This window comes from Spinacia oleracea, chromosome 2 (genome assembly GCF_020520425.1).
Source record: "Spinacia oleracea cultivar Varoflay chromosome 2, BTI_SOV_V1, whole genome shotgun sequence".
In the NCBI taxonomy this organism is placed as follows: domain Eukaryota; kingdom Viridiplantae; phylum Streptophyta; class Magnoliopsida; order Caryophyllales; family Amaranthaceae; genus Spinacia; species Spinacia oleracea.
In genome coordinates, this window is record NC_079488.1 from 15,163,256 (window position 1) to 15,234,422 (window position 71,167).

At 37.9% G+C, this 71,167-nt stretch overlaps 5 protein-coding genes across 7 annotated transcripts; 3 read left to right on the forward strand and 2 right to left on the reverse strand.

The window, feature by feature from the left end:
• The first annotated feature begins 6,674 nt into the window (after window positions 1-6,674).
• Window positions 6,675-20,895, forward strand: LOC110804181 (uncharacterized). The gene is made up of 18 exons (XM_022009746.2): window positions 6,675-7,322; window positions 8,078-8,591; window positions 8,693-8,953; window positions 9,066-9,157; window positions 10,071-10,280; window positions 10,539-10,943; window positions 12,408-12,616; window positions 12,761-12,854; window positions 12,966-13,022; window positions 14,345-14,479; window positions 14,848-14,919; window positions 16,390-16,503; window positions 17,266-17,427; window positions 17,560-17,688; window positions 18,525-18,626; window positions 18,731-18,807; window positions 19,329-19,460; window positions 20,130-20,895. The coding sequence occupies exons 1-18, from the start codon at window positions 6,801-6,803 to the stop codon at window positions 20,704-20,706; spliced, it is 3,864 nt and encodes a 1,287-aa protein (XP_021865438.1). The 5' UTR covers window positions 6,675-6,800; the 3' UTR covers window positions 20,707-20,895.
• A 2,361-nt stretch (window positions 20,896-23,256) lies between these two features.
• LOC110804184 (beta-galactosidase 15-like) lies at window positions 23,257-27,399 on the forward strand. The gene is made up of 11 exons (XM_022009747.2): window positions 23,257-23,482; window positions 23,609-23,817; window positions 23,913-24,072; window positions 24,208-24,351; window positions 24,454-24,542; window positions 24,957-25,062; window positions 25,147-25,515; window positions 25,599-26,015; window positions 26,137-26,591; window positions 26,680-26,956; window positions 27,115-27,399. Exons 1-11 carry the CDS (start codon window positions 23,309-23,311, stop codon window positions 27,226-27,228), a joined length of 2,514 nt encoding a protein of 837 aa, XP_021865439.2. The 5' UTR covers window positions 23,257-23,308; the 3' UTR covers window positions 27,229-27,399.
• Window positions 27,400-27,745: 346 nt separating this feature from the next.
• Window positions 27,746-37,518, reverse strand: LOC110804185 (3-oxoacyl-[acyl-carrier-protein] synthase II, chloroplastic). Its single transcript, XM_022009749.2, has 14 exons — window positions 36,829-37,518; window positions 34,372-34,577; window positions 34,081-34,284; window positions 33,656-33,766; window positions 33,477-33,572; window positions 33,333-33,378; window positions 33,165-33,244; window positions 32,856-32,924; window positions 32,687-32,771; window positions 30,222-30,376; window positions 30,066-30,146; window positions 29,317-29,376; window positions 28,918-29,084; window positions 27,746-28,247 (listed from the first exon to the last, which is right to left on the reverse strand). The coding sequence occupies exons 1-13, from the start codon at window positions 37,145-37,147 to the stop codon at window positions 28,968-28,970; spliced, it is 1,629 nt and encodes a 542-aa protein (XP_021865441.1). The 5' UTR covers window positions 37,148-37,518; the 3' UTR covers window positions 27,746-28,247; window positions 28,918-28,967.
• A 194-nt stretch (window positions 37,519-37,712) lies between these two features.
• LOC130467247 (uncharacterized) lies at window positions 37,713-38,114 on the reverse strand. Its single transcript, XM_056835701.1, has one exon. It carries the CDS (start codon window positions 38,112-38,114, stop codon window positions 37,713-37,715), a length of 402 nt encoding a protein of 133 aa, XP_056691679.1.
• Window positions 38,115-55,280: 17,166 nt separating this feature from the next.
• Window positions 55,281-59,686, forward strand: LOC110802999 (uncharacterized). Of its 3 annotated transcripts, none has more exons than XM_056836511.1 (8): window positions 55,281-55,703; window positions 55,857-55,945; window positions 56,853-56,955; window positions 57,133-57,198; window positions 57,313-57,513; window positions 57,699-57,866; window positions 59,159-59,227; window positions 59,308-59,686. In XM_056836511.1, exons 5-8 carry the CDS (start codon window positions 57,400-57,402, stop codon window positions 59,371-59,373), a joined length of 417 nt encoding a protein of 138 aa, XP_056692489.1. In that variant the 5' UTR covers window positions 55,281-55,703; window positions 55,857-55,945; window positions 56,853-56,955; window positions 57,133-57,198; window positions 57,313-57,399; the 3' UTR covers window positions 59,374-59,686. The 3 variants fall into 3 exon arrangements, with proteins under 3 accessions (XP_056692489.1, XP_056692490.1, XP_056692488.1); XM_056836512.1 differs by having other exon boundaries at window positions 55,878-55,945; XM_056836510.1 differs by lacking the exon at window positions 55,281-55,703 and having other exon boundaries at window positions 55,712-55,945.
• The last annotated feature ends 11,481 nt before the right edge of the window (window positions 59,687-71,167 follow it).

Here is a 71,167-nt window from a genome sequence, read left to right on the forward strand (position 1 = left end):
CTTTACTGTAAGAGATGAAAATCTGTCATAAGTAAATTTCATTAAAATTATTAGACACTAAATCCTCAATACCTGAGTGATTTGAGATTACTTGTTTGAGAACTGGTTGCTTTGACGTTGACCAACCGTCACACCGTAAAAGGAGGCTATAAAGGCAACGCTCAGGTAATCACCTATCAAACGAAGTCTAATCTCAAGATCGCAAGATTGGGATTGTCCTCCCATAAATCGGGATGAGATGCTTAAAAGTTGTACAAGGCCACTCGGAGAGCTAGAAACTGTGAAAAGCATGGCCGTGCTCGGATGAATCATAGGCTATGATTATCTGTTTATTTGATCAGTTGAACTCTGAAACCGAGGAACACCTCTGGACATAATAAGGATGACAACTCTTACCTTATGTTCAAGAGCAAGCATCGAGCGACAAAGGAATTAGGAAATGCACACTTGTCCCTAAGGACAAGTGGGAGACTGAAGGAAATAATGCCCTTGGTCCAAGTATGCATTCAATGTTAAGTCTAATAAATGCGGTTCAGTATTAATTAACAAGTTAATAATTCTGTGAGATCAAGTGAGCTGAATGCCTAGCTAGAGGCCGCTTCACTTCAAGTGGAATTAATGATATTAATCCACAGCTTACTCTTGACTGAACCCGTAGGGTCACACAAATAGTACGTAAACGGATCAAGTATTTAATGGCATTAAATACTCCATCTATGGATATCCGGAATCGACGGATCTTGGTTTCAGTGGGAGCTGAGATCGTCACAGGCAAGAAATGAATGCTCCGGAAACGATGATATTGCCGGAAACGGAAATATGGATCGTATCGGAAATATAAATATTATCCAAGTCGTAGATGTTGCCGGAAACGGAAACATGGTACGTATCGGAAAATATTATCGGTAATGGAAATATTGCCGGAATCGGAAATATTGCCGGAAACGGAAATATTGTCAGAATCGGAAATATTACCGGAATCGGAAAATAATTCCGGAAACGGAAATATTAAATATTTGTTCGAAACGGAATTTAATTCCGGAATCGGAAATATTAAATATTGTTCGTATCGGAAATGAATTCCGGAATCGGGAAATTAATCGGAAGCGTATCATACGAATTAGCATCGGACGAGGCCTGCCAGACGAAGGCCCAACACGAAGCCGGGCCATCGCCCAGCAAGCCAGCGCGCCACAACGCACCAGCCAAGGCTGCGCCAGGCCCACCGCAAGGCAGGCCCAGCGCGCGCCAACGCTGCGGCAGCGTGTGGGCCTTGCAGCAATGGGTTGCGCGCGCGCACATGGCGCCCCTCGTGGGCTGCTGTGCGTGCGTGTGTGTGTTGGTGTGCTATACGAATCCTAAAGCCATCAGGTTTCGACTAATGATTAAATTCCTAAACCTAAAAGGATGAATTAATTAAATAAGAATTCTATTAGGATTCTAGTTTAATTAATTCGTATCCTAATAGGATTACGATTCCCTTTCCATACCTCTATAAATAAAGGCCTAGGGTCATTATTTTGGATAGAGTATTCAAGTATTCAAAGTGATTTTTGAGAGAAAAAATTCAGTCATACAATTGCCTATACTAGCCGAAAATTCTAAGTACCTTAAGGGCGATCCTAGTTGGTCAAGCTTAAGGCGGATCCGGACGTGCTGTGGACTATCTTCGGAGGGACGACACTTGGAGTCCTAAAGACTTGTTCTTGTTCGGTTCGGGCGCAGCTAGGGAAGGCATGCAACAAAGTGTATGCATCTAAACTATGCTAAATGATTATGTGTAAATAATATGCTTTCCTGGCTTTATGGTTTTTCCGCATGATTTATGAATTGTCATATGTATCATAACCCAACAATTAATTCCACTTGAACTGAAGCGGCCTCTAGCTAGGCATTCAGCTCACTTGATCTCACTGAATTATTAACTTGTTAATTAATACTGAACCGCACTTATTAGACTTAACATAGAATGCATACTTGGACCAAGGGCATTATTTCCTTCAATTCCATTCTAGAAAAACCGATGCAAAGAAAAGGAAATTCTAAAGAAAAACAAGTACCGAAGAAAGAGTACATCCCTGGAATCAACACAACTTCCCATCATAATTCCCAAAACCTCACAAAAATTTGGAAAACAACGCCAATTTCATTATATCCCAAAATGCAACAGAAACAACTGAATTGGCAAATTTCGAAATGGTCTATGATATTTAAACAATAATTAGAACTCCAAATTAATTTTTTATCTTAAACCCTAAAATCGAAATGAATTGGAAATAAATTGGAAAAATAACTCCAAATTAATCGAGGAATTGAGAAGCTAGAGAATTACCGCAGAGAAGCGTGGAACAGAAATAGAAACACGAAGAGAAGTATAGAAGAGACGCAACCAAGAGCAGCAACCACGAGAAGAAACTGCCGAGCAGCAACCACCGAGCAGCAACACAGCAACCCCAACAACCACCGAGAAAAAAGAGACGCAGCCAAGAGCACCAACTCCGAAAGAAATCGTCATTGCTTGAAAGATATCGTTGCATGTGTGAAGGATTTTTGAACGCTGGTTTCACCGTCAATCGAAAGTTCTTAGGTTTTGATGTTTTGCATAGTGAAGAGAAAGTTGGGCGGTTCTTTTTAGTGTTAGTTAAGCTCAGGCGAGGGAAGAAAACTTGGGAGGTTCTTTTCTTATTTTTTTTTTTTTTATTATTTTGTATAAGTTTTAATAGCGTTTTGTTAAAAGTCCTAAAATAAAGTTATACTACGAGAGCGGGTGTTTAAGGAGCGCTATAATATCTTGTACATATGACAGTGTTTTTTCAATAAGCGCTATAGTATGTTGTTTTTAATACATTTAACAGCGAAATGAGCAAAAGCGCTATTAAAAGAGCGCTATTAAATGACATTTCTATAGTAGTGAATATAAGGTCTTATAAGTTCTATTAAGGTCTTACAAGTTTCAATAATTTCCAAAAAGAATTTATAAGTTCCAATAAAGTTTATTCCGTAATATTTTTTATTTTTTTTATAATAGTTTATCCCGTAACAAGTTTCAATGAATAAAATAAAAAGTAGCGGTTGATACTTTGAAATAAAATAAAAATTTAGGTATATTGTATAGATTTATCAAACACTACCCGTTCCCTTTGAAAGCTACTAATTTTAACGTTTGACGAAAGCTACCAAATTGCTATCTCAACCGCTAACCGCTACCTTACCAAATACTTAAGGGGTGTTTGGCGGTATCGTTTGAGGTATCAAATAGCGTTTTGACCTAGTAAATACGCTATTTGTAGAATTTGTAAGTGTTTGACAAGGTAGCGCTTTAGATAGCGGTTAACGTTAAAGGTAGCGGTTTTATGCTTTTGTTAAACATTAAAATTAGTAGCGTTTATGGTAGCGGATAGCGTTTGACAAATTTATAGTAAAATTTTAAATAATAGTTTAGATTTTAATCTCTCTCTCTCTCTCTCTCTATATATATATATATATATATATATATATATATATTAGAACTCGAAGACATTCTATGACATCTCTCCATATGTCACGATGACTTGGCAAGTGACATGGCGTAGCCATGCCATTTCATAGCACACGTCTTTTATTGCGTCCTCATAAAAAAAATGTTGTTATCCATCTTTGAACCCATGACCTCTTATATGTTAATGTTTGGTTATGAATAATACAACAATATAATTCATGCGGAAAAACCATAAAGCCATAATCCAAATTAATTGCCACATAGTCAATTAGCATAATTTAGGTGGCATACGATGTGATGTGTGCCTTCCCTAGCTGCTCCCCAACCGAACAAGAACAAGTGTTTAGAGCCCCAAACGTTGCCCCTCCGTAAAAAGTCCACAACACGTTCGGATCCGCCTTAGGTTCAACCAACTAGGATTTTACTTAAGGTTTTATGTATTCGGGTTAGGCTTGTATTATGTTCTCCCTTGAACACAATGGGAATAAAGAATATGTTTTCAATTCAATTGATGTGTATAATTATGAGGCCGTAGCCTTATATTTATAGTGTAGGAAATAAGGAATTTGAGTTTCACTAGGAATAGAATTGCCAAACCTACTAGGATTGAAATTCTTATTCAATTAGAATTGCAACATTAATTAAACTCTTAATTATTTGAATTCTAGTAAAACTAGGAATACTTAATCCAAGGTTACTTGGGAATTAAGCAATCGGATATTTCTTGGAGCCCAAGACGAACAACCCAACGCAGCCACAACGGGCCACGTTGGTGTGCGTGCTGCCTTGGCCCATGCCTCGCCAGGCCTTGCACACGATGCTCGCAGGCTGGGCGCAACCCATGCGCTGCTGCCTTGCCGCAGGCTTGGCGCGAGCCATGAGCTGCTGCCTTGCTTGCAGCTTGGCGCGGCCCATGAGGCTGCTGCCTTGCTTCTAGCTTGGCACGACCCATGGATGTTGCCTTGCTCGCAGGGCGCGACCCATGGTGCTGCCTTTGCTTGTCGAGCGATGGGCCGACTCGCTTGCCGACTTGTCGCTCGTCGAGCTTCCGATTCGTTTTCCGATTCCGGAATTCATTTCCGTTTCGAACAAATATTTACGTTTCCGTTGATATTTTGATTCCGGAAATAATTTTCTTTTCCGACAATATTTTCGATTCCGGTAATATTTCTGTTTCCGACAATATTTTCGATTCCAGCAATATTTCTATTTCCGATAATATTTTCCGATACGAGCCATGTTTCCGTTTTCGGCAACATCTACGACTTGGATAATATTTATATTTCCGTCATGAACCATATTTTCGTTTCCGGCAATATCATCATTTCCGTAGTATTCTTTATTTTACTTTTGACGATTTCAGCTCCCACTGGAACCGAGATCCGTCGTTTCCGAATGTTCATAAATGAAGTACTTTATAAATAATATATATTCACTTAAATACTTGATCCGTTCACGTACTATTTGTGTGACCCTACGGTTTCAATCAAGAGTAAGTTGTGGATTAATATTATTAATTCCACTTGAACTGAAGCGGCCTCTAGCTAGGCATTCAGTTCACTTGATCTCACTGAATTATTAACTTGTTAATTAATACTGAACCACATTTATTAGACTTAGCATTGAATGCATATTTGGACCAATGAAATTTATTTCCTTTAGTTAACATAAAGTCTTAACCATTACTCCAATGACACAACTTATGACTCTAAAACAATTAAAAAAAGAGAAAACTTGTACTTATGAATGCATAAATATTTAATGCCAAAATTTATGTATTTGAATAATAATTTATGGTAACAAAAAGTTTCTTAATTTTTATTCATTTACTAATTGAATCATTTATCTTTTCTAGAAATGTATTTAGATCAAACACAAAACCATGAAATTACCAGAGAAAAGAATAGGCCGGAAAAAATTATGTTGTGTTATCTTTTAGCTAATCAAATGTGGTTTTTTCCTCCAAAATGTATTTCGTCTTTGTAACTCAATATAAATTGTACAGTAACTTAAAAATTTTCTTACAAGTCATAAATAAAGTAGGTACAAAAAATAAAAATTTATACAAAAATGCAAATTTATTAAAAAATTAGTTTATCGGTTGTTGGTTAACCAATTTTATTCATAAACTGCATATGTAATGAAATTCATATTATTAATTGTCAAACTGCATATGAAGTGAATTTGAAATGACTAAAAAAGTCGAACCGGCCATATGCAACACTCCGGGGCATCGCCCGGGCCACTAACTAGTCTTTTACTATATCAACCACTAATTTTACCGAACACTCATGTTAGTTACCCGCTACTTTGACAGATAACCGTTACCTGCTACTATTCACCGCTACCTGCTACTCCAACTAGGAATGACAATGGATCGGATTCGGGTCGGATGTAGTAAACTCCATATCCGATCCATTTGAAATTCAGACTCTAAAATTGCATCCATATCCAAATCCATTTAAAATTCGGACTCTAAAATTGCATCCATATCCAAATCCAAATCCATATCCATATCTAAGTCCGAATCATGCGTTGACTTTACTTACATAGAATTTGTATTTTTTTAATTTTAAACTAATTTAGAAATCTTATTTCTTATTTACCAAAATATAATGAGTTTCTAATAAATTAATAAATTACAAATATACGCGCTTTAATCAAACATATTAGATTAAATTGGGAACTTCCTTTAAAAAAAAAGTTATGTACGAAAAATAATGCACTTTGAAATAATTTCAGGTCGGATTTGCACTCGGATTCGGACTTGGGTCGGATTCGGATTTGGGTCGGAGTCTCTGCAGACTCCATATCCGATCCATATCCATTCGAATTCAGATGTTTTCAATCGGATTCAGATTCATAATATTTTTTTTCTCGGATTCGGATCGGATTTTTTTCTTCGGATCGGGTCGGGCTCGGTTTGGATTCGGATGTGATTGCCATTCCTAACTCCAACAATTACCCACTACTCAACCGCTAACCACTACTGCTACTAATAACATCCTGACTAGGTCAAATCATTATCCGCTACCTCAAATACTACCAGTTAAAGAAGTACTCCGTAATTTAGTACTCCGTACTAAGTTAAAACTCTATCCGCTCCCTTAATACTACCGCCTACTCGCGTAGAAATAGTTTAGTACGGAGTACTCATTATAAACCTTGTAATCACGCGCTCGAGAGCACGTATCCGGGGCGTATTTCTTTCTGCAGAAGTGTTCATACACACTCCTTCTTCCCCGCCGCAGCCACCTAAAACCTCCAAAACCCTTTCATAGCAATTCTAGGGTTTACCCCTTTCTTCCCCAATTCTCCAGCCATGGAAATGGAAATCGAAGGTTTAGAGCTCCTAGAATTCGACCCCATCGAAGAAACAAATGAAGATTTCTGCGCAACAGTCCTCTCTCGATTCAGCAAATCCACCAACAACGAGCAGCACCTCCATCTCTGCTCAGTTATCGGCGCTATGTCGCAGGAACTCAAAGACCATAGCGTTTCTCTTTCCCCGGTGGCTTACTTCGGCGCCATTATTGCTTCCCTTGACCGCCTCTCTCTCTCCTCTGACCGTTCCTCCCCCAACCACGCCGTTGATGCGCTTGTCACTTTGATGGGTTTGATTATGCCGAGGATTGCGGCTGGGATTCTTAGGAAGAAGAAGGTGTTGTTGCTGGAGTTGTTGGCTAGGGTTTTACGAGGCGGTAGTTGTTTGTCGTCTGATGGTATTGTGGCTGGGTTAAGCTGTGTTTCGGGGTTGCTGGTGATCAGGGATGGTTTGAATTGGTTTGATGTTAATGCGTTTTACGGGATTCTTCTTAGTTTCGTCACTCACTCGGATATTAAGGTACCAAGTTGTGATCTTTTTGATGTTTTTGGGTCTGTTAATTGATCAATTAATTAGTTTTATCTGTTACTATAATTTTTTTCTGTGACTAATGTGAAGAACATTGGTGCTGAAAGATGCAGCTTTTGAACTGTTTCAGCTCCCAATTACTCAGCTTTTGCTGGTGTGTGGTTTGCTTGATGAATTAAAATAATCTTGTATTTTTTCTGATGGATTTCCTGCTTTGCTAAAATGAATGTTGAGCAAGTGCGTGTGCGTGTTGGCACTTAGTGTTGAGGAGATTCTTCATGTCGTCATAAGAGCCCCTCTTTTGAAGGGCCAGTATCCTGTAGAATCAGTTGATTTTCTTGAATGTGATACTTTGGTGATGGCCTATTGCCAGACTGCCATAGGTTTAGAACTTTAGTTAGGGGTGATTCTAAATTGATAACCATTGTCTATGCATATTACAAATCACATGGCATAATCGTAAATCAATTGACCGTGGGACCTAAGTATTCAATTGAACGCAACTTTTATTCATTTTATTGTCCTTCTTTTTGCTTTTCTTACCGATTTAATTATGAAATGGCATGTTATTGTTTTTCAATTTTCCTTCAGTTAAATAGTCAGCATTAGTGTTTTCTTTAGTGTTGGTGAAGAGAATCGTTGTATGTCTTGACCTTGCTCGTAAGTTTCTTTTGGTGTATTCATGTTAGTCAGTAGATGATGCTTTTTTGGATAGCATTTGATTGTTTGAACTTTGAACTGTGCAGGTGAGAAAGCAATCACATGTTTGTATTCGAGATGTCTTACAAACCTTTCACAGAACACCACTGCTGGCACCTGCAAGTGAAGCATTTACTAACATGTTTGAGAAATTGCTGCTTCTTGCTGGAGCATCAAAAGGTGCCCCTGCTGAGAAAGGAGCGCAAGAGATTCTACATGTCCTTGATGCCCTTAAAGATTGCCTGCCTTATATTTCAATGAAATACAAGACTTCCATTTTGAAGCACTACAAAATCCTACTGGGAGTCAGTAAGCCCCTTGTCACACGGCGTATAACAGATAGTTTATATGTCCTTTGCCTCGACCCTAGTGTGGAAGTAAAACCCGAGGTGCTGGTAGATCTTTTAAGCTCTTTGGCTGTTTCAGTTCCAGTTAACGAAATGTCAGCTGATGACATGAATTTTACTGCTCGTCTGTTGGATGTCGGAATGAGGAAAGTTTACAATCTCAACAGGCAGATGTGCTACGAAAAGCTTCCCCTTGTTTTTAGTGCTTTGCAAGGTTATCTTTCTTCCCCTCCATATTTCTGCATATTGAGAGAAATAATCTTAGTGATATTTTACCAGTATGTTTCTTGGCAATTTTACTTCCCTACCTGGCAGATATTTTTGGATCTGGGTTTGAAGAAGCTAAATTTGCTGCGACCGAGTCATTCAAAAATCTGATCCAAGGCTGTGTTGATGAAGACCTAATAAAACAAGGTGTCGATCGAACAACCATTAATTTTGATTTTAACAACAGAAAGTCTGCACCATCTACTATTGAGAAAATTTGTGCTACTATTGGAAGCTTGCTTAATAACAGATATCGTAGCGAGTGGGTTATGGCCTTCCAAGTTGTCTCTTCACTATTTGACAAACTAGGTAATCATTAAGAAGTGTACATTCAGAGACTATGCTTTTGTGCTGGACAAGTTTTGTTGTTATTTTGGTCTTCTTCTTACCACGGCATGGGTCTTATGCGCTACAATTTTAGGTAATTTCTCTTCTGTCCTCCTACGAGGCACTCTGGAGAGCTTAGCAAGCATGGAAAAGGAAAGCGATGAGGATTTCCCAGAGAAGAAACAGGTTGCCTTTTAACTTTTAGTTCAATGCATCAATGTCCATAAAATGATTCATGTTCAAAAGTATTGTAATTGAGCAGGATTCTGAGAAATTATTCTAATCTTTTCCATTAAGGTATCTGAGAAATTATTCTAATCGTTTCCATAAGGAATTCCAGGCAAATGTTGTTGCCTACTTGTTCCATGCAAAGTAAATTTATGCCCTTATCATGTAGTAGTTTCATGCTCATCACTTACCTATATCAGAAATGGTTCATGTGTTAGTTTACTGGTTCTAAATTCATATTTTAATCTTAAAGTGTTGGTATAAAGGACTTTTCCCTAACCAAGTACACCCCTATTAAGCATTTGCAAGCTATCCTCGGTACTAGTCCGAAGCATTTGTTACCTATCCTTACCTGGTTTCTTATTCATAGAAATCTGTTATGCTAAGTCTCCTAGAAACGTCTTCCTATTTCATCACAAGCTTATCCAAGCAAACAGTGTTTGCTTGTTTTCGTTGTGAGTGGTCCTCCTCATCCAAAAAAACGCTTTTCATGCTAAGAAGAGCTTTCTTAAACTGTCTTGATTTGATTGTACCAGTATTGATATTTGGTGTGGCCCTAACTGAAAGCCCAATTTGGTAAGAAAGTCCATAACCACAAAACACCTAGGTAGAATTCCGGCTGTTGTATCTCCTAGAAATTTCTGTTTTGCCCTGCAAATTTTCCATTTGTGGTGTTATTTCTTCATGCTGTAGTGCATTATACTACTTCCTACCAGTTTGTGGATTATAAAAATGTTATTTATATATGTATATGGCATATGCAGTTAATGCTTTACATTTTATCGTGGAAACTAGGCTTTACCCCCTCCCTCCAATGTTTTCATGCCTTTTTGCTACTTCTTTGACACGAAATGCGTGTTCTTGCTTACAGCTGCAAGATTGCATTGGATCAGCTCTTGGGGCAGTGGGACCTGAAGAATTTTTAAGCATTCTGCCACTGAAATTGGAAGCTGATAATCTGTCTGAGATAAATGATTGGCTCTTTCCAATTATAAAACAGTATACAGTTGGTGCACGTTTGAGATTCTATGTTGAGTCATTGCTGGGTACGATTGGAAGTCTCAAGCAGAAATCTTACAAGGTACTTTTACTGTTGCTTCATAGGCTCTATTCTCAGCTTATTGTCACTGAACTTTTTTTTTTGGCTGAACTTAACTTATTCGCCGAACTTAACTTATTTGCTGAACTTAATTTATTTGCTTACCTTAACTTATTTGCTGACCTTAACTTATTTTTGCTGAACCTTAATTAAATAAGCCGAGGAGAACAAGGCCTTGGTTAGCCTAAATTATCTATTTCATTTTTCTTGTAACATTGATAAATTTAAGTACCTTGCCAGCTCAAGCTTGAGGGGCAAGTTCAGGCGTCAAGATACGCAGACAGGATGGTATACCAAGTGTGGTCCTTATTGCCTTCATTTTGTAATTATCCGTTGGACACTGCTGAAAGCTTCAAACTTCTTGAGAAAGTATTGTGCAATGCTTTGAAGGAAGAACCTGATCTTCAAGGAATTATTTGCTCCAGTTTGCAAATCCTCATTCAACAGAATAACAGTATTTTAGAAGGAAACAGTTACGTACCCAGTGATAAACTAAATGTTTCCGTTGAGAGAGCTATTGGTTTTTACAATAAAGAGGTGGCTTCTGCTAATTTGGTCGTGCTGAAATCTTCTGCTCGTAACTTCTTGTTAGTCTTATCCAATGCTTTCCTGAACTCCACAAAGGATCCTGGTGGAAGTTTGATGGTAATTCCTGTTCTTTTTTCATGTTTCTGTATTTATTGAAGTTCTATATGTTATATAGTGTCAGGCCTGTCAGGTGGCTGATTTTGGTAGGTTGACAACGTTTGTCATGTTTCATGTGATCTATTTTGTTTTCTTTATTTTTAGAACTGAATTTATCTTGTTGTATATTGTATATGTATATATATAAATATATATATATATATATATCCTTGCAGTATGTTTCGTAATATCAGGCTACGTAGACAAAAGAGAGTTCTGTACTGTCAGGTTGTTGATCTATGTGGAATGACCTTTGTTGTTTCAATTATAACTCAATGCTAATCTGTATCTAGAAAAGCTGTCAAGCCATGCCTAGGTATGATGGATTTTGTGAGCCCAGTGAGCCACTGAGCCCCAGCATTTCCACCTTCAAGTTGCACCCGTAGGGGTGCAGTCTACGAGGCATGGTAATTGTATGTGTGGTAGTTCACAACCCCGTTTAGGTTCCATTACCCCTTGCCAATACCCTCTATTCCAAGTATGTCCTAAATTAAAGTAGAATGAGTTTGTTATGTGTTGGATATTATACGAGTGTACTGGTTCACATACTAGTGAATTTTCCCTTCTCACACGCATATTTCATTATTGTTTCTGTAATATTCAGTAAAAGAATTGTTGATCCTTCGTGTATGGCTGTACGCTAAGCATCTATTAGAATTTCGTCCGACCCTTTATCTTGAAATTTGGGAAATTTGGCACCCTATTTTTGGGGTCTTGACTAGGGTTTATCATTCTTTGTCTCCTTCCCCCCTCCCTGGAAAAACTCATTCTGCTCCAGTGACTGACTCCATGAATAGTGAGGTGTACTTGCATGTTATGCATAATTTCAATAATGTGTGAAAGAACAATATCTTGGACAACTGCCAGCAAACAACTAGGAATACAGATTCTTGAAGTTTAGTTAATAAGGCATGTACAATGTATGGGATTAATTATCAGGAAGTATGAAATTATGGTGCATTCATCCCTTTTCCTGGCTACCCGTGTCAAAGTAAATATCTGCGATCGCTCTATAGGTTGTTGGCTGCTTCAATCAAATCGGCCCTTGGCTTCGCTGATTAGTGATATGAATTTCTTGTTGGGAAAGAATGCATCAGCCCCTCTTTTAAATGCTAAGATATCCGTTATGAGCTCTTAAGTACCCTAAGGATTATAATGCCTTCTTTTGAAGTTCCTGGAGTCTAGTGTCCGCTTCCTGCAGTTAGAATTTATTTTTTTGGACAGGTAATGACTATTTTGTAAGTGGAAAATGTAGTGCAGTGTTGGTAAACCACAATTATATTGTACAACTGATTTGTTGTTAGGGCATTTATCATTATGGTGCATCAATATACACTCAAAAGTATGTCTTGCTATCAAAATTTGTTTGTTGGGGATTTCTTTTTATGTTTCTTGAAGCTTACAACAGTCCTGGTTTGATTCTAGACTACAATTGGTGAATTCGCTTCAATAGCAGTAAAAGATGTCTCAACAGGAAAAGATGTGTCAGCAGGAAGCGATGTTGTGTCGAAAATTTTTAAGACCAAGATGAGTCGACTTTTGAAAGTCACCATGACTGCTAATCAAGCAGAGAAGACTAGAAATTCAATGCAGATTGACAGTTCATCTGGTGAAAATTCACTTTCTCGAGAGAGGTGTGCTGCTTATCTTTCCTGTTAGTAGCGTGTCTTTAGTGTTAATGCCTAAAAGTTAGCTCGTGTTTGTATTGTTCTTTTAATCAGTGCCAAAATTTCTTTTATGCTTTGAATGATAATTCTCCATTTTGTCTTATTACACAGAGCACAGCTTTTTGATCTGGCAGTTTCACTATTACCTGGTATTGGGCCTCAGGAGACTGATGTATTGTTTACTGCCATACGTCCAGCACTGGAGGTTTGTGATTCATTATTGTATATAATCATCTCCTTTTTATGTTCACTGTGTTTCCTTCAGAACTCTGATTGTGAGGTTTCTCCGGTGAATCCTTGATACTCTGAGCTGCAGGATGCTGATGGCTTGATCCAAAAGAAGGCTTATAAAGTTCTTTCAAAAATTCTCAAGGTGACGCTCTCTAAGATTTAAATTTTCAGCTTTATTAATGTAGAGGGCATGGAAAAACTGAATGAGAGCATTTTAATAGGGGAAGTGGGATGTTAGATGATTAGCCGAAGTGGATTTGGACTTTGTAGGCGAAGGCCCATCAACATGCCTTTTGAAGCGTGGCTTCTATTGGCTAAACTTTATCACCTCAGGGGCTTGCCTAGATTTAGGGGAACTGTTAGGGGGGATTCATTTGGAGGGGTGTTGGTAAGGGGGACTAATTTAGGGGGGAAATCGTTTGGGGTCACTAATTAATAGCAAGTTTGGTACAAGGTAACTTATTACAAGGGAGATAAATTCTTGGGTTTGATACAAGGTAAAATTGTTGCTTTACTTATTGATTCTCACTACTGTCTACTTCGTATATCACTACAATTCTTTGGAGAAATGCTAAATTCTTGTAGTTGTTAAATCAAATCATGAACATAAGTCGTCCATTTTTGTTCCACTGAAAATCAAAACTACAAAAAAGGTAGCAAAAGTTTGTGAAGAAACTTCAAAGATCTGAAGTTGCAAATTAAACACTTATTTACGTCATATAAAAGTATAAAACACTGATTTTCTTCAAAATTCACTTGAAATTACTATAAAAACAATTCTGATTTCTTGAAGGTAATCCCAATATCTAGATCCATTGAGACATTATACATCAAAAATTAAGCACCAGAATCTGCAAAATAGATTCACAAACACAATAAAAAAAATCAACAAATTACGGTGACCAAATGAGTTCAAAGGAAGAAAGAGAAAGAAATGAAGGGAACCTGATTAGTAATTTTACTCCATGGTCATTGTTCTGCCATTCGAAAGGAGAGAGACAAAGCGACGGCTTCAAAGGAGAGGAGAGTTAGAATTTAGTTTGGGTAAGTTTTTCCCGGTGAACAATTATTCTAGGGGGGACTAGGGTAACACATTACCCCTTTTGAGGGAAATAATTCAGGCCCAATTAATTACACCCATTCCAGGCATTTGACCAAGGCCCATAACATTTACCCCTTGAATGATTCCGCCCCATAATACTCGATCAAGGCAAGCCCTAGAACTGTATTTGGGTCCTTGGGAGTGTATTCCACATCATCAAGGCACTTGTAGATACCAGGTAGATTGGTAGATGGTGCTTCTGATCATTGTCTTTGATCAGTTGGGAGAATATCATTTATGCTTGATTTAATATTGTTGCTTTTGAAGTTAGTTAGATTTTTTAACGTTTTGTGTTCAATTCTTATTGAGGTTTTTAATCTAGTCAGTTTCCAACTGTTTGTTTGACTTGGTTTTTCTGGTAGAATTCGGATGGCTTTATTTCCAGAAAGCTTGAAGAGCTTCTCAAGCTGATGATTGAAGTGCTGCCTTCATGCCATTTCTCCGCCAAACGTCATAGGCTTGACTGTCTGTATTTCCTGTTTGTCCACGTGGTCAAGGTTCGGTTTTTTTTGTTTTCATTTCTTTAAAATTCTAATAACTAGCTATATGTATACTTTTTGGGTTGTCCAAATTCTATTACACTTCTATTTTGTGTTGAAGACTACAATCTGAATAGTACTTTGTATGAACCGTTCTCTCACTATCACAACAATCCTTTTTTCTTTTGCTTCTCACTACTCTCTTAGCCATTTTCCCCTTTCTATCTGTTCACTTCCTTTTAAAAAAACATGTATTAATTGCCATGATAAGCCCACATGTGAATGGGGATGATGGAGGGACTGAGGAAGTAACAATTAATTATTTGAATTGAAGATTATTTCTATCCCTTTTTCATACATTTTGTTTTTCCATATCTATGCCACAGGATGGAGCAGAACATAAAAAGGGTGAAATCATCAGTTCTTTCTTGACCGAAATTGTACTTGCTTTCAAGGAGGTATGCTTTGTTATTGAGATTGCTTTTATGCCATTTCATTGTTTTGGTGTTCACTCAATTCGTTAAAAAATTGTACTCCTTGCCTCCACAAAGCCTTTCCCATTTTTCTTTTGGGAACATAGCTTTAGGAGAGATGTTATCACAGAGCAATTAAATTAAAGTAGACAGTAGTTTGATGCTGTAACCTTTTTATTTAGGAAAAATTGACATGAATAATCCCAACTTTTGACATGAATAAATTGACATGATTGCTTTCACATGTGAATAATTGACACAAGAATTTAGGTGGTGGAAGAAAGTAAAAGAGAGAGAAAGGAAAAAGAATACAAACCTTCACATGTGATTGCAACTTTGCAAGCATTAAATGATTAAATAAAGCAATAAGTGTTAACTTGTAAGGATATATTGGGTATTTGTAGAATTGTAGTGTGAAAACAAGTATTTTATTTTCTAAAATGGATATGGTGCAATATTTGTGTAACTTTCTTCAAAGGTAAATTGGCTCAATATGGAGATGATAAATGTTATATTTCCTTGCCTCCAAAATTATTGAACCATTTACCTTTTAAGGAAGTTTCACAAATAAAGCACCATATCCATTTTGTGAAGTAAAATGTTTTTTGTTTTCTGTGAATCCTTTTCTTTATAGTGTATATATATATTTTTGAAAGTATTACCCTTCCCCTAGCAAAAAGTAACGAGAAAAATAGAATTGCTTTCCAGATGGACCAACAATGCAAAAAGACTACGTGTGCCCATGTTTCGAACATGTATTTTAGCGCTCAAGTGAGTAAAATATCAACCACTAAGCCACTGCAATTTGGATGTAAATATTCCACATTTCTAATTGTTAACTGGTTTTCGAGTAACCTAAATTTCTAAAACCGGAATTTGATAAACAAAATATAGTTAACCACCAACCCGAAATCAAAATTTCTGGTTCGGTTATCCTGATTTTCGGTTCAGTTATTTTGGCTTTCGGTTGTCCAGGTTTTTGGCAAAACCCTAAACGTCACTAGGGTAAGGGTACAGTAGGAGTTACATAAATTTCTGGTAAGGGTACAGTGGGAGTTTCATAAATTAGTTCTCAAGAGTTCCTTAAATAGTGATCCAATTAACTATAGCACATGGTCCCCAACATGAATAAAATTTATATCTTGAGTAGAGTATAATTTTAGATTTTGTGAAGTGCCTTTGTTTTTTTTCCCTTCTATTGATTGTTTATTTTTCCTTCAATACGGAACTTGAGTGGTTAGTTTGTTTATGTTTAAACTTCCACGGCTTTGAAACATCATTTCTTCAAGTCTGGATAACATCTGATTGTTTTGTATTTTGGATTGCATAGATCTCCTTGCTTTAGGCCAAATGATATTCTTTTCCCTATCGGCCTTTTCTTACTCTCTGCACATTTTGGTCTTTGTGATTTCCTTAAGTAGTTCATAGATTGAATACCGATTTTATTTTTTGCAGGCTAATAAGAAAACGAGAAATAGGTCTTATGAGATCCTAGTCCAAATTGCCCATGCTTATGGAGATGAGGAGAGGGGTGGAAATAAGGAGAACTTGCTTCAATTCTTCAATATGGTAAGGATTTTCTTTGCTGCTCTATCTTATTTTATGCTGGATTGTATCATTTTGTGTTATGTCTGTTTTATTCTCATCACATGTTTTGTTTCAGTATATGATCTGAGTAAGTATTGACTATTGAGTGATTATTATCTATTAATATTGGTTGTTCGGCTCTGCATTAAAACAATTTTACTGTATGAGGTTGTTTTGCTTCAAAACTTAACTGCCAATAAGCCTGTCCTCAGTATCATATTCTGCCAGTGTCAGTAACTTTTACATCTTCTGTCAATAAGGTATAAAAGGATCATAAGAGTTGCATCTATTGATATTCGACTCTTTTATTGGGCTAATCTTGAAAGGAATTCTGATAGACTAGTGAGTTGGAGAATGTTTTAGGTCCTGAAAATAGATTCTTAAAAAATTGAAGTACAGCAACCCCAGTTTAAGAATTGTGAAAAGAGAATACTCCATGAAAAGGCTCTTGCGATTACACTTTGAGAAGTATATCCGATTAAGTGGGTGTTATCTTTATGTGAAATTTGCTGTACTTATCTAAACTTATTGGACCCGATTGGAACTTATTGCAAGTGTGTAAACTCGAGAATAAACTTACTGGACATTTGGACCTGATTGGAACTTGTCTGGATTTATTGGAACTTATCTGAACTTATTGGACATGAAACTTGTTCTTTTTATGGTGAAAAGAACGCCTGTAAGAGATTGACTTGTTTTCCTATGATACTTTGAAATGATTTTTGGGTTCTTTGATGTTTACAGGTAGCTGGAGGCCTTGCTGGTGGAACTCCACATATGATCAGTGCGGCTGTGAAAGGCTTGGCTCGTTTGGCTTATGAATTTTCTGATCTTCTTTCTAGTGCATACAATGTGCTTCCCTCCTCATTTCTACTTCTTCAAAGGAAGAACAGAGAGATCATTAAAGTATGTTCCATTCTGTTGTAGACAATTTCAATTGAAATTTTAAATAACTTGATGACCTTAGCTCTATTTTTTTTGTTAAACTCTATTTCAATGGACTACAATTGATTATGTTGACTAATTTTGTTGTTTCAGGCTAATTTGGGACTACTTAAGGTTTTGGTTGCAAAATCACAACCTGACAACCTGCAAAATAACCTACAGGTCATGGTTGAAGGCATACTGGAGTGGCAGGATGACTCCAAGAATCATTTCAAAGCTAAGGTTTGTAGCCTAGTTGTTATGAGACTTCCACTTTCTTTCTACCCTTGTAGCACATTATGTGGGTAATGTACTTGTTTTCTTGGCATGATAACTTTGGTTATTTCCTTTTCCATTAACCTTGGACAGCCATTAACCATGAATCAGAATGTTGGCTGAACTAGCTTTAGTTGTTCTGTACTTATCCTTCTTTCTCCTTACCCTGGTTATGGTACTGTGACTGGGTCAAACGTTGCTTCTAAATTTGTACTTGCTCTCTTCGCTAACTGTTTTCAAGTGCAAATGATACTCGGTAAAATTAATGGTAGTTTGGGCGTGTGTGCTATGGGGCATGGGGCTATTAGGATCCTCCCCAGCTCCTCTCTTGTAGTTTCCATTGACGTATTGAAACATGTAAGCTAGGATTGCAAAAAGGCCAACCTCCCTATTCCTCTCTTCATGATTTTCCAACTACCTGTCTGACAACTTCACTGTTGTGACCCTTCAGAAACTACAAAGGATCTTTCTGTACCAGCTCTATGTTTGGTGTTTGTGCGGAAATTATTTTCTTATGAAATTTATGTGCAAATTGATTTAGTAGCTCATTTTCCATGGAACTCTCGATCAGCTTGGTTTACTGCCGTTCAAATCTACTTATGGACTTCAATTTTGAAGTTTTAATGTTAAGAAGAAAAAGAGGGTTTGTGACTTTTGTCCCTCCAATAGTCCTCTGAAATTGTAGTTTTGCATTTTGATGGCAATACATGGAATTTAGACTCGCTTGTTTTATAGTTCTCATACTCTCCCATTTATGATTCGGTTTTGCAACTTGTTTTTTTTTTTTTTCTTTATGTTGCCAGGTTAAACACTTGTTGGAGATGCTTGTCAAGAAATGTGGCATGGATGCAGTTAAGGCTGTAATGCCTGAAGATCATATGAAACTTCTTACTAATATCCGCAAGGTGCAAAGCTGGATTTAATCCGTCACTTTTGCTATTATTTATTTGTGTGGTAAGTGACATTTGTTCCATCAATCTATGGTTGCTAATGTGTTTGTTTCATTCAGATAAAGGAGCGAAGAGAAAGGAAGTTGGCAGCCAATTCCGAGACAAGTTCGTATCATTCAAAAGCAACTACGTCCAGGTTAAATTTTTTTCCATCTTTGTTTTCTTGATATTGCTTACAGATTAAAACCTTCTCTTTACTATATCTGATCCAAGCAAAGAGAAAGAGCAGGGGCAAATATTTGGAAAGCATTGTTATTTGACGATAAGAAAATATCTGCGCAGTTCCAGTTTCTATATATATTCTCTTGTTTTATCTGGCAAATGTTATGTCACCCGAACTCTTCATGTCGGACATGAGGACTCGCTCAAGTAACATAGACCGAATGCTTTTGGGTAGGAACAATTGGGACTTCATTTTGGACCAAAAATATTAAAAATTAAATAATGGCTGAGTTCTGATACTTGGGACACATACCCATGTCCAATAAGAGTACTCGGTTTTGTAACATGGGTGCAGATGTAATTGCATGGTGGTTTAATTGTGAGCAAAACCTTCTTTTCCCTTAATGTGAAATGACAATGATTGCTCAATTTTAAATTCGCTATTGGTCTATACCAACTTGTCTTATGATTGACGAGTTTGAATTTTCTTTGCAGGCAAAGTGGATGGGGTCACACAAAGATATTCTCTGACTTCGATGAAGAATCAAGTAACGGGGATGCTGGGACATCTGTTGGTCGACGGAGCCTATCATCTTCCAAGTTTAAATCAAAAGCACCTTCGTTAAGGTTAGTATCATGCATTAGTCATTTCTTTCGAGTATGAGAAATTACTGAAGTCATCAGCCCTATTGTTTGATTCTTCAGTTGCCCTAGACTGAACTATTTTCTTTCTTTTATTACCCTAAACCTGGCAAAACTGACCTTACCCAAATTTAGTGACCTGAAAAGACCAAAATAAAATCAACATGATTAGGTTTGATATAATTTACAATAAACCTCGAATCTACCCCGACCCTAGTACAATCCTGACCCAAACTTAATGACCTAAAAAGACCAAAATAAAATCAACATGATTAGGTTTGATATATTTTACAATAGACTCGAATAAACCCCGACCCTACTACAATCCTGACCCATACTTAGTAACCTGAAAAGACCAAAATAAAATCATCATGATTAGGGTTGATATATTTTACAATACACTCGAATCTACCCCGACCCTAAACCAAACTTACTGACCTTAAAAGACCAAAATAAAATTAACATAATTAGGTTTGATATATTTTACAATAGACTCGAATCTACCCCGACCCTAGTACAATCCATTTGCCACCTCTGAGGGTTGGAGCTGTAGGGAGTCTCTTCGGATCCAATATTTCTGACAATGTACTTCGTATAACTTAATATTGAATATTTCTTTGTTCTGTACCTTAATATGGAATAAACGTTTCTTAGGTCAAAGAAAACCAGATCTGGAAGGAGCTTATTGGATGACTCACTTGACCGGTTAGAAGATGAACCACTTGATCTTCTGGACCAGCGAAAAACAAGGCTAGCTCTTCGTTCAGGTGGGAATTTGAAAAGAAAGCTTGATACAGACGATGAACCAGAGTTTGACGAGGAAGGACGGCTTGTAATCCGTGAAGGAGGAAAGCCCAACAACAGTGAGAAATCTTCTGATAATTACGAGTCGGATGATGATGATAAAACCGAAGCTCGTAGCTTTGCTTCTACAAACTCAAAGAAGGCGGGCCAGAAGCGTAGAAAAACGTCAGAGTCGGGTTGGGCCTACACCGGAAAAGAATATGCTAGTAAGAAGGCCCGCGGAGATGTGAAAAAGAAGGGTAAATTTGAGCCGTATGCGTACTGGCCGCTGGACCGTAAGATGCTGAGCCGTAGACCCGAGCATCGGGCTTCTGCTAGAAGAGGTATGAGAAGTGTTGTTAAGTTGACGAAAAAGCTGGAAGGGAGAAGCGTTGCAAGTGCACTTGCCGTGAGGAGCAAGGTAAAAAAGGCCCATAAGAAGAAGTAAAAAGAGCAGAGAAATGCGCATTGTTCTGTTCTAGAATTTTGAAATCTTTAGTTTTATTTACATAGAAAATAGGAAGATGAAAAGACCCCTTGTACACAAATGTAATGAATCTGCAATGAAATGCTGTCCAATTTTGGCATCCAGGTAAATTCATGATTATTTAAGTGATAAATTGATTATTTTTCCTTCTGTTTCCGTAATACATCATTTGATAGTTGATAGTTGATAGTTGATATTGAAGTATGCGCCTTCCCTTAAATGGAAAAGTACAATCAACAACTATGATTTGTCAATAGTGTAATTAACATAAATTTTTTCAGGAAAACTTTAAAAATTAAGTTGGAAATAAAATAATAAAAATGAAAAAGTGAGTAAAATGAATTAAATTTAAGGTTAAATGAATATTTTGATGTTAACTCAAAAAAAATATGAGTTTAAATGAATAAAAATTGAAGTTATATGGGCATCGTTATATGACTCGACTTTATCCAAACTCTAATTTTTTGACATTGATTCGAATAGACGCGCATTTGCGATATTTTTCTTGTTGGATGGATATTGTTTATAGTGTCAAATGAACATGAAAGAGAAGCTAGTGTTTCAGATGTTAAAAGATGGTTGCTAACCTTATACTATTAACACCTTAATTTATGGATAGTGCAACTCTAATATATAAGGTTGATAAGGCACTTTGCCTATCACAGGAAAGCAGGCAATACCTCTTCAAAATGGGATAATTTGATATTTACCGTCTTTTAAGTTTCAGGTTTTGTTTATTTACCGCCTAATTTTAAGAAACGTTTTATATCCACCACCTCCTGACGGATTTCATTCAAATCTTCGTCTATTTGGGCCCTACGTAACACAATATTTTAATTGAAAACTTAATGAAATATGAGGGAATTAAATTAAAGAAGTTGATTAATTAATGATTTATGAAATACTCGTAAATGCCATATTCCGCATTGATATATATATACTAATATATTAAAAAAACATTTATAAAGAATAACTTAGAAACTTTAATTTTGTGGTTTTTGAATTTTTTTCCCATTGGCGACATAATAACTATTTTCTTTTACGCATTTTTTTTAATAAAATAAGTCGAATATACTTATATTATTCAAAGTAGCAACTGGAGGCATTGTTAGGGCAACACACTAGTTCTTAATTATAAAGAGTCCATATATCTAATAACAAACCAGTCGACGGAGTATAATAATTAGATCCGGTCACATACTCATACTACCAGTCTATCGCAGAGTTGGCAAAGGTCGTAAATTACGACATTAAAAATTAGTGTCATAGGATAAAAATCAAGTAGTATGAGTTCATAGGATAATTAACAAATTAGTAACTCTCTTGAAGTCGCAAACTCACCGCACTTTCAAGTTATATAGGATTCTAAGAAATTGAATTACTCCGTAAGAAAAACACTTTTTGATGATAAACTAGTGTGTGGCCCGGGCGTTGCTCCAGGTTTTACTTTTCAAAAGGTCTTGCGTGCACAAGGTGCACAATAAATTTATTGTACACCAAGATAACTTTTACCCCTTTTCTCGTAACTTTAACCTAGTTTTGATTAACTTTTATATTAGTAAAAAAAAGTTGATAGAAATGATTAAATGATTAATTTTATACATTATAAGTGATTTTGAAGAAATAAGTTTTACTAAAATGAAAAAATTAATCACTTAAAAATAGACAACTTTTACATATATAAGCTTAACTTTTAAGCATTTTGAGTTAACTTTTACTTCGGTGTACAATATTTATTGTACACCCATTGTAAATAAGAATTTGTGTTTACTTTTAGTCGGGTTTACGTTTTCGAAAAATGTGCCCAATTTTAAATGATTGTATTTTCCATTTATATGTGAAAATATGACTAAAATTGTAGCTAGTTGAGATGGTAGGAAGTGAAACTTTTAATCCATGAGGTTTGATGTTCAATTCTTGCTACCATATGACGATCGATAGTTCAACTTGAAATTAAATAGGAATATCAGATTAAGTTCTAATCAACCACAAAAACCAAACTTAGTTATTACGTAGTAAAAAATAGATAAGATGTTCTATTCACCTTATTTCCACCTATTTAGAAAAAATAAGTTTAAATAAATTTAGATAAGTTCAGTTAATTTCGGATAAAATATTATAAGTTAAGGAAGGATAAGTCAAGTTAATAAAAACTAGCGAGACTCATGAACAAATACAAATATATTGGATATAAGATTAAGGATTTGTAACATAGTCAAATTCTAATATTACATACGACGTAGGTGTTTTGTAACGGTTCAGGTTCTATTAGGCTGTACTCCGTAGCTAGGAAACTAGACTCATGAACACGTACAAATACACAATAAGATAAAGATATAATTATAACACAATAATAATCATATTATTAATAATAAATATATCCTTAATGTTATTTATCTTGCGCAAAATATATTAATTGGATAAGATAAAGGATTAGTAAGTTAGTAAAATTCTAATACTACAGACGTAGGTCTATTGACACTATAAATAGGGGTTCGTTATTCTTCATCAATTCATCATTAGCTTAATTAATCATCGTATAATCTCTCATACATCATCAAAGATGAAGAATCATAATATGATGTTTAGTCTTCTGTTAGGAATCATCACCATTCTTAGTGTTACGCATTCGACTTTCGCTACCGAAGTTTCTCAAGATGGACGTGCAATTCTCATCAATGGTGAACGTAAGATCATCTTATCTGGTTCCATCCATTACCCTCGTAGTACTCCTGAGGTATGTATACATTATATCTCAACGTTACATTACAATAGCATAATTTAATTTACTAATTATGGCAAATTGTGTAGATGTCGTATGACTTTTTATTAATGAATTGTTTTTAATTATTTGGTTAACTAGATGTGGCCTGACTTGATCAAAAAATCAAAAGATGGAGGTCTTGATGCAATTGAGACTTACGTGTTTTGGAATTCGCACGAGCCTGTACGTAGACAGTATGATTTTACCGGTAGAAATAATCTGATAAGGTTTTTGAAGACGGTTCAAGATGCTGGACTTTATGCTATTCTACGTATCGGCCCATACGCTTGTGCTGAATGGAATTACGGGTATGTACACTTCATAATCTATCTATCCTTTATCCTTAATTAATATTAATAATAATAAAATAAATAATTAATGTATTGAATTTTGTTTTGAATAGAGGGTTTCCGGTATGGCTACACAACATGCCCGGAATCGAGCTTCGAACAAATAATAAAGTATTTATGGATGAGATGCAAAACTTCACAACGTTGATAGTTGATATGGTTAAAAATGAGAACCTTTTTGCTTCTCAAGGTGGTCCAATTATCCTTGCCCAGGTTTGTTAATTTGAACTCAATCACTCTACACTTAATTATGGAATTTATGGTCTTGATTAGTTCTCCTAATTAATTTAATTAATTAGTAGTCCTAATTATCTAATTTGACATTATATTTTGGTATGATTATTATAGATCGAAAACGAATACGGCAATGTAATGGCTCCGTATGGAGATGCTGGGAAAGAATACCTAAATTGGTGTGCAAAAATGGCCGTAGCTCAAAACATTGGAGTCCCATGGCTTATGTGCCAACAAAGTGATGCACCTCAACCAATGGTATCAAATCATCATACCAAACTAAACTAGCTAATTTGTTTTCTTAAAAAAATTATTTGTATTATTAGCGTCTAATTATGTTTTATTTTCTCTAATAATCAGATTAACACATGCAATGGTTGGTACTGTCATGATTTTACCCCAAACAATCCTAATGTCCCAAAGATCTGGACCGAAAACTGGACTGGATGGTAAGTTATTTTCTTCACAAAATTTGATTTGGCAAATTATTCGTGTTCTTTACTGTTATTTTAGCTATGTAATTGTGTTTTTAACGTGCACCATGCTCATTGTGCATTATGATCCACCTTCTAAATTGGGTGATTAATGGGTTATTTTTAATTTCTGTTCCACCGTCTAAACTACGTGATTAAATGGGTTGTTTTTAATTTCGGATCTACCTTCTAAACCGTGTGATTAAATAGTTTTTTTTTTTTTATTTCTGATCCACCTACTAAATTGTGTGATTAAATGGGTTGTTTTTAATTTATGATCCACCTTCTAAATTACTGATTAAATAGTTTAGTTTTTTATTTCTGATCGACCTTCTAAATTGTATGATTAGATGGCCTGGTTTATTTTTAATTAATTTGTTGGACGTATAGGTTCAAAGCATGGGGTGGTAAACGTCCATACAGAACTTCAGAAGATGTTGCTTATGCTGTTGCCCGTTTCTTCCAAACTGGAGGCACTCTTCAAAATTACTACATGGTAATTTACTAATTTAATTACCTATACAATAATATATATTCTTATTCTAATTAATTATTAATAGTAATTAATATAAATTTGCAGTACCATGGAGGAACTAACTTCGGAAGAACTACTGGTGGACCGTACATTAGTACAAGTTACGATTACGATGCACCACTCGATGAATATGGTAATTTGAATCAACCCAAATACGGACATCTCAAACAACTTCACGATGTGTTACACTCTATGGAAAAGGAATTAACTTATGGAGATATTCTCAAAACTGATTTGGGTAACTCTGTTACAATGACAAGTTATAAATACCAAGATATCTCAAGTTGTTTCATTAACAACGATAATACTTCTGTCGACGCAACTATTACACTTGATGGTCAAAACCTCACCATTCCTGCTTGGTCTGTTAGTATTCTTCACGATTGCAAACACGAACTATACAATACTGCTAAGGTTGGTACATATTTACACTTTCTTACGTACTACTAGTTTACGTTGTGTTTTATATATTGATCATTGTATTGTATTGTATATAGGTGAACACACAAACTTCCTTGAAAGCAAGAATAAGCAACGAAGCAGAACAAGAACCGACTTCACTAAGTTGGAGTTGGAGACCTGAATTAATCGGTAGTTATGTCAAAGGCGATGTTGGTGTTGGTGAATTTACATCGGATGTTTTACTTGAACAAAAGAGTGTTACAAATGACACAAGTGATTATTTATGGTACATGACTAATGTTAACCTTGATGAGAATGATCCTATTTGGAGTGATGATATGAGCCTACAAGTTAATTCAAGTACACATGTTCTTCATGCTTATGTTAATGGCAAAGAAGTTGGTTCTCAATATGCTCAAGGTCATTACCACTTCTTTTTTGACCAAAAGGTTAATAATTTCAAAAAGGGAAACAACATTATTTCACTCCTTAGTGCTACCGTTGGACTTCAGGTAAATTAACTAATTGATCTTAATTTATATTTTCCGTTTTAATCTGTTTGATAATATATATACTGCATCATTATATAATTAATTAACGTTTTGTTTTGAATCCTTTTTAACTTGTATGTAGAACTATGGTCCATTCTTCGACAAGACTCAAGTAGGACTAATGGGTCCAATAAAGATAGTAGGAAAGAAGAGTAACAACAATGAGGTTGTGACAAAGGACTTATCTTCTCAAACATGGACATACGCAACTGGTTTACAAGGTCTCGATAATCACAAACTCTATAGTGAAGAATCAGTCAATGCACTAAAATGGAAAGATGAACGTAATATGCCAATAAACAGGAAAATGACTTGGTATAAAACAACATTCGAACCACCATTGGGAACTGAACCTGTTATTGTTGACTTAAGTGGTATGGGAAAGGGTGAAGCTTTTGTGAATGGAATTAGTATTGGTAGATTTTGGCAAACTTATTTAGCTGGTAATGATGGTTGTGATCTTAAAGCTTGTGATTATCGTGGCCAATATGATAACAACAAGTGTGTCTTCAACTGCGGCAAATCCGTCCAAACTGAGTAAGTTCTAATTACTGTAGTACTATGTTTACTTACATGTTTTCTGTTTTAGTCTGTTTCATAATCTTTTTATTTTTTTTAATTGAAGGTACCATGTACCGCGATCTTTCCTAAGGGACGATGTGAACACCCTAGTACTATTCGAGGAATTCGGGGGAAACCCGACCCAAGTGAGCTTCAAAACAGTACGAACAGGAGGTGCTTGTGCGAATGCATACGAGGGAAAGACAATAGAGTTGTCGTGTGAAGGAAGATACATTTCTGGTATTAATTTTGCGAGTTTCGGTAATCCAACTGGTTCTTGTGGTTCATTTGAGAAGGGATTGTGTGAAGGAGCCAATGATGCTAAGACCATTCTCACTAAGGTAAGCGTTTGTGTTATTTTTTCCAGTTTAATAGGTTTCATAATTAATATTGTTTACATTGTCTTAATATTTGTGCAAATAGTAACCGTAAAGAACATTATGTAAAACGAAGAAGTAATTATATTATGAATTCTAATTTATGTTTAAAATATTGGCAGGCTTGTGTTGGCAAAGAGAGTTGTTCAGTGGATGTTTCAGAGAAAGTATTTGGTGCAGCATCAAACTGTGGAGATGAAAGCAAGAGGCTTGCAGTGGAGATAGTTTGCCAATAGTTTAGTGGTTAATTAATTAGGAGTTAGTTTATTTTAATGCAAAGTTTATAGGATTTGTTTTAGCATAATAAATACCTCGTAGTTAGGTTAGATTAAACGAGGAATAAGTAAAGAATAATGGTACATAGTTTGTCCAAAATACAATTTTTAGTTATGGAGTATTTTCATTCACTACTGTCATCATTATTCTAAATACTAATTACTGTCATTTTACGCTCCCCTCCTGACCCTTCGTAGTTTTGTGGTTATTTAATTAACTAAAATATGAGTCTTAATCAATTTTAACTAATTAAGGAGCTATTCTTTAAAAGAACTCGCTATAGTTTGAGACCGTTTTAAGATAATCAAAAGTTGAAACCTTTTAAAGTAATATCAATTTTACCTAAATAATTCGTAGTTTATACGAGGAATAAGTAAAGAATAATCATAGTTTCTCCGAATATGAAGACATTTTAATCTGAATGGCGTTTATCAGTTCTGAAGATAAAAAAAGAATACAAACTACGGAATCAAAATCTCTACTCAACAACAGCAAATGCTTCAACTAACTGCAGCAACGAATTTAACTCTCCATCTTCTTCACATCAACTGAAGATTATGAGAGCATCAATGACAATGACAGTGACGGGAAAGTCTTAACCTTCAACAGTAGTAATTGGAACGTAAAAGTCTATTCTAAACTGACTATCAAGATTAACAAAACCAATTCGATCGATCTATTACACTTGTACATGAATGAAAAAACACTAGTTTGTTTTTATGTTATGTAGCGGATAATGATATTCATATCCTGTTGAGCAGTATGAAACTGCCAATTTGCTGAGCAACAATAATAAATCTGCTCCAGAATCAAGCAACCAAAGCTATTTTTTTGTTGCTGCATTTAAACTGAGCCTGCTTTCCATGCAAAAGCATATCACGTCACGTTCTTCTACCATCTTTTCTAGGAATGCAAGGTTAGAGATAGTAGCAATCTGCCCTTTTATCACCAAGGTGTAGCAAACCCATCAATTCGCACCCTGTACAGAAGCATGCACGTTATTTCAGAAACCTCAAAGTGTTCATGTCCTCTTCAAACTTAAACTCTATTTTAGAGATTGTCAACTAATGCAGTTCCAAAAAGTTTAATTAAAATCTTCAGCATATACTTTCTCCATTCTTATTTTAAATGTTCAGCACATATTAAGGAGAGGTAAAAAAAAGAAAGTTAAAGGACAAAAGTGCCCCTTAACCGCAACAACCAACCCAACCATCACTTTCAACTCGTTACAAGTGAGGGCAAAGATGACATTTCACCAAATAAAATTTTCTCATAATAGAATTGTGACATCTAAAAAGAAATTTCCCTAAAAGGAAATTGTGTCGTGCATTAAAATAGTGAAATCTGAAGGCACCGTGAAATGCAACAAATATTCACTCATCAAATATTTTGCAGTTTTATTTAGCTGCTTTTATAGTGGAACAGCATAAAGTTCTTTCTTATTATTTTTGACACATTTTTTCATGTTTGAACATCTTATAAACAAAGACAAATTGAATAGCTCTCCAATGTTTCCAGAACCTTTCAATTCCAAACTAAACTGTATTCGTGTCTCCACATTTCTAGACAGATGTATCTTGCGAAAAGTTTGCTGAAAATTAAAAGCTAAAGGTCCAAAAAGCTATAATGAACCTGGAGAAGCAGCAAACCTGATACGTTCAGCACCATTATTAAGTGAAGCAACGGTAGCAAGAATGAACTACTTGTATGGAGCAAATATGATTGATGAATTCTGTCCACCAAACCCGAATGAATTGGACAAAGCTGCCTTGACTTCCAGTCTTTCTTTCTTAGGACCAACCAGCAACTTAGTGTCCTGGATTTAGCACTTCAAGTTAGATGATTATTCAATGCCACATGACAAAAATATCGACAGACAAAACCATTATCCATAATTCACCGACATCTTATTGGAGCACATATCTTAATTTGCTTGGCAACTCAACAGAAAGTTTGTGCAGAATTTACAGTGGTGTGCAGACAACAACTTGTAAGACAATAATCAACTACAAAAGATACAAGGTATATCATAAAAAAGAAAACCGTACCACGCCTTCATCTGGATTTTCAAGGTTGATATTTGGATGTAGCCATCCTGTTCGTATTGCCTGTTACAGCACACATATGAAGCATTAGTCGAAAACCATGTAGCCAGACTGCCAGATAGGTTCTGATGGAATCTTATCCTTCTCTGCCATAGTTAACGAATCTGAAAACTGTTTTTTTATCTTTTTTTTCAATCATTTTTTTGAGTGAGCAAAAGAAAATGACAAATCTAAAGAGCAATGTACTTCAATGGTAGCTTTGATTAAGTTAATGAAAAAGAGAGATGTGAAAAGTAGATGCTAAAGAGAAACTTGAAACATTAAAGTTAATCCTGATGGAATCGCTAACGCCAATCCCAGAAGAACAGTGACACTCTTAATTAATACAGAGTATGGCCCAGGAAAACCAAATCTAAAGATATTGTACTATCAAACAAGTTTTGCTAAGAAGACCAAGCAAAACCACAAATGCTGATAACCAAATCTAAAGTTAATATGACCCTTTCTAAACTCCGATCAATGGACATTTCAAGCTAAGAGCCAACCAGATTAAATCACGTTCCTCACCGCTACCCAGGAGAAAAAAAGCATATACTTACCAACAATTGGTCAAGCAAAAACCATGTTGCGAATTAAATATCAGGAGCTTACCAGTCCTGGGATACTCAATCCAAAAGTTTCTACAAGCTATCAACTAATTATCTGATTCTCTCCTATAATTATCTGATTATATCCTATATTTATAACGTTACCTGTATAGTTGCAACAGCTTCAATAGCACCGGCTGCTCCAAGAAGATGGCCAGTCATGGACTTTGAAGAGTTTATTTTCACCTGTGAATGAGAAAATCTTATAAGATAATTATTCTAAATATATGGCACTTGACGAAATAAGTAAAACTTTGTTACCTCGGGATTATCACCAAAACAGCGAACCAAAGCTTGGTATTCCTTAAGATCTCCAGTTGGAGTTGATGTAGCATGCGCATTTATATAGTTGATATCTTCCTTGGCAAGACCAGCCTCAGCCAAGGCTTTCTCAATGCAGAGTGTAACTCCGACCCCTTCATTATCATTATCATTATCATTATCAGGGGAAAATCATTACCAGTTTTCTGAAGGAAGAAGTACACTAAAGAAGCAGTCAAAACATAGGGTGGGTGGGGGGCGCAGCATAAAGAACCATGAAATGACAGAGGTCATCAAAAGTCCGTGTCATAACTAATATATTGAGTAGGTAGTAGGTACAAGCCAAAAGACATAACAACATTTTAATTTAACTAACTGGCACTTTAAAAGCCAGAAAGAAAATTGTGTTTGCACAAACCCTTATGCATCATAACTCAAGATATCAGGTACTCCATACAACTTATAAAAGAACAACACAGGATATAATGTCCTCCAAATCCAGAGAAACCCAATTCCTTAGTCTCCGAAATCTAGTAGACCCTAAAACCCCCACCCACCCAATTACAGCAATTACACCACGGACAAACAATAAGAGCTAGATACCACACGAACTTATCCTTGGTCCCACTAAATTCCATACATACACTTGCGAAAAATGTGCCATGTAAAAGGGGCAAACCAAATAATATCCCCAAATAAAATTCATCCCACTAACAACGAAGGAAGGTGTTTGAACAGGTTTGAATAACGGTACAACAGAGCAATGTACTTCAATGGTAGCTTTGGTTTCCTTTCCTTCAATAACCATTTGATCAAATTGTTAGCTTGTGCTAACTTGGATTGGGTGAAGCTCGTGTAATCAATTTATGCATACATGCAGCAATAGTGGAGGCACTACAATTTGTTTAAAGATCGATTGAAAATTAGGAACTCCCAAAATTCCTATGAGTTCAATACTAATACTAATTACTTCTAACCACGAATTACTAAGGTTGAGTCTCGAGAGCTATAGACACAAGGTGCAAAATGTGAAGGGGACAGACTGACAAAATTGGGCAGAGAGAAATTTATATTTTAAACATTGTAGTACCTTCCATTGCATAAAAAATGGTGTACTTTGTATGTTCGACAATTTTTCGGGAAATAAAAAAGGAAGCTTAGTCTGTTCTTTGGGATAGGTTTTGGATCCACCCCAGATCCACTGGGTCTAAAAACTTTGAACACAGACCAGGGTTACCTGATTCGTGATTCGCTTTGGTACGGGTACGAGTTCGGGTTCGCAATTCGCTGGTTGGCTGGTTTTAGGTTCTCAAGAGGGATTTGAAACTATTTTTTTCAGGATTTTTAAAAACAAAATTGTTCAAGATTTTATTTTAATACTCATACATTCATACTCAGAAAACATGTTATTTCCTTCCAAATAAAAGCCCCAACATACATTTTCTTTTCTTGTCTTCCCCGACCTTCTATAATATATACATTTTAATATATATTTCTTCTATAATATATATACATTTTTCTCTTATCTTACTTGCATTAATTCCACTTTCTCTTCCTTGTTTTTTTTGACGATCTCGGATCTCCTACGACGATTCATGTTAGCCGACCCCAAATCATGTTGGGACTAAGGCTTTGTTGTTGTTGTTGTTGTCTTCCCCGACCTCCAATAGCTACAACTAGGGTTTCGGATTCGGCATGACAATACTAACGATTTGGTTCGCGAACTACAACGAATTGGGTCGCTGTAGAACCCGATTAGGTACGGGCGAACTAATTCGAGATTCGCAGGGGGTACAAGCAAATCTGGTAACGCTGACACAGACAGACAGACCCTAAAATATGAGTAATATCCCAGCATGTCTGGTCAGGTCCTAGATCCATGGCTAATGTCAACACTACAAGAATAATAGGAATTCTCCACTTTAATTAAGATTAAGAATACATTTCCATGATTCAAGGGAGGAAATCAACAAAAGCATGTCTCCAGAACACAATCATCATTATCATTACCCGATTGCCTCAAAAAGGCTCCCGCGAGAAGGGGGGGCCTCCAGAACACAATACAACCAGTAATTAATGTGAACTGCACAGCCATCAAAAACACTCCCTGACACAATGCTAGAATCGACTAATCTTTTTTAAAATAATTATTTCTCCTCCAAAATTGTAAAAAGCTTCTATTAGAACTGTCATTGACCAAAAGTACCACCCAGTTAGAGTCAGTTTTTCTCTCCCAGTGTGCATGGATTTGCAAAAACACTTTGCTATACAGAAGGGTTTTTGTCCAAATGTACATCTAAACCAAAAAACATTCAAGTTTTAAAGAAAACTGATGAGAGATTAGTCATTAATGAAAGCTTAACATAAAAGCACAGATCACCTCAAATGAAAACAGAACAGTCTGCTTGTGAATTTCAGTCAATGTAAAACAGAGAGAACCAAGCACTAAAACCTTGCTTAAATACCTTCTGGGTGAGGCTCAGTCACATGATAGGCATCACAAGTGAAACTACCACCCAAAAATTCTGCATAGATTTCTGCACCTCTTGCCTACAGGAATTAGAAAGCAATCCTGTTAACAAACACACACTTGACCAAAAGTGATAACAAAGCAATTGTGAAAAGCCATTATACCAGAGCATGATCTAATTCTTCCAGAAGCAGAACACCAGCTCCTTCCCCCATAACAAATCCATCACGATTCTGTTGGACAACAAATCCAATGAAGGTAGAGTTAAACATCCTCTGTTCCACTAAATGCCTAACTTGTTAATCTTACAGAACTTTTGCGCAGAAAAATTATATTTTAAACAGCCTAGGCCACAATGTACTCCCGAGTCTCAAGGATGCTAACTAATTCAGGGAGTACAATATGATCCTAATCACAAAATCAACAAAGAAAAAGAATGAACACTTCTAATCAAACCATGATATTTATCATACAATATCCCAGGGGCGCGATGCTTTGGTAGGGTCACTGTTCCTTTGTGAAAGTGCTTTGCAAGCTACAAATCCTCCCAGGCCTATTTGATTGGTTCAAAGTATTGATTAGTAAGTATATTATTAAACAAGACCAAAACTAATGAGAAATAAAAAGGAAAAAGCATGTACCAATCGGTATTATTGCGGAATCTGAGCCACCACAAAGCATCAAATCCTACATTCACTCAATAGATTTTCGGGAACAAAATCAATATGAATAGATAAACTATATGAGCAGAAACTAGCTTCGCCTCCCATTTCAGGAATACTTACAGCTTCGCCTCTAATAATATGGTTCGCTGCACTAAGTATACAAAAGTTGCTGGTTGCACAAGCAGTAGAGATTGAATAATTTGGGCCCATCCATCCCTGTGGTGAAAATTAACAATTAAAAATCATCAGGAGAACAAAGGCAGGACCTTCTTTTTCAATAGCAGTAAAGAACAGCTCACCAAGTCCATCGCCAGCATGGCAGATCCCATATTTGTTGTTGCGAAAGGCACACAAAAAGGATTCATCTTCTTGTATGAGATACGGAGAGCTTGTATTGCATCATAAAAAACCTGCTCATATATGAAGGAAATATTTAGCAACAGTTGCATACTCGCATGAGAGACAATATCTTCTCTAATAGGTAGGTCGTCCAAACATCATGGTGACCCAAACTCGAGCTCACTAAATGTTTCCTTTCCCTTATATTTATACAAGGAGAATTAGCTGCAACAGCAGCATCAACCTTGTTAAGGAGAGAGAATAACAGACTTTGAAGTCAGACTATGGCCTCGACAGAAGCTGAAGACACTGCATTCTGCTCGGGCATTTGGTCTCACTCACATAATCCTATGGTGAATGAGTACATGCAAAAACAATATGCTACCTTCATGCCTCCCATTGCAGAACCAATCAAAACACCGCATTTTGTTTTGTTTACGTCCTTCATTATATCCTCTGTAAGGCCAGCATCAGCCAAGGCTTTCTTTCCAGCAGTAAGCATATAGAGCATGAACTTGTCCATTCTCTTTGAAAGTTTAGGAGCAACCCATCCTTCAGTAGAGAAGGACTTGATTTCTCCAGCAATTCTCTACACCCACATAAGAAACAAATTTGTAACTTAGTTTACAGCAGAAATTTTTAGGATATGTGAAGGAAGACAGTTAAAAGGACATACTGTAGGATAAGTGGCGCAATCAAAAGTCTCTATCTCACTTATTCCGCTGACACCCTCAAGCAAATTATTGTAGAAGACATCCGTTTCATGTCCCAATGGGGTTACCACACCCATACCTGTCACAACTACTCGCCTCTGTTTTGTAAGAGGCTTCTTATTAGCCGTAACCTCCATTGAAGGCTCAATTGCCACAGCCATGGCTTTTCCTGAAATGCAGAAAAAGATTATTAACAAATAAGGGAGGGAATTTTGCTTCTTTTTCAAATTAAAGAACCAGGTGCCAGGGCATAAAGATCAAACAACTAGATCAACATGGCAAAGATGCATCATCAATCAGTCAGAAGTTACCTCAGAATACAACACTGTTGTACGATGGGAAGCCTATACCCCCTAAAGTAGATAAATGCCTAAGCTCGCATCCTATGAGTTGAATTGCAAGAGGTGAGACCCATGAGCGTGTATCACACATCTCCTCATACAAGTACATCCTTTGGAGCAAGGTATAGAATGGCTTTTTTCAGTGTTCTAAAATTATTTCTAAATACTCCCTCACTGTAGTTATAGATATCAGTGTAATTACATACAAAGTGCTACTATTAGATTGCTATCTTTAGGTCGGGATGTTGACTTGAACACCAGAAGCTCCAGGACCACCGCCCCAGGGCTCAAAGCTAGTATTTATCTTAATTGCAAACCCCATTAGGCTACAAGCTCAATTTGCTTGCAGTCAGCTGCCTCAGATTACACAGACGAACAGGCCTCACGGTACTGAAACCTGAGATAACTAAATGGTGAATACTACTTTTGTTCTTAAGTACTCCTTCCAGTTTTATTTTAAATGCATTACTTTGTCTTTAGCAATATTCATATACTATGTTTGACTTGATATTTTACCAAAATATAAGTGTTGTTGGATTAGTCACAATACGTATCTTCGCAAAATCAACTTTTTATATTTTTTACAAACAAAAAAATTAGAGATATTTAATGGTCAAATCACTCAAATGATGCATTAGCAAGTGTGCCGGTCCAAGAGATGCATTAAAAAAAATACAAAGGGAGTATCTAATAAAAACAATAAAGGTAATTTGCATTAAGAAATGAGTTCATAAATCATAATATTTTAACCTTAAGAGAATATTAATGATCAAAGCTCGATGTCAAAAAAGTGAACACATCAAATAATTAGAAAAAGGTGGAAGTAGAACCCTAATTAGTTAAAGATATAGAGTTGAATAATATGAACCAGTTTGTTTCTTAGAAAGTTTGTTTATGTGCCCCTGAGGTCTATGAAAGGTTGACCGGTAACTTATAGATGGAAACCACATTTTTTCTTTTCTCTATCTACAAGGCTCAGAATATCTACTGTAGGGTGGATAGGCAGGGATTTGGGAGGAGGGTGAACAGTACGGAAGAATGTAGTGAGGGTTAGTTAGATGCCGTTCAATAGAGGCTGTACATTTAGTCAAATAAACATCAATTCAAGCGAGTTGATCCCATGATAAAGAAGTGCACGGCAATATAGTAAATCCATCATAATCGGAAGCCGTTTCTTGCTAATGAATTGACAAATTCAGATCCCTAGAAAATCAAACAAATAAACCCATATCAAATGATATGCTCTAAGGATTCACACTTATCAAATAAGAATAAACTGAATCCAAAAAAAAGCAATTAGGCCAGCTTACTAGTTCTAGATAGATACACCAAATGTCAAGAATTATACTTACGTAAAAGCAACAATCTCCTCCCTAAGTAGTTGTTATAACAAAAGAAGGCGAGCTTTCTCAATTGCTCAACTGATAAACTCATCAACCTCATCTATAAAACATCAATTATCCAATAAACTAACCTCAAATTTGCCAAAAGATGGCGAAATGACGGGTAAAGAGGAAGCATAGTGGACACTTTTAGCCCATGTCATGCACATTAAGATTCTCACCCCATATTAACAGATAACAGCAACATCATCTAAAAGTGTCACACACCCCCTTCACACAAATTGCATGAACAGGTTTGACATAGTCACACTTCACTTATATTAGAAGGGGACAAAAAATAAGTCATGCTTGATGTCAATTATAATATTGCCTCGTATTACACGCCCAAACCACTCAACTAACACAGATTCTTGATCTTCAATTATTCAAGAATCTAATGAAAAAAAACCCATGATTACATAACAAGTCACGGCAAAAAAGGATCATCAGAAAAATCAGGAATTATCAAATATGATCAAAAAAATTATTAAAAACCCACATTGATAATATCAATGTGAAACTAAATCCAGCAACAAATTACTTCAGAATATCAAAATAATCATATACCCAATAAAACTTGATCAAAATTATGCCCAAAATGAAAAATGAAAAAACCTGCATTGATGACATCAATGTGAAACTAACTTCAGCAACAGATTAATACAATCACTTCAAAAAATTCAACAGATTAATATACCTGGATGAAGAGCTCGATTACTCCGCCTTTGCCTCGAGTTCATATGCCCAAATTTGGATCCAAATATACAAGAAAACCCACAAAAATCACCATTATTATTATTATTATTATTATTATGATTACTATAGTATTCATCACAAGGCTTTAACATCTGGGCATTGCATTTAAACTCAATGGCTCTCTTCTTACGACCCCTGGTGGAGAGAGAAGAAGTTTTCTCTCTCCCACCACCGCCGCCGCTATTGCCACCACAACCAACAGACATGCACGCCGCCACCAGCCACGTGCACAGTGGTGTCCCCACCGTGTACGCCGCCATGGGAGAACGAAGAAATGAAGCTTTTCTCTCTTACTCAGTAGAAATGGTAGTATGATTTTTTATATAGAAATCATCGAAAAATCACAGAAAATGAGAATAAAATTGTGGGGTTTTGGGAAATGATGAGAGAGAAAAAGGGTGGTTGTGACTAGATTCAATCTGCGGAAGAAAATGGAAGTTGAAAAGATCACACTCTTAAATTTTGTTTTTTTTTTTTTATTATTTTACTTTATTTTAATTTTTGTGTATTAATTTGATCTCTTTTCAAATTTTATTTTTATGTGAAAAATTGTTTGTGTATTTCTGGAGAGAGAAAATTGAGAGAGGGAAAATGGAGAAACCCAGAAAAGAACAAGAGCCAAGTGTCCTGTGACAAGTGAGAACCCTAAATATCTGACACAACTTTTGTTTATACGAAGTATTATTATTTTTTGTTGTATTGAATTGATAAAATAATAACTTAATTTAGTTACTCCGACCTTGTGCACAATTATATATTTTTTTTTTTTTTTTTTTTGAGGAAACACCCGAAGGTTAAGATCTATTATTAAAAGCAAAGTAATAATCAGACGCCACAACATCTTCTATCACTACTGGACACCCACCCACCCACCCAAACTCTTGTACTATAATCAAGAGGGGTAATGTGAGCAATGGCATGAGCCACCCCATTAGCTTCTCTAACTACATACTCAAAACTAACAGCTTCAAAATTATTAGCAAGAGCTAAAATTTCTCGGATCATCACACCCAAATAGGTCCCATCAAGCTCCTTGTTTTTGCATTTGCTGATCACTTTTAGACAATCACCCTCCAACACTATCAGTTTGGCATACATTTGAACAGCCATCTGTAAGCCAAACACTATTGCCTTGGCTTCTACTATAGATGGCTCAAGTGCTTGCTTTGCTTGCTGACAGCCCACCCTTAAAACCTCACCATCACTATTTCGTATAACTACACCCATTCCAACTCCACCATCTCCATAAACAGCCCCATCTACATTAACTTTCAGCCACCCCTCCTCTGGTAAGCTCCATCTCACATGCGGTCGGTCGACACCCCGCCTACTCCCTGTTATCTTCTTCTTTTGCTCCTGCAAGTCATGGAACGCTTGCAGTGTTACCAACGCATCCGCAGCTACTTCCCCAGCAACTCGTGGAGCACTCCCATTCACTACTCCATTTCTCTCGTTCCATAATGTCCACGCGCCCATCATTACCCTGCCCACTTCCTCTTTGCTGCTTGTATCCAAGAACCAGCTCACCCATTCCGTAGCCGACAGGAAGCCGTTCTTTCCAACCAACACACCAACACCCATACATTCCCAGACCTCTGCCGCAAAACGACAACCCCACATTACATGAATATCAGTTTCTTCCTCACCCTTACATCTTGAACAAAGAGGCGAAATAGTATCAACTCTCTTATTCAGTCCCTTGCAAGTTGGCAGTGCATTGGAACATAATCTCCAAACAAACATTTTGACCTTAGGTGGCAGCTCCAAGGCCCAAACCTTCTTCCATAAATCTGGACATGTAGAACTACTAGGACTCCCCTCCACTATCCCTTTATAAAAAGAGATAAAATTGTATCCCAAACCTCAGAAGGGCAGTGGTTTTTCCAAACTTGTTCGTTACCAAACGACACTAATCTAGCAAGGTGATGAGCTACGAAATTGCCATCCCTTCTAACATGAGACCATAAAACAACATCAAAATAAGAACAAATAGAAAGAATGTCCTCAAAGATTGAAGGAAATAATCCCCTTGGTCCAAGTATTCATTTAATGTTAAGTCTAATAAATGCGGTTCAGTATTAATTAACAAGTTAATAATTCAGTGAGATCAAGTGAGCTGAATGCCTAGCTAGAGGCCGCTTCATTTCAAGTGGAATTAATGATATTAATCCACATCTTACTCTTGACTGAACCCGTAGGGTCACACAAATAGTACGTAAACGGATCACGTATTTAATGGCATTAAATACTCCATCTATGGATATTCAGAATCGACGGATCTTGGTTTCAGTGGGAGCTGAGATCGTCAAAGGCAAGTAAATGAATACTCCGGAAACGATGATATTGCCGGAAACGGAAATATGGATCGTATCGGAAATGTAAATATTATCCAAGTCGTAGATGTTGCCGGAAACGGAAACATGATACGTATCGGAAAATATTATCGGAAATGGAAATATTACCGGAATCGGAAATATTGCCGGAAACTGAAACATTGTCAGAATCGGAAATATTATCGGAATCGGAAAAAAATTCCGAAAACGGAAATATTAAATATTTGTTCGAAACGGAAATTAATTCCTTAATCGGAAATATTAAATATTGTTCATGTCGGAAATGAATTCCGGAATCGGGAATTTAATCGGAAAGCGTATCGTACGAATTAGCATCGGACGAGGTTTGCTAGACGAAGGCCCAACACGAAGCCAGGCCGTCGCCCAACAAGCCACACGCATCCAACAACACGCCAATGCCTCGACCAGGCCCAGCCAAGGCTGGCGCGCGCGCACAAATGGGCTGCGGGCAGTGGGCCTGTGCGCCTTGCGCTCAGCGTGGGCCGCAAGGCTTGCGCATGGGCGTGCGGTGCTCGTTCGGTGCGTGTGTACGTGCTATACGAATCCTAAAGCTATCGGAATTCGTGCATTGATTAAATCCTAATCCTAAAAGATTAAATTAATTATTTAGAGTTCTAATAGCATTCTAATTAATTAATTAGTATTCTAACAGGATTCGAAATCCTTTCCAAGGTTCTATAAATATATGCCTAGGGTCATAAATTTATACACGAGTTTTTCAACAAGTATTCACACAATAAAACAGTGATTTTTGAGCAGAAAAATCTGTCATATTCTTGCCCATAATTAGCCGAAAATTATAGTACCTTAAGGGCGATTCTAGTTGGTCAATCTTAAGGCGGATCTGGACGTGCTGTGGACTATCTACGGGGGGACGACACTTGGAGTCCTAAAGACTTGTTCTTGTTCGGTTCCGGCGCAGCTAGGGAGGGCACGCTACAAAGTGTATGCACCTAAATTATGCTAAATGATTATGGGTAAATAATATGTTTCCTGGCATTAAGGTTTTCCGCATGATTTATGTTTTGTCATATGTATCATAACCTAACAGTGGTATCACGAGCCTCTTATTATTTTCATAATCTAAATTGCATGACATGGTTAAAGTTTACAAATTTGCAAAGAATTAAAAGGGGTGATTAATTTTCGTAATTGTTAATTAATTGCAAATTGCGTTTATTTAATTATATGTACGCAGTTTTTCGGCAGTTTATTCGTTACTCATCCAAATCGAGTGATTTTTGTGTCAATTCCGCATGTAAAAGGCATTCTAAAATTTTGACAAAATTATTATTCTTCGGCCGAACCCAGAATTCCCAAATTCGAAGACTAACTATGACTTTTCGGAGGTTTTAGTTTTTCGAACGCAAAAGTTTGTAAATTTATGATGTTAAATTGAATATTTGCGATTCTTGTTGATAAATCTTGAGTTTTTTATTGACCTACAGTATATGTTTAACAATTTTGAATGCCTAGACTTGTTAATTATACAACCTAATTTGTAATTATGATTAATTTGTTGAAATTCGAATAATTTAGAATTGATTTGATTTTCATAATTAACTAATGATTTAATTAGGTATCCATGATTAAAAACCACCATAAAAATTGTTAATTTATGTTAAATTTTAAATTTTTATGACCTAGATTTGAATCCATGTTAATCGGAAATTAATTTATTAATAAATTTTTGATTTTTCGCCCTAAAATTATGAAATTAATATGTTTTATTAATTTGTCATTAATTTTGAATTAAAAATTTTAAATTTTTTTGAAAAACGCCCATAAAAGTTGCACGCACAAAGCAATGGAAGCTACGTGTTACCCTTAAGGGGTGTTGTATAGTGCGGGCACGGGACGACGAGCAAGGGAGCTCGTCGCCCATGCGGTACGAATGAAGCGAGCAACCAAGTCATGGCGCGCGCGCGAGGCGAGGAGCCTGGGCGTGTGTGCTGTGTTGATGGGCGGTGGGCGAAGGGGCGTGGCACAAGGACGAGGCGCGCGCGCGGGAGAGCGCAAGCTGGGTCGCCCAGCGAGCACTACTCCGCGCACCACGAGCTCAGCCTCGCTAATGGCCGGTTGCTTGCGCCTAGCAAGCGATGCATCCCTTCGGTAGCTGCTGCGAGCGAGCAAGCATGCTGCGCGCAAGCGTGACTTGGCTTGCTGCGTTTGAGCGTAGCTGCTGCTGCATTGTGCCATGGCCGTGCGATCAGTCGTGCACTCGCAAGCCCAAGTGCCACGTCGTGTTACGATTGAGTCGTTTTGAATTTTAATTTGAATTTTCAGTTCGAAAATAATTTTAATTAATTTTGAAATTAATAATTTAAATTGTTTTCTTGGGATTTAATTTTGAATATTATAATTATTATAAATTTTAATTTATACTAATTATTTTACTAAAATTAAACCTTGAATTAATTTAAATTCATTTAATTCAACTGAAAAATAAATTAAATAAATGGATTCGATTATAATTTTATATGAGCTTAAAATTTTAATTAAACTTGTATGTTTCCGGTTAGACTAAAAAAACATTTTTATGTTTAAAATTAGTAAAGCATATAAAGTTATTGGTTTAAGTGGGAGTATTTTTAGTCATAAACTCTTGATTAGGTCTACAAATCCTTTAAGGTTAAACAACTTGATTAGAATTAATAAGGACTGAATAATTGGTAGATTATTGGTGCCCTTGATTAATTGCTGCAAATATTTATGTGATGCACTAACCAGCTATGTGGTCCATTCATGATAATGAATGGATGAATGGTATATATTGTATATGTACTGTTTTGCAGGTTATGGAGTGACTAGTATGACCCAAATAGGATAGAAAATATGGTCTGCGTACCATTAATTTGAATGTAATTGGTCTAATGCACCAAATTTGTTTTTCAATTTAAATATGGTCTGCGTACCATCAAATAGTTGTAATTAGTTTAATTATAGCTTATCCTATTTGAAGAAAATGGCGCCTCCCACGGTGAAATTCAAGACGGAGTTTTCAATCCATTTTCAAGACGGACTTTGAAGTTGAAGCTTCAAGATGAAGTCGGGCCATACTAGATCACATTTATCTTATGCATGCTTTAAGTTATTTATTGCTTTAAATATGTCTTAATTATGCATGAGATTGTGGCTTGATTATTTTGCATGATTAAGGATTTTAGTTCACTTAAAATCTAACCAACATAGTAAGAGCCTTAAGTTCCAAACTTAAAAATTGAGTTAAAAGGTGCCATGCCAAAATAAACACTTACTTGGATATCCTTTACATCAATCTAGTAATAGTTTTCGCTCATCGAGGTGTTACTCATAATTGTGAGTACATGTTAGTTTTGGTGAAACTCAACGATATAAGTAAGGAGTCCTTTTATGTCGTGGCAAAATCGATAGGTTTACCTAATAAGTTCTTAGACGTACCTATCAACCAAGAGTAGTTTCTAGACTATTAGCAAAAGGCTTTTGCTTACCTAAAAGATTTTAGAATTGAGTCTAAATACATAATGTGCTTAATTCTTCAATGGTTTTTAGGATCTTGGAATCATTTTATTCACACCTGCCTGAACACATAACTTGAATAAAATGCTTAATGAACATTAAATTATGCATGTATGCTAGAATTTAAGTTTATTAAGAGAAACTATGAATGATTATTTATTTGTTTATTCTTTTTCAATTGTAGTTTTAACTATGGCAAACAACAATTCATTCAACATTCGATCAATTCTCGAAAAGGAGAAGTTGGACGGGAAAAACTTCCTTGACTGGCAAAGGAACTTGCAAATAGTTCTTATGCAAGAAGAAAAGGAGTATGTCCTGGAAGAGGCGATGCCCGAAGCCGCGGGCGACAGGGTCACTCAGGCAGCCCTCAATCGTTGGATTGATGCCAACAAGGATGTGAAATGTCTAATGCTTGTAACCATGAGTGCAGATCTACAGAAAACGTTCATCAACTCAAATGCTTTCACGATCATCAGTGAGTTAAAGAACATGTTCCAAGATCTGGCTCTAGTCGAAAGATTCGAGACTCATAGGCAAATTCTTGAGACCAAGCTTAAGAAAGACGAGCCCGTAAGTCCACATGTTCTCAAAATGATTGGACTCATTGAGAATATGAGTCGGCTGGATCAGCAATTCTCTCAGGAAATGGCTGTAGACACCATCCTCCATTCTCTTCATAACGGGTATGGTCAGTTCAAACTGAACTACAGTATGAATAGTCTGGACAAAACGCTCACTGAGCTTCACGGTATGCTGAAGACCGCTGAAAAGACGCTCAAAAGTGATAAGCAAGATGTGCTTATGGTGCGTGGGGGCAAATTCAAGAAATCTGGAAAGAAGAGGAATGCTAAGAAAGGTGGCAAGAAGGCCAGCCTGACTAAGCAAACTGGCGCCAAGTCTGAAAAGAGGAAGGTAAGTCAACCCACTTCTGAGTCCGAATGCTTCTACTGTAAGAAGAAGGGGCACTGGAAAAGAGATTGCTTGAAGCTAAAGGAAGATCAGAAGAACGGAACAGTCGTTCCATCTTCAGGTATTTTCGTTATAGACTGTATACTTGCTAATTCAACTTCTTGGGTATTAGATACAGGTTGTGGCTCACACTTATGTTCCAATCCACAGGGACTAAGAAGAAGTAGAAGGTTAAGCAAGGGTGAAGTCGACCTACGAGTGGGAAATGGAGCACGGATTGTTGCATTAGCTGTAGGAACTTATTATTTGTCGTTGCCCTCTGGGTTAGTTTTGGAACTGGAAGAGTGTTTCCATGTTCCAAGTCTTACTAAAAACATCATTTCTGTTTCTTGCTTAGATGCTAAGGGATTTTCCTTTTTAATAAAAGACAATAGTTGTTCGTTTTATTTTAAGGAGATGTTTTATGGATTTGCTAGATTAGTCAATGGACTTTATTTATTAGATCACGACAAACAAGTTTATAACATAAATACCAAAAAGGCCAAAAAGGATGATTCAGATCTCACCTATCTGTGGCATTGTCGATTAGGCCATATTAACTTGAAACGCATAGAAAGACTTCAAAAGGAAGGAATTCTAGAACCATTTGACTTAGAGGATTATGGTAAGTGCGAATCATGTTTACTTGGCAAAATGACAAAGCAACCTTTCTCTAAAGTTGGAGAAAGAGCAACTGAACTATTGGGTTTAATCCATACAGATGTATGTGGACCAATGAGTACAAATGGTAGAGGTGGTTTCAGCTACTTTATCACTTTCACTGATGACTTCAATAGATATGGTTATGTCTACCTAATGAAGCATAAGTCTGAATCCTTTGACAAATTCAAGGAATTTCAGAGTGAAGTAGAGAATCAATTAGGCAAGAAGATTAAGGCACTGCGGTCTGATAGAGGCGGTGAATATCTGAGCTATGAATTTGATGACCATCTGAAAGAATGTGGAATTCTATCAGAATTGACTCCTCCTAGAACACCACAATGGAACGGTGTGTCGGAACGGAGGAACAGAACCTTGCTAGACATGGTTAGATCAATGATGGGTCAGGCCGAAATTCCAATAGAATTTTGGGGACATGCACTAAATACAGCTACACTCACTATAAATAGAGCTCCGTCTAAAGCTGTTGAAAAGACTCCATATGAGTTATGGTTTGGAAAGCCTCCAAATGTGTCTTTTCTTAAGATTTGGGGATGTGAAGTATACGTCAAACGATTAATTTCAGAAAAACTTCATCCAAAATCTGACAAATGTATCCTTGTGGGCTATCCAAAGGAAACAAAGGGGTATTACTTCTACAATACATCTGAGAACAAGGTGTTTGTTGCTCGAGATGGTATCTTTTTGGAAAAGAATCACATTTCCAAAATCACAAGTGGGAGAAAAGTAGACCTCGAAGAAATTCGAGTCGAACAACAAACTCTAGAGAATGCTCAAGATGACATTCAGGATGAAACTCAGAGATCTTTAGAAGTATCTGGTGAGAATCATGGACAATCTAGAAATGTAACCCCGTGTAGATCGCAAAGATATAGATCTCAACCGGAAAGGTACTTAGGTATTTTGACGAACGAGAGCTATGACATTCTATTACTTGAAAGTGATGAACCTGCGACTTACAAACAAGCTATGACGAGCCCTAGCTCCAAGCAATGGCATGAAGCCATGCAATCTGAATTAGACTCCATGTCTGAAAACCAAGTATGGGATTTGGTCGATTTGCTAGATGGCTACCAAGCCATAGGAAGCAAATGGGTTTTCAAACTGAAAAAGGACAAGGATGGAAAACTTGAAGTTTTCAAAGCTAGATTGGTTGCAAAAGGTTACAGGCAAGTCCACGGAGTGGATTACGATGAAACCTTATCATCAGTTGCAATGCTAAATTCTATTCGGATAATGTTAGCAATCGCTGCATATTACGATTATGAAATATGGCAGATGGATGTCAAAACCGCTTTCTTAAACGACATTTTAACAGAAACTGTGTTTATGACACAGCCTGAGGGTTTTGAGGATCCAAAGAATGCTAAAAAGGTATGCAAGCTTAAGAAATCAATCTACGGATTGAAGCAGGCATCAAGGAGCTGGAATATACGTTTTGATGAAGCAGTCAGTGACTTTGGTTTCATCAAGAACGCAGACGAATCTTGTGTATACAAGAAGGTCAGTGGGAGAAAAATTGCTTTTCTAGTATTATATGTCGACGACATATTACTTATCGGAAATGACATTCCTATGTTAAACTCTGTCAAGATTTGGCTTGGGAAATGTTTTTCGATGAAGGATCTAGGAGAAGCACAGTACATACTGGGCATCAAGATTTACAGAGATAGATCTAAAAAGATGATTGGACTTAGTCAGAGAACTTATATCAATAAGGTGCTTGAAAGGTTCAAGATGGCAGACTCCAAGCGAGGCTACCTACCCATGTCTCATGGAATGACTCTAGGCAAGACTCAGTGCCCAAAAACACTTGATGAGCGTAGACGAATGAATGGGATTCCATATGCATCATTGATTGGTTCAATAATGTATTCTATGATATGTACACGCTCGGATGTTGCGTACGCACTCAGTGCCACGAGCAGATACCAGTCAGACCCAGGAGAGGCACATTGGACTACTGCCAATAATATTCTGAAGTACCTGAAAAGGCATAAAGATGACTTCCTAGTCTATGGTGGAGATGATGAATTAATTGTTAAAGGCTATACGGACGCAAGTTTCCAAACCGACAAAGATGATTTCAGATCATGGTCTGGGTTTGTCTTCTGCCTCAACGGAGGTGTAGTAAGCTGGAAAAGTGCTAAGCAAAGCCCCATTGCGGATTCTACAACTGAAGCGGAGTACATTGCTGCACATGAAGCAGCAAAGGAAGCTATATGGCTAAGGAAGTTCATAGGTGAACTTGGTGTAGTCCCCTCCATTAAAGGACCAATAGCCCTATATTGTGATAATAACGGAGCTATTGCACAGGCAAAGGAGCCTAGACACCACCAAAGAGTCAAGCATGTACTTCGTAGATTTCACCTTCTACGAGAGTTCGTTGAAAGAAAAGAAGTCGAGATAAGCAAGATTGGAACTGATGACAACATCTCAGATCCATTGACTAAACCTCTGCCGCAGGCGAAGCACAACTCGCACACTGCAGCTATGGGAATCAAGCATATTGGAGAATGGCTTTGATGTCCTTATTTAATGTTTTAAAGTTTTAGAGTTTAATACTTTGTAAAACATTATTGGTTAATCATTCACAATAAATGAATAGAATTCATTTTTCCATTTAATTTGTGGTTTATTAAATGATGAGTCCCTTCAATTTGACGAAATATTCAAGATAGACTGTCAGGACCAGTCCTGTGACTAAGAAATGTCTATCAAGTGAACTTGAATGTCAAAAGTTGAAAATGGTCCCTGGTCGGAGTTTTCTATAAAGATGGACGCATAGAAAACGTTAGACGACTAGAATGCAAGATGACTAGTAGTTATGTTTCATGAACTATGAGGACATGGCAATATCGTAATCATTTGCATAGATACTTACTTTGGGAAGACTAGTATCGGACAGACCTATGAAACTTTACGGTAAGAGATGAAAATCTGTCATAAGTAAATTTCATTAAAATTATTAGACACTAATCCTCAATACCTGAGTTATTTGAGATTACTTGTTTGAGAACTGCTTACTTTGACGTTGTCAACCGTCGCACCGTAGAAGGAGGCTATAAAGGCAACGCTCAGGTAATCACCTATCAAACGAAGTCTAATCTCAAGATCGCAAGATTGGGATTGTCCTCCCATAAATCGGGATGAGATGCTAAAAGTTGTACAAGGCCACTCGGAGAGCTAGAAACTGTAAAATGCATGGCCGTGCTCAGATGAATCATAGGCTATGATTATCTGTTTATTTGATCAGTTGAACTCTGAAACCGAGAAACACCTCTAGACATAATAAGGATGACAACTCTTACCTTATGTTCAAGAGCAAGCATAGAGCGATAAAGGAATTAGGAAATGCACACTTGTCCCTAAGGAGAAGTAGGAGACTGAAGGAAATAATGCCCTTGGTCCAAGTATGCATTTAATGTTAAGTCTAATAAATGCGGTTCAGTATTAATTAACAAGTTAATAATTCAGTGAGATCAAGTGAGCTGAATGCCTAGCTAGAGGCCGCTTCAGTACAAGTGGAATTAATGATATTAATCCACAGCTTACTCTTGACTGAACCCATAGGGTCACACAAATACGAATCAAGTATTTAATGGCATTAAATACTCTATCTATGGATATTCGGAATCGACGAATCTTGGTTTCAGTGGGAGCTGAGATCGTCAAAGGCAAGTAAATGAATACTCTGGAAACGATGTTATTGCCGGAAACGGAAACACGGATCGTATCGGAAATGTAAATATTATCCAAGTCGTAGATGTTGCCGGAAACGGAAACATGGTACGTATCGGAAAATATTATCGGAAATGGAAATATTACCGGAATCGGAAATATTGCCGGAAACAGAAATATTGTCAGAATCGGAAATATTATCGGAATCGGAAAATAATTTCGGAAACGGAAATATTAAATATTTGTTCGAAACGGAAATTAATTCCGGAATCGGAAATATTAAATATTGTTCGTTTCGGAAATGAATTCCGGAATCGGGAATTTAATCGGAAAGCGTATCGTACGAATTAGCATCGGACGAGGCTTGCTAGACGAAGGCCCAACACGAAGCCAGGCCGTCGCCCAGCAAGCCACACGCATCCAACAACACGCCAATGCCTCGACCAGGCCCAGCACAAGGCCAGGCCCAGCCAAGGCTGGCGCGCGCGCACAAATGGGCTGCGGGCAGTGGGCTTGTGGGCCGTGCGCTCAGCGTGGGCCGCAAGGCTTGCGCATGGGCGTGCGGTGCTCGTGCGGTGCCTGTGTATGTGCTATACGAATCCTAAAGCTATTGGAATTCGTGCATTGATTAAATCCTAATCCTAAAAGATTAAATTAATTATTTAGAGTTCTAATAGCATTCTAATTAATTAATTAGTATTCTAACAGGATTCGAAATCCTTTCAAAGGTTCTATAAATATATGCCTAGGGTCATAAATTTATACACGAGTTTTTCAACAAGTATTCATACAATAAAACAGTGATTTTTGAGCAGAAAAATCTGTCATATTCTTGCCCATAATTAGCCGAAAATTATAGTACCTTAAGGGCGATTCTAGTTGGTCAATCTTAAGACGGATCCGGACGTGGTGTGGACTATCTACGGAGGGACGACACTTGGAGTCCTAAAGACTTGTTCTTGTTCGGTTTGGGTGCTGCTAGGGAGGGCACGCTACAAAGTATATGCACCTAAATTATGCTAAATGATTATGTGTAAATAATATGTTTCCTGGCATTAAGGTTTTCCGCATGATTTATGTTTTGTCATATGTATCATAACCTAACAAGGATCGCATCCAGCTCGGCCGAGTAAATAGAAGTATTGGAAAGGCGAGTTACAAGGGTTTGATTATCCGACTCCAGAATGACCTTTTTGTATCCATGTCTCTTGGCAAGTCTGGCTGCCATGATCATTGCTTTCCCTTCCGCAATTAGAGGTTCCCAGTAGCTTCTAGTCCTCCTTGTTGCTGCAAACTTGACTTGGCCTCTATGGTCTCTAGCAACTGACCCCATCCCAGCCCAGCCCTCTACGTGAAGAGCCGCATCGCAGTTGATTTTTATGAAGTCACGAGGGGGAGCCACCCATGTTTTCGAGCTTCTAGTGTTCTGCTGACCACAAACCACCCCATACACCTTCTTTGTATACGAATTAGTGTCCTCCACCAGCCTTTTTGTCCGCTCCGCAATAATTGAGTGAGGTACTTCCTTCGTATTAAAAACCTTGTCATTGCGTCTACCCCAAATTTGCCAAAGGAGTATAGCTGCAGCTTGACGCTTCTTGTTATTAGCACTCTTCCAAGCCTCCAGTAGGTCTTTAAAGTTTGCCTCCTCCCTCCAAATCATCTCCTCACAGTTTAATTCCACCCATAAATCACAAACTGCCGGACACTCGAAGAGACAATGCTTCACTGTTTCTGCAACGGAGGTGCACCATGGACAGTTCATATCATCCTTCATGTGCCTGTAGTTTAAGTAATCATTGACTGGAAGCGTTCCCGTACATACGCGCCAAAGAAATTGTCTAACCTTTGGGGTGACATCCATACTCCATACCTCAAGCCAGGCACTATGGAAGCTATCAAGGTTGTAAGATTTGCCTAGAAAGTAGCCCGTTTTCACCGAATACTCTCCATCCTTCGTAAAGGCCCACATACGACAGTCTGGCCGTTGAAACTCACCAAGTGGGATGCCTAGTATTTCTTTAACATCCCCGGCGGTAAAGTTCTGTTCCAGAAGCTCGAGGTTCCACTCCTTTGCATGGATTAAATCACACACCATATTCAGCCCCTCAACTCGACCAGAAGTCAGGAACTTGCCATCATCGTCCGCCGCCCAACCATCGTCCCATATACGGACTTTCGTACCGTCTCCAATTCTCCATAGGGTGCCATCTATAATCAGGGATTTCGAAGACCATATGCTACTCCACGAGTAGCTTCCGGCAGTCCCTAAACACGACTCAAGGAACTCCGTGTTCCTATAATATTTTGCGCTTATGACACGCCCTAGAAGAGAATCTGGGTGCTTAAGGAGTCTCCATGCTTGCCTTCCTAGTAGTGTTGTATTAAATACCCCCATATCACGAAAGCCCATGCCCCCTAGACACTTCGGCGAGCATAAAGAATCCCAATTGATCTAATGGGTTTTCCGCGAGGTGTCTGTGCTCCCCCACCAGAATTGGCCGTCATCGCTTGAATGTCATGGATAACGCTGACTGGCAGCCGGTAGACGCCCATTAGATAGGTCGGAATTGCTTGAATGACCTCCTTGATAAGAACCTCTTTCCCGGCTCTTGATAAAAGCTTCTCATTCCATCCCTTTAATTTCTTCCACAGGCGGTCCTTAAGGGCCAAAAAAACCATTCTCTTCGATCTCCCCATCATTGTCGAAATCCCCAGGTACTTGTCGTGCTTGTCAACTTGAAGGAAATATGTCCTTCACCCAAGGTGCATTAAGTCTAATACCAAGGTTCAGATTAATTGCGAACAATTAATTCAGTGAGATCAAGTGATCGGAACAGCTAGCTGGAGCAATGCTTCCGATCAGTGAGTTCTAATGAATATTAAGCTCACAACTTACTCTTGACTGAACCTACAAGGTCACACCAATGGCATGTAACAGATCACCGGATTAAATGAATAGGAAATTCATTTAATAGCTTTTCGGGAATTAGTTGGAAAACGTATTATACGATACGACCTTGCATCGGAATCGTATATCGTATCGGGAATATTCGTAAGCTAGGCGAAACGAATAAATCGTATCGTACGACGGTGATTCGTCGTATACGGAACGACAAATAATATATCGGAAATATATTAATCGCGGATACGAGGAGGCAACGCTGCCAGCCCAACGAGCCAAGGCGCGCAAGCGCGCAAGGCCCACTGGGCGTAGCAGCGAGCCAGCGCACAAGGCCCATGCCTTGGCTGGGCGCGCGCGCATGTGAGGAGTAGCAGCAGCAGCGCACGCAGCGCGCCCAAGGCCCAGCGCCTGTGTGGTGCGCGCGTATGGGCTTGCTGTCCGGTTCTTGCCCTTGTGGCTTGGCCGGATAGTATTATAACCTAAGGGGTTATAATATTATTCTACACAAGTTTTTCCTAATCTATTACACAATTCAGCCACACACATCAAACCGTAAGGAGGAGAGAGAAACCCTAATTCTCTCTCAGCCTCCATGGATGTGTTCTTCCCAAAAGCACAAACTCTTGAATGATTGTCTAAGCTACGATTATCAAGACGGATCTGAGCATGTCGGTGAACCAAGTAGAGGAACGACAAGTGGATTTCTTTGTTCGTGTTCGTTGACATATTATTGTGGAAAACACGCTTCGAATGTAAGTTTGCTTAATCTGTGCTTTATACATGTTTCCTGGCTTTGGGGATTGTTTCCGCACATGTTATTATGTTTAACTGTATTCCCCAACAGTGGTATCATGAGCCTTATGTATTCAAAGCATGAATTAGCATGATTATTATTGTTTTTGCATCTGTCGAAAAAATTGGAATTTTTGTTGATTTTTCGGAATTTTTACGAATAATTGGATGAATTGCGTAATAATCAGGCTCGAAATCAAAAATATTCGTTTTTTCGAGTTTTGAACCCTAATCTGATTGAAAAGGATTTTCTAAGATCAACTCATGGGAACGGAATTACAAAAACAGGCCTCGAAGTGTCGTTTTTTGGGCGTTTTTGTTAATTTTTCATTAAAAATTAAAAGTGTCAGACAGTAATTCAATTAAAAGATCAACCTAAACTACTCGGAATTGCTTGTAATTTTGAAACAATGTTTCTGGGTATATTCTTGATCTGTGGTAAAAGTTTCAAATTTTTCCGATAAGTATAAACCCTAATTTTGCCTTTCCCCAATTCGTAAAATTTGAAACCCTAATTGAATTTTAATTAATTTTGGTTTAATAATTCGGTTAATTGGGAAAGGGGATATAATTTCATGGGTCAGTGGATAATTTTAAAAATTATTGGATTTAAATTTGAATGGTTTCGTTAATTTTTATCGCACTTAAACCAAATTATTAAAAATCTGAAATTTAATTGTTTATGAACGATTTAAAGCTTCGGATTTTGTTAATTAAAAGTTCAAACTTTAATGTTGATTCGTTCGTTCATAAAAGGTTGAATATTGTTAGCCCTTGATTTAATAATTTTATGAAATTGGATTGTCGTTGGAATTTATTAAATCATTAAAAATCGTTGTTTTTCGAAAATAAAAATCGTAATTTTTTGAAAAATAAAATTAATGCAAGTTCGTGAAATTAAATTTAATTTTAATTAATTTGGTCCGTATCACGAACCAAGCACGAACACAAGTATGGTGGACGTATGGCTCGTCGAGCCATACAGGGTGCTGTGCTTAAGCCGAGCCGTATGCGACACGGGCAGCAGCAGGTACGCTGCGTGCCTCGTGCGCGCTGGGCGAGGAAAGGGCAGGCGGTATGCTTGCGGGGCTGCAACGAAGCAAGGCACGAGCCATGCGACGTCCATCACACACACGAACGCACAACACGCACGCAGGGGCATCGATGCTGCGGGGACGCGTGCGCGCGAGGGCCTGGGGTGTGCGAGCCTTGCTCGTGCGCCTCTTGGGCCTCACGCAAGGCATGGGGCTGGGCGCAAGCCTAGCCCGACTACGTAATCGGACCTTTTTCGTTGAAAATTGTTTATTTCGTTGGGCTTCGTATATTTGCATTAATTTGGGCTAACGGGATATTTAATTTAATATTTTATTTGCTTGGGCCGGGCCGCGAGTTTTAATTTAATATTTCATAATTAATTATCCGGAGTAATTATTGGTTTGAATGGGAGCCACTAAATGAAATTAAAATGAAATAATTATTTTAATTATTTTTGTAGGTTGCATTATTTTAATTAAATTCAATTTTAATTAGAATAAAGTCTAAGGATTAATAATTTGGAAATTGATTAATCTTTTAGGATGCGTTTACGTGAACGTGAATTTTAATTAATTCATGTAAATACTTGCATATTAATATGGGCCATTCGTTTTAGCACACGAATGGGTGAATGCATAGAATGTATATTTTATGTAATGCAGGTACTCCAAGTGACTAGTATGCCAAATTTAGGATAGTTAAATACGGTATGCGTACTGTTCTATATTTGAATGTAAAGTTTTAAATATGGTCTGCGTACCATGGAAATTTTGATGTAATTTATTATTTTCAAGTATTTCTAAGTTTAGAACTTTAAGTTAGCATTTGAACGAAGATTCAAGACGATGCCAAGCTAACAAGGAGGTGATGAAGATTGGATGCTTCAAGACAAGATGTTTTGGGCCATACTAGATCACCATTTATTTATGCAATTTAAAAAATATATATATTATGCATGAATTTATGAATGTATGTATGCTTTGCATGAATAGGTTGTTTCCTATGACTCGATTAGATTAAGTTCACTAAATAATCGAACCAACATAGAAACAACTAGGTCCAAAGTAATATTGAGTTTAAAAATTGCCTTCCAAATCAAGCACTTACAAAAATCTAAGGATCTAAGGTAGTAGGTTTACGCCAAAACAAGGTGCTATTTTAGTTGACTTAGGTAGTAAGGCATCCCAAAGGAGCACGTTGATTGTGGTTTCAACTCAAACAACAATGGCATTATGTTGTGGCAATGGGATAAATTATGGTATTAATTTATTAACCAAGAGTAATTTGGAGATTACTAGCAATAGGTTTTGCTTACCTAAAATCTTAAACTACTTAAGACATGCCAAATCTGCTTAAGGATTTAGGACTTTTGGGGTCTTGGAATCGTTTCATTAATTTTGGACCATGTTTTTGCTTTTGCATGAATGAAATGTTTTAATAGCTTTAATGATTGCATGTTTGCTTTTATTTCAAAGTTATTGAAGTATGATAAGTGTTTTTCTTTGCTAGTTCATTTTGTAGAATCGTAAATCTTCAACTTTATTGTGTTCGGACAATAGAACTGCGATATTTCCTCGATCGATTGGTAACTATTTTGAGAGCGATTCTCAAAGAAAAGGAGAGTGAGAGCGTATCTTGAAGGCTATTTTCTTATAGTGATCTTCATGGTTGTTTTCAAACTAAAAATTTGAATGGTAGACCAATTAGACTTCATATATTCAGAATACTGGGTAGTTTTGAAATAATGAAGTATTGAGTTAAAGACTCATGTATAACCAATGGTTAACAACCAATTTTCTTTTGATTCGATAATGAATTAGACTCATTGGATGTTGTCATTCAAAGTGAACAAAAGAAAGGGACTTTGTACGCATAACAAAGTGAGAAGATCAAGCAAAGAGTAAAATCTTTAGGACTATAAGAAAACGTGCTAGAAAGGATAGGAAAGGGGAACAAAAGAAATGAATTCAAGATTCAATTTCTACCTTGAAGTTTATGTTAAAGAGAAACGACTTAGAAAATAGACTCCTATGGTATTAGATTACCGCTTGAGGTTCGAACTCTTGTTAAGAACTCAAATTCCGGGAGCTAAGTCTGGTTACTTGACCTACAAGTGGAAATGAAGCAAAGTTTTGCTATATTAATTGTAGGGTCATCATGTTTGTTTTAAAGTCCTTCTAAAGGCTGGAACTTAATGGTATTATGTTCCATTAATCATCATAATCAATTTCTGTTTGGACAACGGAAAGACTCACATTCAAAGTAAACAAAAACCTTCGTTAAGTGTTTATTTGAATGAAATGGTCATTTAAGGGTTGAGTCATATGATTGATTAATAAACAAACGAATCTCACTAGTGGAAAAAACGCCTATTGTAGCCCCCTTGTTGAGGGGGGCATACATAAGTGAGCCTGAATAACCACCCAGTCAACGCGGGTCAAATATTTTACTAACAGATTGGGGCGGGCTTTTGTGGGGTTCGCTTCTATAAATACTGTTGAAGGGGGCTTTTGATTGCCCGCCTCAATAGACACTAGTCTAAAGGGGCGGGCTTATGTTTGTTCGCTTCAACAGGTCTTCACAATCTACTGCGTTTTAATTCTATCTCCTCCTCATTTCATCTGTTTCATTTCTCTCTCTTCTCTTCGCTCTCCTCTCTCCTCTCTCTCCTGGTTCAAAACTCCTCAAACCCGCTATTTCGCCAACAAATCGGGCTACCTCTCCTCACAGTCGTTGGCTTCCATGGAAGCTTTTCCTCCGCCTTCCATGGAAGAGTTACAAAGCTAGGGTATCTCCGCGACCTCTCTCCCTCGACTCTTCAAACTCGTCGATTTGTCTCCCTCCTCAAGCTAGGGTATATCGATTCGACCGTCATCTACTTAGCATTCTCGAGGAAGACGGCGTCGTTCTCCAAATGAGGTAACTCTTTCATCTCTCTCCATCTCTCCTGCATTCTTCAATTCTTTTAGGTTTTTGATTTTTCATATTATTTTTTATTAACTTTTTTGATTTATAATTTAGGTTTTTGATTATTTTTGTTGATTTTAACGATTTTTTATTTTCTAACGGGAGGTGCGGCTCGGGTTTCGGTAGGTCGTGGGTGGTCGGATGAGGCGACGCAAGCAAGGTGATGGCTTGCTGGTGGCTCTGATCTTGCGGTGGTAAATAGATCTTCTTCTTCTTCTTGGAATTACTCTCATCAGTTCCAATTAATGATTTACAATTGTGGTGAATTTAGGTTTTTTATTTTAGGTTTTTTGTCTCAAATTAGTTGCGGTGGTGGTGGTTTGTAATCTGAATTCGTTAATGAGTTTCTAACATACATTTCCTTTGATTTCTAATTGGAAGAGAGTCAGGCAACTAAACAGGGGATCAAGCCCGTACTATTTAGAACTTTTATGCTTTATCTTAGTGCTAGTTAGTATGTTGTTGGAGAAACTTGTTGTAAGACCATCAGATGGTTGCAGCAATGTCTACATCTGGACAACTTCAATGAATATGTCAGGGCAATCTGAATTTGTAAAACCGATATTTATTACATTCTTATTTTGATGTAAATTTGCGCAGACTATGAAATTATGCAATATGTGCTAAAAGTTGTTCTTTTACTAGTAAATTTGCAGCACTAGATGAGTGTATGCCAGTTATCCCTTTTATTTTTACTTTTGTTGTTCCTGCCTGCTAATGTTTTCTACCTGATGGTCTTGTGTTCATCTTGTTTTTTTTCCTTTTGTCTTGCTATGTACCTTACAGTTGCCCAGATGTCTTTGTCTCATGTTTTCTGTACTCAGCTCTAGTTTTGCATTGTTATGATTGACATAGAGTAATTATATCACAGTTTGTTGTGTGAACTCCGTTAAGGTTAGTTTCAACAATAGCTTCCCTCGTTCTATTTTTCCTAAGATGCTTGCTTGTTGAATTTTTTTTAACATTTTCAGACACAAGTCCTGATTTCCAGTTCCCACCTTTTTATACATGAGTTTTGCACTTGGCTTGGGAGCTATTTGAATCAAAAGCACATAGCAACCGAAGTGTAGGATCTTTAAGACAAATGATTTTATTTTGCAGCTATATATCCAAGTCCTGCAGCATCTAAAGCTGAGTTATATGTAGTCATGACCAGTATGGTTTATTTCAGGATCACAACCATGCTCAATGTGGAATTACAGAGGTATTCTACTAATTATTTAATTTCAGAAAATAGGTTGATGCATTTTTTTGCTTGTATATACATATACTGCTTTCCAATTTCCATCATATGTCTTGTATTCCTGGCTGTCATCTCATGGCTTTCTGAATTAATGTTCTTTTATAATGTTATGTCTGCAAACAAATGGAATGACGACAGTGTAGTAAACTGAAGGATTTGAAGACTGCATTTCTGACAGATGACGCAACAACAATTTGTTTAGAGGTGATTCATCTTCTTGAAATCGAATTCTTTGATTGAACTTATGTAATTTTGGGGAGGTTTTAGTTAATAATGATTTAGCGAACACGATTTTATATATTTGATTGTTTTGGTTAGATTCTGGAGAAAGGAGATCTTCAAGTTGCAGGGAAAGAAAGGGAGGCTCAATTGTCACTTCAGTTTCGTGATATTGCCACCATTGTCATGGAAAACACCATTAATCCTGACACGAAACGCCCTTACTCGATAACTATGATCGAACGTTTGATGCATGACATCCATTTTGCTGTTGATCCTTATAACAGTTCCAAAAAGCAGGTTTAGCACTGTTTTATCTACTGTATTGCTATGCATAATTCTTCTGATTTGTCTTATTTTGGGACATTTGATTAGCTGTATCTTTGATTGTTGCACTTTGTAAATTACAGTATAAAGTTGAGATAAATTATGGTTTTATTGTGTAGTTTAGTTCATAAGTTAATTCTATGCATCGTGAATTACAGGCACTAGATGTTATTCACCGGCTTGTAAAGAAATTTCCCATCAAAAGATCTCCAATGAGACTTCGACTTACTGTTGGTGAGAAGAATTTTTCCACTATATTGGAGAAGCTAGGCACTTGGAATGGTGAGATTGTGACTATGGATGAATCTGGAACTCAATTTTCAGTTGTAAGTTCGCAGATATCTGTGGCTGCTTCTCACTTTCTGTTATGATATGAATTCTTTTTACTTATATTTTTTTACTTTTAAGTACTTGATTATCGTACTTTAACAATTAATAAAGCGTATTCAATGCCTTTTTATGAAGTTGCATAAAAGTATGTCTTTGGTGATATGCAAGGTGATGTTTGGGTTGTTTGATACCTTGTTTTCATTAGGCAAGTGCTTTTTATGTATTATACAACAGTCCTGTGACTCTTTGAGTCTTGGCAATGTTTCTTCAACAGGTCCTATATACAACGGGTGTAGTTTTACAACGAAGATTGGTACCCTAAATTTCATTCATGTCTTTTAACCCGTTTGTGAAGTTGACTTTTATTGGATTTGGGGTGACTTTTATGTGATTTTGGTTAACTAAGTCCACTGCATACAGATACACTGGCCTATGGTTTTTGTACGGAAAATTTTGCATCTTCTTACATTGTTATTTTATCTTTCACATTGCCACAGTAGTCTAGGGACTTTGCATGTATATGTCTGCTTCTCCATGATTTATTATGCTTCGCATGGAATTTGGATTTTATCCTTGTCGGACACCTCTTTCCAAAGCTGATACTTTCCTGGCGCAGATAAAACGAAAGTAAAGAGTTTCTAGGATAAAAGACGAGTAAAGAGCTAGAACTTGTCATCTATTCAAGGGTAGATAGCCCAATCACAATGTGAAAGCATGCCCTTGAGGTTATAGGCAGTTTCCTGCAAAACCTTGCTAGTTGCTGGTGGCCGATTTAGAACTCTCGAACATAGGTCTTGGTGACAATGACATTTTGTTTACTTCCCTCTTTCTGAACATGACGTCTCCTGCCAAATCCTACAAGTTTAACGGAGTAGGGAGGATGGCCAACGGCTCTTTTGAAAGCCATGCTTTCAAGGCTTTTAGTAGTTTGAGCCTGTAACTATCCTTCTAGTCCTCGGTGGCTCGTTGATATAAAAAAAATCTAGGTTTCTGGAGACGTAGACATCTTTCTACTTCTTTCTTTTGGAATAACAAACTCTCAATGTACACATTACTTTGCAGTAGAACATATGAACACTGAGACAAACAAGGAGAGAGATGCTAGGTGTAGGATGTGAATAAATTTGGGGCTCTCAAAAATAGAAAATACTCTTTTATTGAGTTCTTCCTCTACAGCCTCCCACACACATGCTCTCCCTCTCTCCAATATGTTACTAGTTTTCTCTGTTACTTTCTTTTGCTTCAGAATAAGTTGAGCTTCATTTTTTTTTTATCTTTTGATTTTCAGGATGACCAGAAGATGGCAGCAAGGTTGGCTAACACAATGTGCAATTCACTTAAAGGAAGACCTGCCCTGGTATAGTCATACTTCTTTTTATTGCATGATTGCAAATTCTAATTTGTGGGTGGCTATTTTAAAGGTTTTGTTTGGTGCAGGGTCGTATTTTCCAAGGAAAGGAGCCACCTCAATTTGTTGCTATATTTAGCCTATGGTTGTGCTAAAGGTACTTGCAGGGATCGAGTCGATTGGAATTAGAAAGTCAACACGGCCTTAATTAAGGTTTGTAATGCATGATCTAAAGGGAGCTAAGTGGCCGGATTAGAGAAATTTGTTAGACTAGCTCTCTAGCCTTTTGTCTTTATTTGTTAATATTAGTGTTAATTTGTTAGACTAGCTAGCTAGGTGTTTAAAAATTGTAAACGTACGTACTATACGCTTTTCTCTATTGGGTTAATATAAATGAAGTTAATTTCATGATTTATTAATAAAAATAAGCAGATTCATACATTTGCTATTCTGGTGTTGATTGGTGCGTGTACAGGTTTCAATGCTCAATGGTGTATATATATAGATTTGGTTATTGCCACCTATTTTATATTTTAAAAGAATTTGGAAAAAAAAAATAATGTTGTTGAAGGGGGCTTTTAATGTACGCCTCGACAACATATGAATTTATGGCGCCAATGTACAGGTATTGGCGCAAAAATACAGGTCTGTTGAGGGGGGCATTTAAGAAGTGAGCCTCAACAGAGGTGTCTGTTGAGGCGGGCTTTTGTAAAGCCCCCCACAACAGGTCCTTATTTTTCGCTTTGGTTTTGGCCTGTTGAGGCGGGCTTTTGAAAGCCCCCCACAACAGACTACCTGTTGAGGCGAACAAAGCCCGCCTCAACAGCTATGTGAGCTGTTGAAGCCACGTCTGTCGAAGCGGGCCTTGTTCGCCTCAATAAGCCCAAAATGCCCCCCTCAACAGGTATTTTTTCCACTAGTGAGATCTCTTCACACTCAAACTTCAGAAGGTTCAAATCAAACATTTAGATTTGTGTTCCACATATCTTTGGCAATGTCATACGACCATATCAACAAAACAACATTCTAAGATTCCATGGCATGAATTTCTGAAAGTTGGTTAATTTAAGACACATGGGTCTTGCTTGTTGAACATGACATAGAAATGGACTATTGTTAGAAGTTTCTAGACAATGAAGTTCATGGGCCAAAGATGGATTTTATGACTTACCTATTTCACAAGAATTTGAGAAAATATGGCTATATTTACTCAAAGTGAAATGTGTGAAATGCTTCAATGCATTTCACAAAAGGGTATAAAATCAACTTGGCAAGAATTTTGGAACATCTAGGCTGGGTCAAGGTGATGTTTGCATGAGCCAAGAAAGATTATCTAGATTGTTTATATGGCATTATAACAATCGAAGCTCCATAAGAATATGGTATGTCCAAATGGAGAAATCGGAATCTATTTCGATTAACGATAATCACGACTATTTTCCTATATAGTTTCTAAATGATACTCTCAAGTGACTTTCACACTAAACAAAGTTGTCAAAGCTAAGGATAAGATGTCATAAGGATTGAACTTCGGTTCAGTACATCTTTTCAGTACATATATATCTAGGGTTGTCAAACCCAGTGGGAGTTAGTGTTTACATCAAACAAACTCAAGAATATATATATGTTTCTTTATGAGCGACTCATAGAAACAAAAGGTATTGATTCTACCACAAATCTGAGAATATATGGTTGTTGCTTAAGATAATGTCTTTTAGGAAACCATCATATTTCCAAAAAGTCAAGTGGGAGAAAAATGACCTCGAATGGACTTCGAGTCAAGCAACAAACAAGTGTAGGATACTTAGAAGCCTTTGGAAGAGCTCCAGGAAGACTTTAGAAGTGCTTCAAGAGAATCTTAATACTCAAAGGACTTGAGTAATGTCTTTATAGACACTAACGTTTGATGTTCAATACCTAGGTAAATTGTATAAGGAATAGAATTCAACCAAGATAGATACATAGATATCTTGAGGAATGAAAACTATGAAGACTTTGAAAAGTGCTTCAAAAACATACGACTTACAGGTTAGCTATGACGAATTAAAAATTCCCAACATAAGTGTGGTTCGAGGCCATACAAAATGGTTTGAGGCCATTTCATCCAAAGTACCTTCATCTTAAGGAATCAAATCTATGATTTGGTTGATTTGCATAAAGGGTTCACTCCCATTAAATTACAAACATGTTTTCTAAACATAGAACGTTGATTTGCATAAAGGGTTCACTCCCATTGGTTGCAAACATGTTTTCTAAACATACAACGTTGATTTGCATAAAGGGTTTACTCCCATTGGTTGCGAACATGTTTTCAAAACATACAGAGATGATATTGTATACACATACAAAAGAGAAGCTAGATTGGTGGTTAAAGATTGTAAACAACTTCACGGCGTTGATAATGTTAAAATCTTTTTCACCAAGTCGGAATGCTTGAACTATTTTGGATAAATCTAGAAATCATTGCATATGGCAATATGGCAATTGAAAAATGAAACACCTTACTCAATTGGACTTGTAGAAAGGAATTGTGTACATTACACAATGTAAAAGTTTTGGATGCTAGATAAAAGAGTAAGCTTAAGAAATCTATTCGTAGATTAAAGCATGCAAGTGGGAATTGGACCATATTTGTCTAAAAGGCTATTGAGCAATCATAGCTTTATGAAAATATGGATCATCTTATAGATGAGGAGTTTAGTGGGAGCCAAGTCAAGTTTATTGGTTCTATACATGAGATACATATCTCTGTATTGAAAATGACATTCAAATTCTAAATGGTTAGATTTGAAAGTATTTGTCAATATTAGAACCAAGGCGAAACTTAGAACATACTGGGTTAAAGATCTATTGGATAGGATCTAAAGCGTTGTTTGGATTCTGTAAAAGTAATTACTAAATCAAACACAATGGAGAGACTCAAAAGAGACTCTCAACCCATATGAGTAAGTCTAAGTTATGAATGCTTTAACTAAGTATAAAGCTAGGCTGTTATCACTAGAGTTAAGCATGAAGGACCTTGAAGAGGTGCCTTCACCTTATATCACATGGCAATGCCAAGATTTTAGCAAGATTCAGTATCTCTTGAAACAGAATAAAGCTAAAAGTCACATGGATGGATTTAAAATGCGAATGGTTTTTGCATTACAATCAATCATGTATGATGTGATATATAGATCGCCAAGATAACTCGTGAATATTGGATCGTGACGAGTTTATACCAATCTCTATTGATCTGGATCAAAGATCATTGGATTAGTATCAAGAACATCCAATACATTTGGAGATGTAGGATGAGCACTTGATAAGAGGTAGTGAAGATAACTAAAGTTTTGATGCTACATGCATTTTCCTTAGCAAAAGTTGAATCTTGTTGTTAGGCAAACCACGAACAAACACGGGCAATTAGGCGTCGTGATTAAAAGGTGGTTACATAGGTTCCAAACCATATGTGAATGCATGGGAAACTGAATCAATGATTAGTTTCCAAGTTCTCAGTTGAAAGATGTATCTCCCACATCTATGTGAACTGGTTGGAGCATTCCAAAAGGAAGCATCATTTGAAATTCTACATAATTGAAATGAATTCATTGTTGCCTAAGAAGAAATAAAAGGGAATTATTTTAGTGGGAGTTCTTCAATGAACTCAGGTTGATCACAAGTTTGCTACCTGGATGATTTTCTATTTTAGATATGATTATCTTTCTAAACAGCAACGAAAGACTAGATCATTCTAGAAACATATTCAAAGATCTTTTCATCTTACATCGAAAGGCTTTCGATAGAAAAGATGCTAAGGATAGCAAAGTATGATAAACTAAACCTCTGCATTGAATGATACACAACATTCATATGCAGATATGGAATCAAGTTTGAGTTCCATGAATGTTTTAAGTATTGGATGAAAGGCCTATATCTGTAAAACATTAAATGCTTGATTTTGGGTTAGAGGCCCACAAATTGGTAAGAATTTGGTTTAAACATTTATCATTTATGAAATTATATTTCATAGTTCATTTAATCTTGGTTTAGTATTAAATGATAAGTCCATGTGATTCAAATCATTCAAATGGGATGTCAAGATGGATTCTTCGACAAAGAAGCACCCATAAGTGAACTTGAATATTGAAGTCACAAAGGATCCCTAATCCAGGTCATTAAAAGGTGGACGACCAATGACTAATGAAGATTAGATTGCAAGTAGATTACTTAGTTCTGTTTCTTGAACTAGAGTGACTGGATGTCAGAATCTTTTACATAGATACTTATTGGATCTTGTATCGGATTGACCATGAGAACACTTTAAGAGATTAAAGTCATGTCATAGGTAGTTCTCATTGATGGTGATTAGAAACCGTTCCTCAGAACATGAGCGATTATGTCTGCTCGTTTGAGAATTAGTTCGCTTTGATACTAGCTAAACGTCCCACCGTAAAAGGACGCTATAAAAGCAGTAATTGGGCGTACTATGAATCAAAGTGAGTGTTCATAGATTGCAAGAATGGATTGTCCTCCTATCTTTGATAGGATATGGTGTTGTTGTGTAACAAGGCCTTTCGGAGAGTTAGATACTGTAAAATGCATGGCCGTGCTCAGAATGGTTAGGCTTAACCTTCTGCAAAAGTTTGACAGTTGAACCCTGTAATCCAAGAAACACTTCTGGACCTAATAAGGATGGCTTGGATCTTAACTTATGTTCAATAAGTAACACTAAGTGACAAAGGAATGTGGATGCACACTTGTCTGAATGACAAGTGGGAGATTGAAGGAAATATGTCCTTCACCCAAGGTGCATTAAGTCTAATACCAAGGTTCAGATTAATTGCGAACAATAATTAAGTGAGATCAAGTGATCGGAACAGCTAGCTGGAGCAATGCTTCCGATCAGTGAGTTCTAATGAATATTAAGCTCACAACTTACTCTTGACTGAACCTACAAGGTCACACTAATGGCATGTAACAGATCACCGGATTAAATGAATCGGAAATTCATTTAATAACTTTTCGGGAATTAGTTGGAAAACGTATTATACGATACGACCTTGCATCGGAATCGTATATCGTATCGGGAATATTCGTAAGCTAGGCGAAACGAATAAATCGTATCGTACGACGGTGATTCGTCGTATACGAAACGATAAATAATATATCGGAAATATATTAATCGCGGATACAAGGAGGCAATGCTGCCAGCCCAACGAGCCAAGGCGTGCAAGCGCGCAAGGCCCACTGGGCGTAGCAGCGAGCCAGTATGCAAGGCCCATGCCTTGGCTGGGCGTGCGCGCATGTGAGGAGTAGCAGCAGCAGCGCACGCAGCGCGGCCCAAGGCCCAGCGCCTGTGTGGTGCGCGCGTATGGGCTTGCTGTCCTGTTCTTGCCCTTGTGGCTTGGCCGGATAGTATTATAACCTAAGGGGTTATAATATTATTCTACACAAGTTTTTCCTAATCTATTACACATTTCATCCACACACATCAAACCCTTAAGAGGAGAGAGAAACCCTAATTCTCTCTCAGCCTCCATGGATGTGTTCTTCCCAAAAGCACAAACTCTTGAATGATTGTCTAAGCTACGATTATCAAGACGGATCTGAACATGTCGGTGAACCAAGTAGAGGAACAACAAGTGGAGTTCTTTGTTCGTGTTCGTTGACATATTATTGTGGAAAACACGCTTCGAATGTAAGTTTGCTTAATCTGTGCTTTATACATGTTTCCTGGCTTTGGGGATTGTTTCCGCACATGTTATTATGTTTAATTGTATTCCCCAACACAACTAACTTCATATTCAAGATTTCCAGCAACCCTTCCTGTTTAGACATTTCAACGCCTTTGCTAAAAGAGACCTCCGATTTATCATAATTAATTTTCTGTCCGGAAGCTGCTTCGTATATGTTGAGGATATCAACTATTTTTGAGTATTCCCGTCGGTTGGCTCTTGCAAATAGCAGACTGTCATCTACAAAGAAAAGATGTGAAATCTCAGGCCCTTGCCTGCTTGCCTTTGCTCCGTGGATCTCATTTTTCTCCACTGCCGAGCAAAGTAAGCAAGAAAAGGCATCAGCTAGCATAATAAACAAGTACGGTTAGAGGGGGTCTCCTTGTCGGAGACCCTGAGAAGGAACCACATACCCACAAACATGGCCATTCATAATGAAAGAATAAGATACTGTCGACACACACTCCATGACTATTCGAACCCAACGTTCACAAAAACCCATCTTTGACAGCAAATGTTGTAGAAAGACCCATTCCACTCTATCATATGCCTTGCTCATGTCTAGCTTTAAGGCTATCGATCCTTTCTTCCCTTTGCTCATTTTCTTCATGTGATGGAAAATCTCTAGTGCAATTAAAGCATTGTCCGTGATCAATCTTCCTGGAACAAAGGCGCTTTGGTTTTCGGAGATTACTCCTGGCAGGATCGATTTCAGGCGCATCACAATAGCCTTAGATACTATTTTGTATAGGACGTTGCAAAGTGCAATGGGGAGGAATTCTGCCATCGTGGTAGGAGTATGAACCTTGGGTATCAAAGCAATATTGGTGTTATTAATATCTCGTGGAGATCTATGGCCGTGCAGAATACCGCATACAAAGTTGGTAATATCATCACCAATAACGTGCCAAAACTTTTGATAAAAGATGGCATGCATGCCATCCGGACCCGGTGCTTTGCACGGGTGCATTTGAAGAATAGCCGTATGAATCTCCTCCTTTGTGTAGGGGCGCAACAGTGCTGCATTATCCTCTTCCGAAATCACCGGTTGTACTACCTCTAGAACTGCCTCACATGCCGATGTCGAGGGTTTATTAGAGGTAAATAATTTGAAATAAAAATCCTCTACCAGACCTTCTATCTCCTCTTCTTCAGAACACCATCTCCCACTATCATCCCTTAGTCCCTTAATCTCGTTCTTCCGTCTCCGTTGTGACGCCTTGTGATGAAAGTACTTGGTATTACGGTCTCCATCTCTCACCTCCGAAGCTCTAGACCGCAGGTACCAGTAAGCTTCTTGTCGCTCTAGCAATTCGTCAAGGCCTTTTTCAAGCCTTGTGCACTCTTCCACAGAGAACTCAGAAATATCGAGCCCTTGGGCTGTCTTTAGCTTCTTCTCGGCATCCTTTATTTTCTTGGAAAGATCATCGAACTTGCCCCTTCCCCATCCAGTGAGAGCACCTGACACCATGCCCAATCTTTCCTCCAAAGTTGCCCCCGAAGATGCCAACCATGCTCCGCGAACCACCCCTTCACACTCTTCATCTAGCAGCCACCCTGTTTCGAACTTAAACCCTCTCTTAGTCTTCCTCCTCTTCTTTTTTCGATTATTGGGGTCCGCAAACTGTAGATAGATTGGCGTATGGTCCGATTTGTAACGGACCAAGTGGCTCACTGTTGCTCCTGGGAATCGCGCACACCAGCTATGACTCCCTATAAATCTATCCAATCTTTCGCGAACTCGGTTCTCGGTTGTCAACCCACGCTCCCAAGTGTACCACTGACCCCCGTAACCCAAGTCCCGCATATCACATTCCTCCATCATATCTCGAAACTCCGGTATCGCGCGCCTAACACAGTCAGCACCCTCTTCTTTCTCTTCATAGTTTAGAATCTCTTTGAAGTCTCCTCCTACTAAAATGGGGATGATTACATTCTGGAAAATAGATCAAACCAGAGCCCAAGTTTTAACTTTAAAAGCCGAGTCTGCCCAACCGTAGATTCCAACAAACAGCCATTTCCCGAGTTCCTTATGCTCCACTTCTCCTGCAATATGATTGTTTGAAAAGGAAACTAGGGAAAACGAAATGTTTTCTTCGTTCCAAAACAAACATAGACCACCAGACCGACCCACACTACTCACTCCGAATGAGTTTGAGAAACCCAGCCTTGCTTTCAGATTTTCCGTAACCGACTTATTAACTTTTGTTTCAGACAAGAATACAATGTCGGGGGCAATGGAGATACACCACCTCCTAAGAGCGTTAACTGACCGGGGGTTGCCCATCCCTCGGCAGTTCCAACATAAAGTACTCATTGGGACGGGCGGGGTTGGTCCACGCCAACCACCGCCAAGCTAGACGACTCCGGTAATGACTTAGGGATGTTCCTGAAACGTTTCCCAATAGACACTTCCTCCTCATCTATCTGCATCTCTGAATCCTCCATGCTTCTTTTCGAGCCATGTAACATAGCTACTGCACTTCCTGTAATGTGCGGGTCCTTCACTAGTTTCGTCCACTTTTTCTTCTTTTGAACTTGCAAGATTGCAGGTTCCTGTACCAAGCTGGTGGCTTCCTTATCGCAAAGAGTGATTGAGGGGGTAAGCTCCGAAGCAGACTTCACAATATCCCTTTTTCCTTCCTTTACCCCGATTGTAGCGATGGTCGTGATAATACTGCTGGTTGGCACTGGCTTAGCGGAATGGGCTTTCGACGACTGCTCACTTTACTCCTTCTCATGCCCTAGGTTTGCCAAAGCCTGAACTGGTACGAACCCAACTTCCTTATTTTTGATTAACCCCAACGACCCTGCTTCATCACTCCTCTTAGACTCAACCTCCAAAGCTCGGTGAGTATCCGGCTTTGGGGAGGCAAACCATCGTCTTCTTGCTGCACTTGGTGGCCCTAAGCGAACCACACCCGGGTCTCTATAGCTTGGTAGTCGAGGTTTGTCCTACCGCAAACTTGCCGAAAAGACCGCTTTATTTGTTTAACTACTCACTGGTTCGAACGGAGTAATTGGTTTCGTTTCTTAACTCATTGGTTCCATTTGCATAACTAATTAGTTCAAGTGCTAACTAATTAGTTCCACTGTTTAGCTAATTGTTTCCAATGCTTAACTAATTGGTTTCATTACTTAACTTATATGACACCAAGACGGCATTTTGTGTAAGACCGCCTTATATAAAAGTTTGTACAGAAAAATAGTTATATTCTGAACTATTGAGTATTAATTTAGGATGATTTTATTTATGCGATTTAGGCGTCAGTGTTAGTGTCATGCCCTTGTCTGTCTGCACTAAATTGAACATGGGTGATTTAAAAGTTACCAACATAACTCTGCAAATGGCTGACCGATCCGTGAAATACCCCCTAGGTGTTCTAGAAGATGTGCAAGTTAGAGTGGGTAATTTTTTTATTCCTGTCGACTTTGTTGTGTTGGACATGGAAGAGGACAGACAGATTCCCATTATATTAGATAGACCCTCCCTACACACCGCAGGGGCAATCATTGATGTCAAAAATGGCAAGCTGACTTTAAATGTGGGGGATGACAAAGTTACTTTCAATTTAACCCATGTTGCTAAGAGTCCCATGATAGAGGAGTCATGTTGTGGTGTCAATGTGTCTAATGATTATTTTAATGATGAATTGGCTCACACTCACTCTAACAACTCTTCGGAGAAAGCACGTGTTTTGAATTGCTTTGCAGGTGGAGGTGACCGGAGTATCAACTCTTTGGCATGTGTTCAAAAGGGGGTACGACTTGATGACTCTATGACCTAAAAGGCCGAAGATTCAGTCAACGGTGGGCCCCGTATTCATGATCGGGGTCGTGATCTGTCATTTTTCGCGCCACATAGCTCATCCAAGGCAACTGATTTGACACCAGATGGCACCATCTTTGGTGCCCCCATTCGATGAGTTGTCGTGGCTCTCATCCCCTTCCTTTCGTTTTCTGCGCAGTAAACTGGGATTGTGTAATGGGGACATTGCATCAATCTATCTGGGGGGTGAGTACTTCACTATCCATTTATCGCTTTCAGTAGTATACTTTTTCCTTTCGTTTGTGTTTTTAGTGTAATTTTTCTTAAGTGTGTGTTTCAGTGTAGTTTTTGGTATTGGAGAGGTGAGAAGAGGGAATTATGCGGTTTGGGTGTTTAATAGTGTGCAGGTCTAATGCTCCAAGTTCAAAAAAGTGAAATTAAACCTGAAACGAAGTAGCCTGCAATTCGCCCGGTGGAGACCGGGCGAGGTGCGCCCGATCGGACGCGTATCGATGTGTGCAGAATGATCAAATTTCGCCGAAACCGTTCGAGAGTTGCCCGATCGGGCCGGTTGTCGAGTAAGATGCCCGATCGGGCGAACGACCGCCCGATCGGGCGGTCGTTGATGACGTCATACAAAGGCTGGAGGAGGGATCTGAGTTGAAGAATGCAAATCTGGAGGCAGTTCGCAAATCGCCCGATCGGGATCGGGCGTGGTGCGCCCGATCGGGCGCGTGTCGATTGAAAGAGAAAGGTTCAAAATCGCTCGATGGGGCGAGCTGCTGCCCGACCAGGCGAAACGCGATTCTGCGAACAAATAGAACACGGGCCACACTTCCCTCATTCTATTTCATCTTCAACCTCAATCTCTCTCTCTCTTCCTCCATTAAACCCCAATTTCACAAATCTTCCAACCCTCATATCTCACTTAATTCTTCACCAAATTCAACAAACCATACATCAAAATCTTCCTCTCATCATCCTCTACAACCTCCACCCAATTAATTTCAGATTCCTCCACTCTCCACAAAATCCCCAAATTCCACCAAAAACCCCAAAAACCTTAAAAACTCAGATTTTCAACAATGGCTAACCGTCCTAAAAGAAATTGCACCATCCAAGAAAGGAACCAACAAGAGGCTTCTATAAGCCGAGCTCGTGAGCCGACACCACCACCGCCGCCGCCCCAGTTCGAAGTTGACCGGGATTTTCCGGAAATTATCTTTACTACGGAGTGGCAACGGGATCGGTTCGTCCACCTCAAAATAGGGAGGTAATTCCTACCCGTTTTATCTGTCAAAAATCTTTACATGATATGGGTATTGAACAGGATGTCAAACGAGTTTTTTCTGGTGTTGGTATGAAGAATATGTATAGCATGTTGCGTCTCACTTTTAGGCGATTGACTTTGGAGTTTTTGAGTTCTTTGCATTTGCGTAAAAATGGTTATAGAGATGTGAATTCGGTTCATTTTCGTTTGATGAACCGTGATGTACATTTGGGTATTGAGGACTTTGGTAGGATTTTTGGTTTGTCCACTACCCCCAGTAGGAAGCTTGGTAATGCCCATAACAATAGTGTCATGTGGGGAAAGTTGACCGAAAATAGTGATCTCGGTAGTATGCAACACTTGCATGCTTCTAGGATTCAACACCCTGCCCCCATTGTATTTTGCAGGTTCCTGGGGTTCACCATATTTGGAAGAGAGGAGAACCTGAATATTAGGAGTACGAAGTTGGGGATTTTGGGTGGTTATGTTCTAGAGGGGAAGGAGAGGTATACAATGAACTTGGCCCATTATATGGCTTCCCACCTTTATTCAATAGCCACTAGCTCGCACACCACTCGCATCACCAGTGGTGGGTTGATCACCCACATTGCCATGGCCACGGTAAACTTTGTAGAGGCTAACCAGACACCGGTTTTGGGTAGCAACTTGTTAGACTTGGCCTATTTTGCTGGGCTTCGCCGATTGCAGGGTGAGCATGCGTTGTTTCGCCCGGGTGCAATGTATTGGATGTTCGAGGGGAACAGGCTTTTCACCTTGCCTGACCCTCAGGGCCGCACCCGTTTTAGACCCGGCCAGGCTCACTATTTGTATGTTGGGGTTGAGGAAGAGCAAGAGCCTGAGCCTGAGCCCCAGCCCGACCCGCAGCCAGAGCCCCACCAGTTTCAGCCCGAGCCTCGCACCTACTTTAGGAGGGGGCGTCGTGGGGATGAGGGGAGGCCACAGGGTGGCCCGACACCAGCGGAGGAACAGCGCTCCATTCAGGAGCGGTTGGACAGGCTCGAGATCGGATTTCATGACTTTGCGAGTGATCATCAGAGATCCATGTTCCCTATTTATGATCAGTACGCCAGGCAGGGCTACATTCCTCAAGATGCCCAACACCCTTCCTGGTTTACCTATCCCGCGGAGGGATATGGAGCTCCCGGTGCCATGGGCACTTTCACACCCACCCA

What these genes read in the sequence shown, in the direction of transcription:
- LOC110804184 (XM_022009747.2), top strand. Translation starts at nt 23,309, where the DNA reads ATGAAGAATCATAATATGATGTTTAGTCTTCTGTTAGGAATCATCACC. An exon ending in TGTGCTGAATGGAATTACGG is followed by an intron (nt 23,818 to 23,912) that starts GTATGTACACTT and finishes TGTTTTGAATAG; the next exon opens with AGGGTTTCCGGTATGGCTAC. An exon ending in ACCGAAAACTGGACTGGATG is followed by an intron (nt 24,543 to 24,956) that starts GTAAGTTATTTT and finishes TTGGACGTATAG; the next exon opens with GTTCAAAGCATGGGGTGGTA.
- LOC110802999 (XM_056836511.1), top strand. Translation starts at nt 57,400, where the DNA reads ATGGAAAACACCATTAATCCTGACACGAAACGCCCTTACTCGATAACT. An exon ending in ATAACAGTTCCAAAAAGCAG is followed by an intron (nt 57,514 to 57,698) that starts GTTTAGCACTGT and finishes CGTGAATTACAG; the next exon opens with GCACTAGATGTTATTCACCG. An exon ending in CTGGAACTCAATTTTCAGTT is followed by an intron (nt 57,867 to 59,158) that starts GTAAGTTCGCAG and finishes TTTGATTTTCAG; the next exon opens with GATGACCAGAAGATGGCAGC.
- LOC110804185 (XM_022009749.2), bottom strand. Translation starts at nt 37,147, where the DNA reads ATGGCGGCGTACACGGTGGGGACACCACTGTGCACGTGGCTGGTGGCG. An exon ending in CCATGCTGGCGATGGACTTG is followed by an intron (nt 33,573 to 33,655) that starts GTGAGCTGTTCT and finishes TTTTCACCACAG; the next exon opens with GGATGGATGGGCCCAAATTA. An exon ending in CATCGCGCCCCTGGGATATT is followed by an intron (nt 32,925 to 33,164) that starts GTATGATAAATA and finishes GTTGTCCAACAG; the next exon opens with AATCGTGATGGATTTGTTAT.
- LOC130467247 (XM_056835701.1), bottom strand. Translation starts at nt 38,114, where the DNA reads ATGGGTGTAGTTATACGAAATAGTGATGGTGAGGTTTTAAGGGTGGGC.
- LOC110804181 (XM_022009746.2), top strand. Translation starts at nt 6,801, where the DNA reads ATGGAAATGGAAATCGAAGGTTTAGAGCTCCTAGAATTCGACCCCATC. An exon ending in AATTCACTTTCTCGAGAGAG is followed by an intron (nt 12,617 to 12,760) that starts GTGTGCTGCTTA and finishes CTTATTACACAG; the next exon opens with AGCACAGCTTTTTGATCTGG. An exon ending in TGTTTGTCCACGTGGTCAAG is followed by an intron (nt 14,480 to 14,847) that starts GTTCGGTTTTTT and finishes TCTATGCCACAG; the next exon opens with GATGGAGCAGAACATAAAAA.